This window comes from Lagopus leucura, unplaced genomic scaffold, assembly GCF_019238085.1.
Source record: "Lagopus leucura isolate 7727_CA_CO unplaced genomic scaffold, USGS_WTPT01 Super-Scaffold_100004, whole genome shotgun sequence".
In the NCBI taxonomy this organism is placed as follows: domain Eukaryota; kingdom Metazoa; phylum Chordata; class Aves; order Galliformes; family Phasianidae; genus Lagopus; species Lagopus leucura.
The window spans coordinates 41,850,541-41,922,629 of record NW_024962264.1 but is presented as its reverse complement, the minus strand read 5'-3'; the positions used below and the strand labels follow the sequence as shown (position 1 = coordinate 41,922,629).

At 35.0% G+C, this 72,089-nt stretch overlaps 1 long non-coding RNA gene across 1 annotated transcript; it reads left to right on the top strand.

Annotated features, from left to right (window-relative positions):
• Window positions 1–19,756: 19,756 nt before the first annotated feature.
• Window positions 19,757–60,980, top strand: LOC122179624. Its single transcript, XR_006178776.1, has 4 exons — window positions 19,757–19,799; window positions 29,495–29,574; window positions 58,426–58,542; window positions 60,904–60,980. It is a non-coding gene; the product is annotated as an uncharacterized LOC122179624 (long non-coding RNA).
• The last annotated feature ends 11,109 nt before the right edge of the window (window positions 60,981–72,089 follow it).

Genomic DNA, 72,089 nt, shown 5'->3' with positions numbered 1-72,089 from the left:
ACTCCATTTTGGTCATTCCAGTTATTTTTTTTTTTTTTTTCACAATAAAACAGTGATTCCTACTGTCAAACAGAAAGTATGTTTGCATGAAATTCTTGCTGCATTTTTAGAAAAGGGCTGGTACCGAGTGGGAGGTGCTTGCAGGCTCCTCCAATACAATGATATGTATGAGATTATTTTTTAGGCAAGGGGTCTGTGCATGACAACTGCCTGAAGACTAAGCTGTATGTGCAGTACAGCACCGCAGACCAAAGATTTGGTCGTGATCAGGTTAACCATTGTGTGAATAATTAATTCCTCCATTTACAGTGGTCTTCCAGCCATAATCACAACAGTTATTTTTAGAAAATGTAAGCTTTGTTTGTAAATGTTCATTATTTCTTGCTAACAAGAAAGCTGAAAATCATAAGGGTTTGGAAAATAAAATTTCAGCCACTGAAGGACTTGCTCCAAGTGAGGACTGAGGAGTGGAACAGAAGCAGTAAAAAGTCATCCCTTGCATGTGGTGTTCTTATTTGCTGCATAAAGGATTCAAGTCATTGTATAGTCATTTTCTCAGCTTCTCTTTGCATGGAAGAAGGGTTTCAGAACTGCCAAAGTATGAAGTATTTAAGAAGTCAGTAAGCCAGACTAATGGAGAAAAAAAACAATTTTATCCTCTTCCAAAATAGTTTACTTTTTCCCTAGTGATTGTTCAAATAGAATCATTAACATGAAATTTTTTGATCTTCCTGTATCTGCTTATAGTAGCAGTAGAGTATAGTAGAGAGTCCAGAGTAGGGCAATGAAGGTGGTGAAAGCTTTAGAGGGTAAGATGTATGAGGAGCGGCTGAGGCTCCTTGGTTTGTTCAGCCCAGAGAAGAGGAGTGGCTCCCTTATGGCAACTCCTCACAAAGGGAGGGAATGGCATGGAACTGCATCAGATGGGGTCAGGTTGGATGTTAGGAAAAGATTCTTTGAGAGAGACTAATTGGGCCCTAATTGGAATAGCTCCTCAGGGCAGTGATCACAGCCCCAAGCTGATGGAGTTCAAGGAACTTTTGGACAATGCTCTCAGACACAGGGTTTGTATTTTTGGTGGTTCTCTGTGGAACCAAGAGTCAGAATCCATGTGGGTGCCTTCCAATAGGATATGCTATGATACTATGATTTTGTGATAATATGTAATAAAAGCACCTGGAGTAATCTCACAGGATGAAGTTCTTCAGTAGAATTGTTCTGCATTTTCTACTTGATAGCTGTCCATCTCATTCTTTAATTGATTATGCCATATGCTAGAAAGTTACATTTCATATGGTTGTCGTGAGACCATGTGTCCTTTTATCCATTAGAGATATTCTAATCTTTAAACTTTTTCCCAGAAAGAATACATTAAAGAGCTGCAGTGACTAGAAATTAGGACAATAAATTGTTTTGGTAAGTTTATTTTTATGTTGTGATTAAAATTATTTAAAATTATTGATTTGTATGTCATTTTAAAATGGTTTTAATATTTGCAGTAGGGCAATTTGACATTGACTTTCCATGTATGAAGCCCAGATAATTATCTCTTTTCAGATTTATATAGTTCAAAGCAGGACTATGGTCATCCAAATCCATTCTATAATAATGCGACACGCTAGCAAGAGAAATCACCTGAATACTCAAAAAAATTGCCAAGGTCAACCTTGAAAACAGTGGAAGCTGTGGAGAAGCTTTTTACCTATGACCCATTGCTGGAGATCCTCTAGCCTGATGTTTCTCATGCTGTTGATGATTTTTTATGGCTGTTTGACAAAACCTGCATAAAACTCAAAACACTGACATCTGCTTTCTTGCATCCCATCCTATTATAAATATCCATAATGTGTTCTGATGTGTAAGGAAATAATTAACAATGCTAATATTTAAAGTATTGTAGCTAGTGCCTGGGTAAACATCACTACGACAAAGCAGGAATTAATGTGGCATGGCTATTGTTTCAGACTTTCTGCCTGCTTAGTCAATTGTATTTGCATGTATCAGTTCTGTTTCTTGTTTTAAATATTTTCTTTGCAACCGAAGCTGACAGCTGTGCTTCAAAACACTAAACAAAGCTGCAAGATTCTGTTACTACGGTTTAGCAAACACTGACCTTACATAAACTCTCATCAGTTTATGTGTGTGATGGGCAAAGCACACAAGGAATGTTTGGCAAAACATTAAAGTTCTCTAAAAATATAACAGAAATTAAAACAAATGAGATCTTTCATGTGTGAACTCTTGCATTCAGCTTAAGGTTTCAGCAGGAAATAGGGTAGCAGGAGCTTTCTTCATGGCATTTCTGTTTTTTGTTTTTTTGGTGGTTTTTTTGGCATAAAAATTTTCAAATATTTAAACCATGTGGAAGCTCAGTGAAGTATATGTTTTATTAAGTGGTGATATTAGATCTGTATGAGGAAGAGTTTTGTTTAGTTGCTGTCTGTTAAATGTATCTACACCTAGAAAAATTTGCCAGCAGTTATTCTGACTGTCCTTGCTCCATTCTCATCCTCTGAGAATGTACTTGTTTGTTAGTTTGTTTTTAGTAATTAAAGATCTTCATAGGATTTTCATGATTAAAGAATCCCTTAGATTTAAATTTTACTTGCAATTCTCAAACTAAGTTCTTCTAGAGAAGAAATCTTTGCCCAAGTCAACCACCAAGTGTTCTATATTTTCATGTAACTGGATAAAAGTAATGAATCCTAAGAAGCTATTTTCATATAATTCCTGTAAATTTTATTGATAATGAAGTGACTTGATTTCTGTTCTTGGCAGGGACCACAAAATATTGTTCAACTTTTATTTTTGATCATTTAACTTTAGGAGATTTTACATTGAGATATTTCTATTTCTATGTCTAGACAGTACCTGACCAAAAAGGCACTAATTGAAGTGTAGATCCATCCAGCTAGGTCTCTAGAAGACCAAACACAACCCCAAACAAAACAGAAAGATCTATAAGAAGGGCTCTGAGTCAGATTTTAGAAATGAGAATATTCATAATCTGAATGAATCTGAATAACCTATCATTGGAAATTAAAACAACAACAACAACAACAACAAAAAAAACCCAACAAAAAACAGTTTTGAGATGCAACAATATCAGTTATGTATTAAAAGTGGACAGAAAACTTATTGGCAGTGAGAAACCAGTAGGTCCTACTAGCTTTTAAAATTACTTTTTTCTCCCTCTGGCAAAGCTTTAAAGCTAGCAAGCTTTAAGTAGAGCCTATAAATTGTAAATACCCATGAATCTGTGTTTTTCCTCATGTTTCTTTATTTTGTGCAAATATGATGTCACCATCTTTCACTTTTCTAAAACTAAATTTTTACATTTCAATGTAATGGATTCCATCAGAAATATAAGTTTCAGGGAGCTGGTACATTTCAGTTCCTGTATTGAAGAAGGCAGTCTTTGCTGCAAGAATGATGTTCAGTCTTAAAACAGTCATACTGGATTCTTAAACAGGCTGAAACAAATTGCTTAACATCTATGCAATAATCTATATTATCTGAGAAAGACAGGTGATTGGTAGCATAAATAGTATTCTGCACCATTATGCCTTAGATGTAAAGTTCTTTGTGCAATACATTGTTTCTTGTATATTTCTGATAATGCACTAAAAGTAAAAATAACCTTAATTTATTGGAGTTTTAGCATAACTATTGTATTTGACAAAAGTTCACATTAGCTTGGTTATTTCTCACATATGCCAACATCAATCTATCTCTTTCTAATGGCAGTTCTGCCTCCTGCTCACAATTTCTGTCGTAGATTCTTTGCACAGGTCTTTGCAGCAAGCACAGTCCGTCTATTAAAATTGTGTTATTTTACAAATAACACTTGAGGAGTTACTTAAACTTCTGCTTGGGGTTTCAGTGAGGAGAGTATGAGCACTACAAACTTAGAAGGGGTGCTTAGATGCTTAGGGCATGCAGAGACTTAGATTACTATAATTCCCACATTTAAGCAATTCACTACAAAAATGCAGGCTGATTTTTCCAAGAAACATCAGGCTAGCCATCTTTAAATTATATTTTGGGAGGTTTTTTTTACAAACAATCAAATATGGCTTCCTTCAGAGGGAAAGTATGTGCTGTCTGAAAGAGGGCAGAATGAACAACCTGCTTCTAAAAAAAATTACTTAACACAGTTCATACAAAGTGTGCTTTCTAGCTAATTGCATAATTAGCAGTTTGAGCTCAAATAACTTAATCTGGATTTGTGTATACATTATTACAAATGTTCTTAAATATGAATAGATGATTCAGAAAAAACACTATGCCTAGGAAGTAATAAATAAATCACATCAGAGTACACCATTTCATGTGTAATCCATACAAATCTTCAAGTATTAATAAAAATCTGATATACAAAAAATTCTGATATAAAAAGCAGAGTAAAACTGCTGTATCCTACTCTCTTAGGCAATACAGGGGTTAACTGTTTATTGTCTTTAACCACTGCTGAAGAAAATTCCCTAATTCATAGACACTGACTTAACAAAAAATAAGCTGGAACTGTGCACGCCACATCTTGGGTACGCAGTGAACTGAAGAGAAAATGCAAATCTGTTGATAAAAATGTTCAGTTGAAATGTTGTTCAGTTAACAACTGAATGTGATGGAAGGCAACACATCTAAATTTCTTTGGTGCATCCTTATTTTTGCTGACTTCTATATTTTGAAAGATCCATAGGAATCAAAAGTATTATTTTTATTGCATTAGTGAATTGACTTTTATTAGTCACAGCTAAGGAGAGGTGTATCTATTGTACCCCAAGTGTTAAGGTATGAAAGGAAAGATTTAAAACAAAATAAAGGTTGATTGCGTCTCCACAGATTTCTTTGTAAAACAAGGAATAAATAATAATTTTTACTTACATGTATGAAATAGCACTGGAGTTTCATTGTATCTGTACTGCTGAACACAGGCAAGGATTTGGGTATGAAACACAGCTGTGCAGTCTACGTATTGTATCAGATTGTATCAGATTCTGTACCTTTACTTTAAAAGTTTGCCTTTCATGTAAAATAGTTCAGTGTTAACTACCAGAAACATAAAATATTATATGGAAAACTACAAAAGGCTTCTGAGGTTGTTACCAAAATGTGAATAAAAGTTAAGACATGAAAGTTAAGACAGAAAAGCATGGTATGCAACAGTATATAAATGGGGAGGCAGGTCATACAGAATGTAAAAAGAGGAGTTGTCTCTAGAAAAGTTGTATAATATGTTGTCTTAGACTGGAAATACTAAAGGTGCACTGATGCAAGATGAATTCTACACATCAGTAAGATATAAAAAAGAAACAATTTGGTTTTGTTTGGTTTTGTTTTTTTTTTTTAAGATGTAGATGAAGATATTATAAGAGAAATCAGTTGATAAAAACTGATCAGATAGGTATAGTTATCACTCCATGTATAACAACTGATCATGCAGACTAGACTTAACTCTCTGAGCATTCCATCACTCAAACATAGGCCCTATTGATGCTGAAAAGGAGATGAAGCTCTCAGCAGGATGTGCACTGTTGCTCATGGTTATTCCAACTGGCTGAAAGTGGTAGAATAAAAACTTTACTGCTGCTAATATTCTTGAGACATTATATGATACGTTTGCTGAGGTGAAATACAGTCAGGGACTATTTCACCTCTGTTCTCTCCAAGGAATTGTAAATTACCCTCCTGAGATATTCAGTAACACACACGAGATCAGCTATTTATCACCTGCTTCATGGGCTAGTGTAATGGTTTCTACAGAAATTCTCACTCCTATTAATTCAAATAAGGGTCTCAGAGCACCAATATGGAAGCTTCATTGTAGCATGCTTAAAAGAGGGGAAGAATTTCAGCTGCCAGAAGGGGAAGGGGCAGAAGAATCTCTCCCCCTTCAGGTGCAAAATGTGGCTAGATTTCAGGGTCATGTTTCTGTCAGCAATTGGACAGAAATACTGAGATAGGAAATGAATAAAAGATGGAGATAGGATTGTTCCTCTGGCTGTCTCTATCCATCTATGTATCTAAGTTGAGAAGTCTTTGGAATCTTTTGTTATCTTCCTTACTTCAGTTTCCTTGTTTGAGATTATTTAGAACTTTCTTTTCTAGTGCTTCACAGTCCTGTGGAGTCAGAATAAGAAAATATTTGTTGAATTTCTATCTCAAATGTGTTAACATTTCCTTATTAATGTATGCTTAATTATTTTTTACGGTAGCAGATATTTATACTTGTTATCATACTGACTTCTTTCTGCATGTGGTTGAGAAAGTAATTTTGATAGGTTGGAAGTTTCAGACAGGTGAGTGTTAATGGAAGAGATTTCAGCCCTCTACTTAATGGCTGCTGGCAGAGATTTTAGGCAGTGAGCAGCAGAAGGGGAGAATGTACTGAACTCTTAAGGTCTTTTGAAAGGTGTTGATTTATAGTCTTATCCATGCCTCTTGACACATGATGGGAGAAAGGCAGAGTACAAATCACAGAATTACAGAATCATAGGGGTTGGAAGGGATCTTTGGAGGTCATATAGATCAACCCTACTAAAGCAGGTTCCCTACAGTCTGTTGTACAGGGAAGTGTCCAGGTGGGTTTTGCATGTCACCAGAGAAGGTGACTCCGCCATCTCTCTCAGCAGCAGTTTGTTGCAGTGTTTTGTCACTCTCAAAGTAGCGAGTGCTCATGTTCGACATTCCAGTTTGTGCCCATTGCACCTTGTCTTGCTGCTGGGCACCACTGTAAAGAGCCTGCCCCATCCACTTGACTCTTGCCCATTAGATATTTATGAGCATTGATAAGATCCCCTCTCGGTCTTCTCTTCACCAGGCTGAACAGTCCCAGGTCTCTCATCTTTTTCTCATAAGAGAGATGCTCCAAGCCCTTAATAATCTTTATTGTCCTCCACTGGATTCTAAAAGTTTCCTGACTGTCATCAAAAAGGTGGGCATGCTGGTAGTGGGCTCCTGGAATAATCAAACAAATATGATGATCTTCAAAACTCTAGTTCAATGTATTGCTGTAGTCTGAGAAAGTCAGCAATGCTGTAGATTAATTCAGCTTTCTCTTGCTTTTTATTTCTTGCTTAGTTTTGGTGAGATTGTATTTATTGCTTTGAACAGCACTACATGAAAGTACAGCAGGTTCATTCCTTAAATGTCAGTTGATTTTATGATCCCATTTCTAACAAACGAAGGTACAGAGTAAGAAACTCACAGATATTTATGTGTAGACCAAATGTTTGTTGAAAATTACAGAGGTAGAACAGGGTATATAATATCTTTAATAGTGCTGATCTGAATAAAGGGAAAAGTAATTAAGGAGACTACTGATCAGCTGTTTTTCCAGATTTAGGGAAAGAAAAGGAACATGGTAGCATGCATACAAAACTATGTGCATTTTCTTCTGAAAGTAACAGCAGACATTTTAAGCTTTTGAAAGTAATGAAGAAATTCCAAAAATATGTCTTGGCAGACATGGAAAAGTATACCTAATGAGTATGTGCTTTTGACCTATCCTTTCTGTTCCATCTCTTTCCATTATGTAGTTAAGTAGTTGAATTATTCCTTTGTTGTTCATCAATCTATTATATAAAAATGATAAACAAAACTATTTTTTTTCTGTTTTTTGTTTTTTGTTTTATTTTTGTGCAACAGTGAGCAATGTGTTGCTTGTGTGTTGCTGGGAGAACTGTTCTGCCTATACTGAACAGTTTCAGTGGTGTTATAATAAAGGACATTTAGCCAAATGTCTGAAACTCCTTTATGGGAAAAAGCCATTGCCTTCTAGTTTATTCGTAACATTAAATAGAAAATCATTTTTCTTCTGATACAGGTTTGTGCCTAAGACTAAATGTTTCCTACAACTGAATTCATGCTCTGGTACAAAAAGCATACATTGCCTGCAGGTCAGAATTCTTATTCTCTTGGAGTGGCATTACTTTCCATAACAGTTCTGCATTTCAGGCCTTACTTAACATCACAGTAGCCATAATACAGATATAGTTTCAGTGAAATAACTGACTTGAAAACAATATTCTTACTGTTACAAAGATTCAATTCTGAGCATTTTCAGGAAAGGATTTATTTTTTCCACTTTTAAAATAATTTTAGTGATGTCTCCAGGGAAGACAGCAATCTCTTCACAACAGATATTAATTATCATTATTGGTTATTACATAAGGCATGTGTACAAAGATTCTGTAGGCCCTGTGGAAGCCAACACGGGAAAATTTCAGTGTTGAGAGAAGATTACTGTTCGCATTTCTAATTTTTCTTTTATCATGAAACCCGACTCAAGGGCAGAACTTTTATAATTGCCATTGATACTTAGATAAAACTTAAATTGTTCCTGTAAACATTGCCCTTAATTCTCTTTAATCTCATTGTGGAGCTCACTTAAATGCTTTCCTATACTGTAACATTTTATGCAAGAGTTGAAATAAGTGGGTGGCATGTTCTCTCAGATTTTATTTGTACAAGAGCTGCTCTGAAAGTAATGCCTCTTATTTTATTATGTTGGCCTACAACATCAGAGGTGGATGCTGGTAGTATGGCAGAAATGGAACCTTTCCACCAATGTTCTGTTACATTTTGTTGCCGTGTGACAAGTGGTAGCAGAGGGACAGTTTGACAGAATGGAGTCTGACCTGGAAGTGCACGTGAAGCAATGGTATCACTAAATTCTTCCATGCAGAAAAAATGGCAGCCATTGACATTCATTGACACTTGGTGAATGTTGACGGAGATCAAACAATGGATGTGAGCACAGTGAGGCATGAGTGATGTGTTCATAGAATCATAGAATCACAGAAAGGCTTGGTTGGAAGGGACCTCAAGGATCATCAAGCTCCAACCCCCCTGCCACAGGCAGGGCTGCTAACCTCCACATTTAATACTAGACCAGACTGCCCAAGGCCCATTTTGACCCAGCCTTGAATACCTCCAGAGACAGGGCATCCACAACCTCTCTGGGCAGCCTGTTCCAGCACCTCACCACTCTCATAGTAAAGAACTTTCCTCTGATATCCAACCTAAATCTTCCCTCCTTCAACTTAAAACCATTTCCCCTTGTCCCGCTATTATCTTCCCTTTCAAGGAGTTGAAATAGTGTTTCAGTGTCGGTGATTGATGTGAAAGTTTAGCCATGTTCCATGTGGTCATACACAGTTGTGACATCAGAAGATGAAGAGCAGCTCTATCAGCTCATGTCCCAAGTGTTTCTCATGAGTGCTCACATAAAGAAACAGAAAGAACACCATCTTCAAGTGTGTTAAGACCTAATGAACCAATATGAGGCTGATGTTTCCTGAATTGCATCGTGACTGGTGGCAGACTTGATTTCACCACTACAAGCTAGAGTCAAAACATCAATCCATGGAGTGATGACGTGAATTTCACATTGAAGACAAAGTTTAAGATGCAGCCTTCAGTGGATAAAGAGCTGTGCACTGTCTTTTGGGATAGGAAAGTGGTGATCCTTCAGGATTTTCTGGAACTTGGACAAATCATCAACTGAGAGCTATGTCAATTTCCTCTTTTCAGTACTTTGGTTTTGTACATCTTCTCTCTGAGCCTCTTTTTAGTTCAAAATGAAATGAAGATTTTTACACAGAAAGCTTAGGTAGAATTGCCATGTGGACATATCTCTTGGTGATATAGTTTTAATTAGTTCGCTGGTTATCATATAGGTAATTGAATGGTGGTTTCGGTTAATTTTTGTTGAATGAGGAGTAAAAATTAAAACCTTCATGTCTGAGAAAGTGTTATAAAGGGAACTGAATATCTCCTGTTTGAATCTCCTCTTATCTGTGTACTGAGAAATGAAAAGAAAAAATGGAATATATAGTGTTTTCTTTAGATTTGGAGTATACTTAGAATTTCAGAAATATTTACATTAACATTACACTTTGAATATAGATAACAACTTGTACAACATAATATTGTATTTGTTATATAGAAAGTAATGTACCAAAAGGAAAGGGTTGAATTGAGAGAACTAAATTTATATCAAATGTATAATTATTCTTGCAAATGAGCCTTTTGATGTGACATCAGCAAGTGTACTGTAACCAAAGGTGATGGGTTGAGCTATCCCTTTCACATAATCTTACTGAGAATGTGTTTCCCTGCCATAGTAGTAGTGTGAAACTTACTTTTAAATAAATTATAGTTTTATGCCGTAGAATTGACTTCTTTTAAAGAAAGGCATACATTATTTTACAAATGTTAATGATGACTTAAAAGTGACTTGTAAAATTTATTTTACATGAACATTAATTTTACATATTATGCAAGGGGGAACAAAATAAACTGTATAACACAATATATGAAATTCTATTAAGTATTTCTCCTTTGTTTCATCCAAAGGATCTTTTAGCTAATATCACATGTGGGATTTGAAAGCCTCTTATCAGCAGGCATCTGAAGTGAAATGAAATTATGTTGAGACCTATACAAATTGTAGATACCAATTCAGTGTGGTTCTTTTACTTTTTGGGGATGCAAAGCAGCTTATCTGAACAAACAAGGATGTCAACTCCCAGTATTTCTTCTGTTGAATACTTGGAAACTTTCTGCCCTATGTTTTCTAGTAACAACTAAAACGTACGCAGAGTATACTCCGCAACACTACAAGATGTTTTCTCTGTTTTAGAGATGGAAGGAATTCTGAACATTTACATTTTAATACTTTATGCATTTGTGGAGTTACACATCATCCTATTGCACATAGCCCATGGGGAAGAGTTAATACTATGGTTTCAACCCCATTTCCTGAATAGTGAGTAATTAATTTATAATGTTTCTTGCATTTTAATACCTTTGGGCTGATTCTGTCGCTATTAAAGTAAACAGCAAATTCCCAGTGTTTTCAGAGGATGAAGCCCTTGTGTGTAACACTTACAATAGTATTTCATACAGTTCATAAAGATTTTTTTTGTAGGCTGTTGGTTTGTTTTTTTTTTTTTAATTTTGTGTCAGTTTATATTTAGCATGAAAAATGTAATTGAGAAAGCAGAGATTTACCAGTGTTTTTACTGAACAAATTAAATGTCAATTAGTGTTGACATTATAATATCAGAATTCTAATCCACAATAGAATTTCTGTTTGGCATACTAATCCATGCTCATTTGTTTCTTATTTGTGATGTTAATATTTATATTTAAATTAAATAGTAAATACAGTAAATTCCCAATGAAAACTTTCTTTACATGATACAAGAGTTTGGGGTCTCCCTAAGCACTGTTCCTTGAAGAAGTCAGATTTTACAAGTATTGGCTGAAGCCTTCCGCCTGCAAAGGGCTTCATACAGGTGTTCGTTATCGTTAGGGACTCAACGGTCTGTCCATTTACCCAAGGTGCACACCAATGTGGTGGGTGGTAAAATGGCGTTAATTGCAAGGAGCACACCCTTCTTAAAACTTTCCCCATGCCTTAGGGCTACTACCTGACCAATGGACATGTGGCATGTCTTGTTTCTTCCTTATTTGGTCTATCTTGTTCTTCTCCCTTATCTTCAGGCCATTTGTTGCCATGGTTTCCCAGGGGCCGAGGGGCCCCTGTCGACCCTGTTCGACTACAATTGGCTCAATAGTATTTTGGTATTATTGCCAGAAATGCCCTAAATTTCCTCAGAAATCAGATAAAATCAAGAGTTTCTCCTGACCTTCCTTCATGTATTTATCCATCTGTCTATATAAAGATCATTTTTTGTGGATAAATAATGTGGTGCTTATTTATAGATTTTCTGCTCTTTGAATTTTTTGGGGTTTCCATTAAGGCAAAATACCATTGATGCAAAATACCAATATCAGTATGAGCGTGTGACTGAAAGATACAGAAAATCTGTTTTTTACTGTAATAATGCAATTACAATAGTAATGTAAAAGTGACACACTATTTACAAATCTTTAGACCCGAATTTGTAGTTTTTTAAATAAAAAAGCTAGATTTTCAAAGACTGAATATTAATTACATTTTAACAAGGATAAAAGCTATTTGCCAGTATTTAATAACTGAATCAAAAACTGATGATTACAGAATCACAGAATCACAGAATCACCCGGGTTGGAAGGGACCCCAAGGATCATGTAGTTCCAACCCCCCTGCCTAGCAGGGCCACCAAACATACACATTCAGATCAGGTTGCCCAGGACCCCGTCCAACCTGGCCTTAAACACGTCCAAGGACGGGGCATCCACAACCTCCCTGGGCAGCCCGTTCCAGGGCCTAACCACTCTCCTAGTAAAGAACTTCCCCCTAACATCCAACCTAAATCTTCCCTCCTTCAACTTAAAACCATTTCCCCTAGTCCTGCTGTTATCAGCCCTTTTGAAGAGTTTACTCCCCTCCTGGGTGTAGGTTCCCTTCAGGTATTGATAGGCTGCAATGAGGTCACCCCGCAGCCTTCTCTTCTCCATGATTCTAGTATCTGTGATTTTTTTCTAATTTCAAAAAAGTCTAAACTCCCTCTTGAAAGTTTCAAAATGTCAGTCCTGCCTGATTGTTACCTATTCACTGTAATTAAGTTAGAAAAAAAAAAAATACTATTAGTTCAGTATGAACATCTAGATATATTTCATAGGTATACATAGGAATGTTTACACTCCTTTATTTAAACTTACAGATAAGTAATTTACTAAATTGGATTCAAGCAAACAAGCGTGCATTGATTTTTATTTTTTTTTTCAGTAAGGGGACTGGAACTGTGAAATGGGATGCCTTGGTTTATTTATTTCAGTGGTTTACAGGCTGGTTCAGCCCGGTTCCATGACCAGCAGGGTGGAGGGATCCACGGATCCGCGCCTCTGGAAAAGGGAAACAGGGGACCCCAAAATAATTGAAAACAGCGGCAACGATCTGAGGTGAAACAAACTAATTTACTAAATATAGTATTAGAATGCAAGATAATGCGATATAATGAAATTGAAGCTAATAAATCAAAACATAATGAGAGAGAGAGAGACAGCGTGTCCAAAAGGTGGATAGGCCTCACTAAAATGCTGAGATGAGAAGTGCAGTCCAGTTGAGCCGATGAAGAAAAGCAGACAGAGAAGACCAGGAGAAGAAGTGCAGATGAAGAAGAGAACATCAGGTGACCTTGCCTCGCTTATCTCCTCGCTGATTGTAAAGCCCCCTGGGGAATGTAGTTCTTCTCCTCTGGACAGGCACCCGGAACTTAAGCATCAACAGTCAAACCTCCAGTGCATTACATGATGTTATGATGTGGAATACTGATAACCAAAAATCATAAAACCATGACAGTGTATTTACTTATTTATGCAAGTACCTCTTTTTAAAAGGCTCCCTGCAAAAACAAAAACTGTAAGTTTCCCTGTCTAAGGAACACAAACTTACTGTGTTGATATCAGCTCAGCACTTCCCATTATTTTTGGAGAGATATAATGGAAATGCACTGAAACAATTATGTTTAATTTAAAGCAGAGCTAATGTAATAGAGGGAAAACAATTCCAAAGACGTTGTGGAAAAATCTGTTATCTGAATCTTTATTATGGCTTAAGATACATAAGTCAAGTCGTAAGTTAGTACAATAGTTCTCTATTAAACGTACAGCCTAAGGTCTGGATTTAAAGAGTTCAGGTATGCAAAGATGACATTGAATTTGATAGACAAACAGTTCAGACACTAACCCTGTTGAATATCTCAAAAAACATTTAAGTACTTTTAAAAATAAGTATCTCAAGAGAATACATGGGCCTAATTTTAGGAGTCATCTAGTAGGACTTAATTGAGTTGGAGTTACAGGAATATTTAATTCATCTGCTGGCTATCTCCATTTATGTGTTAGTAGAAATGCACCACACTGGGAACTGACAAAGGAAATGAGGTATAAATGTTTTATGTAAAGAGCTTTTTCTCATAACTTGTCCTGTATGGAACTCTTAAAGTATATTTTTATCTGCCTTGTTAAATATGTTTTACATGATTATTTTTTCTCACAAAAACCTTTTAGCACTTGGAGTCTCTAATATTGGGATACTTGCACAAACAACAGTTTGGGGTGACTTGACATACAGAGTTTACTATGGCAAAAATAAACCTGAGGAAGCAAACATAACATATTTACTTCATAATGTGCTATGTCATGTTTGTTTAATTTCAGTCCAGTCTAAGTGATTTGAGATACAGATGTTAGTTTATTACAGCATAAGTGCTAAGAATGAGAAGCAATAATAAGCAAGTCATGAATATTAATCTTATGTCTAACACAGATGTTGGCACTTTTGCAAATATCTTTAAAAGTGATAGTTAAAATGAATTTATGTTCTGACAGTCATAGTTTTAAGACAGATCTAGATGTGGATATGGTATATATTAGGAACCAGCTGCACTGCAGATTAATTATAGCTGATTGGTGTAGACTATATCATTATATGGCCTCCATTCCAAGTAAACTTCAATATGAAAATTTCTGAAAGATTTGTATTTCCTGATAGTGAAAGGGGATGGATTATATTTCTCAAGTGATGATATTTTAAAGATAGTAAACATTCATAAAGCAGTTGAAAGAATTGGTACAGTGAGATTATATATGTTGATGATTGAAGTGATATAACTGATACATTTGTACTGGCCTTTTCTAGCAAATGAAAAATTTCACTCATTTGGTTAATAGTTTAAATTAGTATTTATTCACAACTTGTATTTTTGATGCTATGGTTAATAAATTATTTAATTTGTGATCATTCCTATTCACAAGGTTTTTTTCAAAAAAAATTTGCTGATGTGCATTATGCTGTTTTAACTGGCAATTATTGTGGTACGGGTTATTCAATGAGAACAGTGTAGATAAACTCTCTCTTCAGAGAGTACTATAAACCTTGTTGTAATAAAAACATCAAGAGATGTTTCAGTAGAACCAAGTAAGTAAAAGAAAATCACAAATAATGAAAGTATAATTAGTTCAATAAGTGTTTGACTATTAGTTGTACGTGTGTGCACAACAGCTATGCTCACCCTTTGTGAGTACATGAACAATGAATCCAACTGCATTTGCAGCAGGGAAGACAGAAGATGACTTTTAAGTTATCAGAGTCAAGTGCTTTGACAATATGAGAGGCTGGTATGTTTTTTAAATGGTTGCTAGGGGTATTTGACTTTTAGCAAAGAGAAGAAGTGAGGAAGAGCTGAACATAAATCAACTCTTCTTGTGTGGAATTACGCAGAGGCAAATGACGTTTTTTTACTTTCTCTGAGCTTTCATAAGGAACCGGAACCTATAATTCTTTAGCATCTTAAAGATCTCCTGTATTTATTTTCAGTTGTTTCAAAACACGCACTATTCTACTTACTTATCAATTTTAATTAAATATTGTCATTTTTTTAAAATCAACATGTTTCCTTCTGGATTTTTATTGCATTTCAGTGGTTGACCTACAGCTTCAAAAAGGTCACCTCCTTTCCTTTAATAAGTATACTTTGGTATGTGTGAAAAATGCTCAAAATAACTGAGCTGTTTTATTCAGTTCCCTAGGCACATTATTCTGCTCCTGCTTTGGGACAGTATAAATACGTGGTGAACTAACTGGAGGTACTGTATTAATTGAAAACAATCCTGTAGAAAATACATACTTTTTCTGCCTACAGTCAAATAAGGGGAATGGTATTTCCTATGACTGTATTGAATTTCTTCAGAGGGTCATGCTTGTGTTTAAACCTAACCACAAAACTGTAGAATCCACACCTTCTTGGTTACATATAAAAACACTTCAGATACAACAAGTCCTGACTGAATACATACTAAGCTTTAAAAACAAAAACCTGTGAGACTGTAATTTTTATTAGGTAACAGATGCTTTTATTTTCTATGGAGACCAACGTTTTCTATTGTTCTTGTAAATCGATCATCTTAAAAGGATTTCTTTTCTTTTAGGAAAAAGCATGAAACCCAGAATTTGGAGTGATTTGTGACATAAATTGCCATAGTATTCCTCAAAACGCTTTCTCATTTCTAATGAGGAAAATAACTCTACTTTTTGAAGCTTTATTTCATTGCCTTTTAGTGGGAATTGTTTTCTATTTAAATGTGATCAGTGTCTCTCATAAGCCTCCTGGACCAGTGGATAAAGTTAAAAAATCATTCAGCTCTTTTTGCTCCTTCTGATTCTTTTCCTGCTGGCTCAGTTTGCCAAGCTAGTTCACCAAGCAGCTGCACAAATTCGTGCCAGAGCTAGGGTCAGTGTGATCAAAACAAAAGATGCTCAGAAAAGAGTGATAAATCTGCTTACATTACCTTAGACAATGCTGTTTCCCTGTCTGGGAATTTACAGAACAATTCAAACCAATCAAAAACTGGGGCTGATACGCTCCTTTCCTGCTTGAGCTGATGTGGTTGTGATGTGCCAAAGTTATGAAGCATTTCAGAAAGCATTTCAGAAAGATAGTATGGCTCAGAAAGCATTTCAGAAAGATAGTATGGCTCTCCCCACCAAGAAGCTTACTACAAAAGGGTAACTGTAACAGCAAAAGATCTTTGCAAAATCCTGCAAATTCCAAAGAGATGAATCTGAAATCCTCTAATTTGCTTCAAAAAAGACTAGAGATCAAGTGAGATGCCACACATATCTTATGTTCAGTTATGAATATGACATGGCAATATTAGGTCCTTATGATCAATATGTGAACTTTTACTGGCTTTCAGAAAAAAGTTTTCAACTTAAATCATTTATTCTCCCATAATACCTGTGTATTTTAGTCTCCATATGGGGATTTGTTGCGGTTGCAATAAGGGATGCTTGTAGAGATTTAAATTTGTTTCAATCTCTTCAAAGTACTGTACTCAGTACTGTGATAACTGTGATACTGTGATAAGTTACACCTAGATCATCGTAAAATTTATCTAGTTCATGTAAATTTTATACTTGAAGCTGAACTGTAATTTTTTTTTTTTTTTTTTTTTCTGGAGGAATAAAAAAATGAAACAATTTTCTTCAGATTTCATCAAAGGAAAGTAAGATATCTTGAGAATGGGGTCAACATTATGGATTCCTACTGTCAAAAGCTTTTCCAAAAGTGATATGACATTATGATTCCAGCCTTTTGTTGCTATAAATAAAAGGTGGGGGCATTTTACTGATGTCTTAGAACTGTACATCATGGCATACAGTCCCACTATTTTATTATTATTTCTTTTATATTGCATGGAGAAATCTTTAAAAAATGAAGTTAAATAATAATCTGATGTTCTTCAGCATGCCTGTCAGTAGACAGAGAAGTAATTTTTATTACTTGTGAATGGGATTTCAAAGGCAGAGGAATCCAGCTTTCCTTTAATCATGTTGCTCTTGAAACTGCAGAGAAGTTTCCCTCCAGGCACTGTGCTGGCATGGGCGATCATAGCTAAGAATGCTTTCACATTAGGATCTGAGTGCAGATATGAAGTAGGCAGTTACACAAGTTATACATAGCACAAATGCATTAACTGGTATAAATTCCTCTTTGAAGAACAAAAATCATGGGCAATGGAGAATCAAAAATAAAGACATTTTTAAAAATTGGATTCCTTTTCAATGAAACTAAGTTAGAAAATGTACTGCAGAAGGATTCCAGATGCATTCCAGCAGGCACTTAGTCCCCGTCAGCAGACTAATGTAAGTCCAAAGCAAAACTTCCTCAAAATGCATATATAAATGACAGATCCCAAATGCCAGTATTTTTTGCCTTGTAAATCAATTTAGGTTATGATGCTTGAAAAGCAGAACAGTAGAATGCTTGCAAAGTAAAAACAAGCTGTATTGTAACAAGATGCCACTGTCTTTATGGCCTTGGTGTACACTCACAAAAAAATGTAATTAATTCATTGTTTAGCTAGGCTACCTCAGCTTAATTTCAGGCAACCTTAATTTTAATTGTATGTTAGACACACATTACACATTGTTATCTGGGTAAATGGCTCTAGAAATCCCTGCTGAACTAAGGCATTGCTTAGCACAGTAGTTGAAGATAGGCCAAAAGGCAATGGAAATAAACTTCGAAGGAAATGAGATTGCACTTGTCTCTTTCCTTTCTAATTTTCTGTAGCTCATTAACAAAAGTCTGAGTTTATTCAACTGTACAAATGGGAATTTCTGAAGTACAGAAATACTGAGTTCTATGGAAAGGTCAGTTGAAACAACAGCATGAGTTTTCATTTTCGGGACCAGTTGCTGTGCAGATTCACTCTCAGTAAATCTGGCAGTAAGAAAAAAGTGGGTTCTGTACAGGAAATGGTATTTTTAAGATATTTCATTTGAATTTCTGGCTTACTCACTGTAACTCTACTTTGACTTGTACGTGCTTTCTAGGTTATCTCTATTCACTTGTCATTTTTATCACTTTAGTATGTGAAAATGGAGCCACATGAAAGGTGACACATGCAGAAACTCAGAAATCTTTAAAAAGATACTAGAACTATAGCTCTATTGGAGATTGCCCTTTCACATTCCCATAAACTGGACATATGTCCTAAGAGAACTGTCCATCCATCTAAGGGGAAAAGAATACTTTTAACTTCAAAAAAGATAACAAAAGATTGAAAATATTCTATGTCCTGGACAGATTTAGTGAATGGAATTATATTCACAACAAGCAGTATAAATAGGATATAGTCAGCTAAATGTAAAGTAGGCAATCTCAATTGAACAAAAAAAAAAGAATTAATTTTTTAGTGGCTATCTTACCCTGGCTGAACTTTTCAAAAGAATCTGTTAAACTTCAAATGAGCAACACGTGCTTTGAGGTTTATAAACAATAAAAGTGCTGGTTACGGAATCAGTGAGATGAAATGTACTGTGTTGATTAACATATCAGTTGATAATTTGTAAGTACTTACATTTCTCCCAGTATTTGGAAGCATATAATTAACTTAGAACTTTAGGATTTGAATAACTTGGAATTGACGTGGGAAAGTGACTCTACAAAATGACTTCAAACAATTCTTAATTAGTTTTTGTTGGTAGCTTTTAACTATGAGATTTCCACAGATACAGTATAAGTTTATTTAAAGGATGAATTGATTAATGTATCTTGATAATTTGTCCCTGGAATTTTTCCATCTGATACAAAAGGCAATGCATTTTGAATAACTAATTTTAAAACTAAGTAACAAACTTCACCCTGATATTTTCTGTGAATGTGGAAGATTGTCCAATAATGACTTAAAGAATCTTACAGCTGAGATGGATGACTGAAGACAGATGTCTCTGAGAGCATTCTGGAAACAGGAAGTCTGAGAAAAGTGTGTTTTCTCATATGGAGAAAATGAAAAGAATTATATTCACTTTTAAGCTTTGTGGTGGTCATGCTTGCTTTCCTTCCCCTTTTCTTTTCTTCTACTTCTCTCTCTCAATTTCCATGTGATGAAAATCTTATATTATTATGGACTCTTTTTAGATTTAAAATGATTTGACACACATGCACACACAAAAAATTAAAAACTCAATTTTGAATCATCAGGAAAGAGAATAAAAGATTGCTGTTAATCCTCGTCTGGGTTACAGGAGTAAATGATTTGTTCTTGAAAGAATATAAGGGAGGTTGCAAGGAACCATTATCTTGAAAATTCCACCCAGAACAGGCTCATCAAAAGCAGAAAGCTTTTCCTAGCTCTCTCTTGGTACTAGGAGTTATCAACAAAAAGAGACCACCTGGAAAGAAAATCACACAACTATGCATTTCCATCCTATACCTATCAATCCTTGAGCTGGTATTGGGTGTGTCTGCTTAATCCAGAAGCATTAGAGGTGGACTGCCAATCAAACCTATTTGGTCTTCATTGCTAACAGCTGCTTCTGACCTCACTTCTAGGTATGACTTAGCAAACCTTACTGTTTCAACCCTTGCAGCATCAGATCTGACCTTCTGCTTCGGTTAATTGGTGTATTTGTGGGTTGGTAAATTGCTTGGGCATAGAATTATGGAATGGTTTAGGTTGGAAAGAACCTTTAAGATTATCTAATTCCAGCCTTATTTCCCCCACTGCAGTATGGGCAGGGACACCTCCCTCTACACCCAGTTGCTCAGAGTCCCATCTAGTCTGGTCTTGAATGTTTCTAGGGTGCAGGCATTCATAACCTCACTAGGCAACTTGTGCATGAATCAGGAATACTGACTTACAGGTAGTTTATATTTATTTTCTTTATATATATTTTATATATTTATATTTTATTTAGGTTGGATATTAGGAAAAATTTCTTCTCAGACAGAGTAGTAAATTTTAGAGCAGGCTGCCCAGGGAGGTGTGATGTGCCTGTCCCTGGAGGTTTTGAAGAAACGGGTAGATATTGCACTGAATGATACGGTTTAGTGGTCTGGTGGTGATAAGTTGATGGTTGGACTAGATAGTCTTAATACTCTTTCCAGCCTTACTGATTCTGTGATTTTCTTGCATATCTATTATAATGAAATAAGAAACAGCTGTAAGGTTCATCTTACAAAGGGCACTTGTTTAACATCAATAGACTAGACAAGATGCAGGCAGTGAAATTGTACTATTGGCATAGACCTTTGTTTTTGAGTATCATTATTAAGATGTTTTAGCAGGCATGATGGCGATGGATTGATGGTAGGACTAGATGATCCTAGTGGTCTTTTTCCAACCTTAACGAATTTTATGATGGAGACAAAGTAGTCAGCTGATCAGTGGGCTAATACCAGGGGGATCGTTTTTATGTGAGCGTTGCATTGTCTATGAGTTCCATTAACTTTTGTGTGAAGATAATGTATAATATCTTTTAGTGAAAGAAAAATAAAAAAACTCTGTGAATGATTATAAAGGTCTTCTCTGTTACCAGAAAGATGCCATGTTACAGTGACTGGGCTCTTAGCTGAATGTTTTTAAATGATTTACTAAAAATTTTTGTTACTAACACTTGTTTTCACTTACTGCTTTTTCATCTTTTTCCTTGCTTTGTTAACCCAGTGCATTTAATTTCTTTAAAATTCAATTGTCAAGAAGTTTAATTGAGTGGTAGAAGCTTAGTACTGAAGTAATTCATAAACTAGAGACTCATTTAAGATGGGTGTTAACAGTATAATTAATTGTGTTGATAAGGGATATCAAGATTCTCTAAAAAAGTGCTATGAGAACACCACAGGAATAAACAGAACGCTTTATTCCTTGTTCTTGTCAGTTTAACACCTTCACGATTACTGAATAATCTATGTAATTTCTTTCACCTTTCAAAAAAGCAAAGTGAAACAGATAATCATATGAAGATTAATTGATTTATTTATACATTTGACAGATAATGTGACAGAAATTAGGAACTTTACCTACCTGAAGTGCACTTTTCTATCAGTCAAATGCGTACTGTCATGTATTACTTACTATCCACAAATAAAACATTTGTTAGAGCAAATGTCTTTCAGAAGATGCACCAGTAAACTACAACACGCAGTGCACAGGATGTGCCATAGCTGAAGCCATACCAATTGTAAAGTCCCATGGTATTTCTTACCTGTATTTGCTAAATGTTTTTAAGCAGGCTGCTTTAAAAAAAAAAAAAATATATATATATATATAGCTCTGGGGTGATGGAGTTGGGCATGTTTTTGAGAACATTAACAACAAACAAGTGCATAGCGGACACATACTACTTCACATACCCTGCTCTGTTTCCTGACTTTTTTTTTTCTCTTGCTATCAAAACCTGACACTTGATGCAGTCATTCCACTTTATAATTACTGGCAATTTCTCCAAAGAAATCAACGCTTCGAAGAATCTATTTATTTTCTACCTCCTTTCCACTTACAAACAGATTGAATTTTTAAAAGCAATATAGAAGTAATTATTTCTTTTTTTGCAGGAATGAAGCTTAAAATTGCTTTTGGTAAAATTATTTTTTTTATAACAATGAAATTACTGTTATATAAACATTGCCTACAGGAAGGACTAGCAACTGAGGATGGAAAACACTCCTTTGAGATGTGTGCCATCACTGGAGGGGTGGTATATGGAAGTGCTTAAGAAATCTGCACTATGAGTAATTTTCTAAGAATCAGATGTGACATACAGTATCTTAAAAATCCATATTTAAAAAAAAAAAAAAAAAAGCAGCAACATTCTGTAGCACACCTTTCTTGTTAGGTTTGTTTGTTTTGGTTTGTTTTTTTTTGCATAAACAGATTGCTCTTGAGAAAATAGCTTTCAAATATTAAAGTTCACATGAATATAACTGGCGGAAATGTAAATGTAAATCTGTTCCTGCTAGACCATTCTCTAAAAATCCTCTTCCTTGTAAGATGAAAAAATTAAGGTAACTGTGCACACCAAAAAGAGTGTATTTGGCAGTAATTTAACAATGTTGTTCTATGCAGAACATATAACTGTCTAGAGGTAGATCAGAAAGATATTGTGGGAGAGGAGAAGACTGAATTTCTACAAAATATCACATTTTATAAAGAAAGAGAAAACCAGTCTGAAAAAGTGTAATGCAAACAATAGATTCTGCAATAAAGTTTGTTCAAGTGGAAATGGCGTTTCTGTGGCTCAGACCAGAGATAATGACTCTTGTACTCAGGTTTACCAAAAGTAAGGGTTTCTTTTGCTCAGTCGCTTGAGAAAACGGATTACAGTGCTACTGTGCTTCACAGATGCTCTGGTAGGTGGCTCCACCCCTTTGATCTGCAGCACGCAGAAATTGGGAGCTGGTTATCTGCTGTTTTCACCCATCAGTAAGACTGTTCTGCCAAATGTGAAACCTGAGCTGAGCTACAGGGTAGAATAGCTGCTGCTGGGCAGGCTGTGGACAGGACCGTGTTGCAGGGTTACAAGTGAGCTGCAAATTTGATCTCTTGCTTGGCTGCAACTTTCTTTTCTTGAATGCCAATGGCTACTTCTGAACCACCTACTGGGAAAGAGTATTTCATCTGATCAGTATTCCTATCCTCTCAGTATGAAAACATCATGCAGGAAGGTTCCTGTACTGTTCTAGAAAGGGATTACAATTAGCCAATACGGTTTTTAATCTTTTTACTACCCTATTGCACATGAGGACTCTGACAGTATGGGACTTCTTCTGTGTATGTAAAAATAACTCCTGAATGTTACAGTAAAGTAGAACATGGGAAATCCCTTTCTCATGTAGTTTTCTCCCCTATTTTCATATTTACACATGAAAAGAGCACTGCTATTTATCATTAAGCTGGAGACTCAAATTAACAGGGCACTTGCTGTTTCAGACTGAATGCTGTGATGTGGCAGAAATAAATGCTCTGTTGCAGCCAGTTGCAGGCATGTCATGGGAGCACAGTGGGGCTGCTGCAGGATGTTCAGATGAGACTTGTCCTTTTGAGTTTCTGGGCTCGTAACTGATACCCCACGTGGAGTTTTGTTCTTGTGCTGCAGAGGTTGTTGAGGTGGGCTTTAATTTGCCTTTGGTCCTTACTGAGCCTTCCAGTCATAGCTGTATCAAAACTGGCAAATCCCAAAAGATGCACTCAGGAAGCCTGTTTACCCCTTCTGTCATAGACAGATCTGTTGACAGATTAAATTTAGCATCCTTCCAGCTGTTATCTTTCAGATTTTCCATGAATTATTCAGCATTCACACTAGATATTTCATATGTTATTTTTTCAGATATTTTAAGCACTCTAGTGTTGTTATTTAAGAGTTGAACGAAGAAAACTCAAATAATAAGGAGCTATATGTTCAATATCTGCTTTAAAAAAAATAAATTGAAAAAATCCGGCTAGTTGGTAGACTCATAATCGTCACCATTCAAAAGATAAATGTAAAATAAGCAAGCCTTTCAGCCTCTGGAAATTCACGCTAGTGACATGAGTTTGCTCAAAAAAATCCTTTTTCAAGCATGTGTAGTTTGAGCAGACATCTCTGAATTCCAAACTTCCCTGAAACTGAGGTGTCATTCCTACATGGATTTTGTAGTAGCAAAGTCCTGGCAGTGCTTCACACATGGTTCTCATGGTGAAATACTGTATATTATTGTGATCTCAGTTTTGTTTGTTTTTGTTTTCCTGTTTGCTGCCATTGTAATAGTTTAGCCAGGGAAAAAACAACAAAGGATGGGCATAGATGAGTCTTTAAAAATAATCATGCTATCTCAGATTCTTATTTAATACTGTGATGCAGGTTTTTTTGGTTACTTTATGAGATGTATCCTTCCATTTCCCTTATGCTATCTGATGTGATGTAAAATAGCTTAACTGCTGTTTTCAAGATTCATCACACAGTGTTATGATTTCTGGTGATTCTGTTGAAGACCTTATCCTGTTTTGCTGATTCGTGATGAATGACTTCAGAGCCTCTTGCAATGCTGGGTAATGGCAGTCCTGATTTTCACAGGCTGCAGGGAGGCACTTACACAGATGACTAATGATTCCTTGCTCCAGGAGCATTGTTCACTGGTGGATACACTCCACTGACTACCTTCAGGTTTCTCTGGTGGCACGGTCTGTCTCGAGTTAGTGTTTATATTCAATATGCAAACTTCATGTTATATTTAGCCTGAAAGGGAAAGATAGTTTGGTCCTATACGTAGCCTTGATGGAAGTCTTTAGTCCTGTGATGGTTTCAGAGAAATTAGAATTTCCTCCCTGAGGGTGAAAACATGATTCTCATTTCTTCTTATAACTTAGCTTATGCTTATCCTTCCTATTATTCTGCACTATTTTTTTTTTGCCACCTTGAATTTAATTCTTTCCTTTTATCTCTCTAAATTCATTGGTATCTCTGTCTCCTCTCTTTTTCTTTTTGCTGTTTAAGCCTGCATAAATGTGTGCAGAACATCCACCAAGATCTTAACTATTTGTTGAGACACATAGCTATTTCTTATACCACATCCACTGCTCTCCTGCTTCATTTTAATTATATAGAGGAAAACAAGATTTTCCTCTTAGGGAAATTGGAAACAGAAATGTTTCAGGCCTGATAAAAGCAAGAATACAGAATAGAGAATAACAGTATCAGAAAAAAACACCAATGCTAATTTTACATCTGTCAGATCTGAATTATACATTTTATCCTCTTTTTTTCTCACTGTATTTTGGGAATAAACATTCTTTTCTAAAGTAAGATCACATTTGTTTTTAAAATACATTGAAATAAAACTTGCACATTTTCCTAAATTAAATTTAATGCTTGCTATAAATATAAAATGTAAATATTGTAAATGTAAATATTGTAAAAATTGTAAACAGACTTTTAGTGTGCCTGTCTCCTTTGGCAGCTTTTCTCTTTTTTGCTAAAGTATTAATTTCTTTAAAGCTCATAATTATTAAGAAATTGTGAAGATGATGCTTAAAATTAATAAAAGTCACATTTTATGTATTTGTAAGGAATCTGTAAATTTCAAAATACCATCAAGGCACAATTTTTCTCTGCTCTAAGGTGAAAATTATAGTTCAGATTTTCACAGAAAAGAAACTGTGAATACAGTATGAGAACAAACCTTGTCTGTGTTGATATTCACGTACGTTGTGTAAGACAAGTTTTAATGCTACAGCAACAGTTTCAGACAGCAAGACTTGATCACAGATTTTTCTACATCCTCTGAGCTTAGGCAGATATCACGTGGTTTGTTTTTTTTTTTTTTTTTAGTGCATATGTCTATCTTTGCTGTTGAAAAGACTCTGAGAAAAACTTAAGAAAAAAGAATGAAAGAAAAACTGTGGCTTGAGAAAAGCCATATTCCATCCGTTTTGTTTTATGCTGCTTTATATTAACTTGAATTACGAATGTTTTGTGATTAGCAAATTAATTTGTGAGAGTTCTTAATTTTTGTTCTATTTCACAGTTATTTTCTATTTCAGAACACTGAATAAAAAGATATGAAAACAATTCCAAATGGAAGGTTTCAAACAGAGATTAAGATTTTAAAATTTAAGTCACTTTGTAATTAGGTTTGAATGTTTCTATAATGCTCAATATCTTGTAGAGATCAAATACTTAAATTTTTATACTAAAATGACAGTTGAAGAGTAATGGCAAGGAAATGACAATGCTTAATATTGCAAATTATGTGCCAGCAATCTGGAATTTTTGCAGAATTGTTTTCCTCGTGATATCTGCAGGATTTTTTTCTTCAAAACAACTATCCAGTGGACACAGTGCTTTGTGAGCAGAGTTCAAGTTCTCCTTTTCATGCAGAATTCAAAAGCAGCCAGGGGGCCTTGGGATCCCCTCATTTGAGATACCTTATTCATTAAAATTAAAAATGGCTGTTTGGTCTAGGGCTTTTGAGAGCTCTTTGAAAAAAAAGCATACAAAGTAAAGAGAAATTCCTTTAAAAGGAAGGCATTCATGCTTAATGCTAAACAGATACACAGCATGCCAGATTTAATGCAAACGCGAGAGTGCTGAAATACAGGAACTGTGCTGTATAAATGTCTCTGTGTGGGGAAAAAAATTAGGGATTATAAGATAGAGAGTCATTTTGGTCCCTGTGCTGTATGCAGTCAAGAGGGGAGATGAGAGCATCAGCAGCACTGTTTTCACAGGTGGACGAGGAGCAAAGTACTGGTTTGTTACTGTCAAAGCTATTCAGACTTCTTGGCTCATCTGCCTCGCAGAGGGGAGATGAGCCCACCTTTCTCCAGGCACTTTGATCGCTCTCAAGTGTCATCCTGAACTGTCAGCAAGGACTAAATGCTCTCTTGTCTTTAGCCTTAACATCTGGCAGCGAATGGGAGCAAGCTGACATTTATGTAGCAGAGCTTTCCTGCTAATGCAGTGGCAAGCTTTGCTGTGCCCCTTTTGCAGCTCATCTTTTTTTTTTTTTAATCTTGTGCTTATACAAGCCATGCTTGGCACCTCTGATATTTAGGATTAAGCCCTTAAAGCTGGCAGATGATATTTGTAAAATTTAACTTCTGCAAAGCAGAATATTTGGTCTGTAGCAAGCTTATCCCACTGTCTTTAGTTAATTCATGTATATCCCCAAAGGAACTTTCAGATAAAAATGTTAATAGAGGTTATCTTCAGAGATAAGAGCAACCAAGACAGGCTCATTTTTTCTGTATCTCACAACAAACACTGACATGATTCAATGAGTTAGCTATGAATGTTTGTAGGAATAAGAATCACATACTGTGCATTGCCTACAGTTCATCTGCAATGAAAGAAAGTGAAAAGTAGAAAATGATGCAGGATAAATTCTTGGCATATTTTTTAAGCAAGAACATGAAATGTGGAGTGTTACTTTTGATCTTTGTCCATCACTCCTAACACTTAACTGGGACCTGAGTCTTCTATAATTTAAGTGCATGGTTGCCTTTCTTAGAATATCTATACCTTTAGGATTTATTTATTTAGAAAATTTAAGGTTTGATTTAACTTATTTGGGAGATATATATATATATATATATATATTTTTTTTTTTTTTGGTAGAGGGAAGGTGTGTGCAGAACTGGTGGCATTATATCTCCAAGAAACATCTGACCTCCAAACATCAGTGCAGATTCAGTTCATATCTCAGAAAGACTGATTTCAGCATTCCAATGTGTTTCCAGTTAGATTTAGTACCCAAGTAAAGAACTACACAAATAGGATAGCCAGCATAGCTCCTAGTACCAAAAACTACGCTTTTCTGGCTTAATGTCATTCCTAGCTGTTGTTCCTAGCTATTGTTTGACTTCATTTTAAAAAGTTGCCTGATGAAAAACTACGCCAGTGGTGTAATTAAAAGCTTAGCAGTAAAAGCTATTGTATCTGACCATAAACTGTTCAGAAAAAAAAAAAAAACCTGCTTCTGGAGCAAAAGTCTTGCTAAACACTTCATTTAGAAAAATAGGGTCCTTTTTTCCACTCAAGCAGCAAAAGAAAAGAAAAAATATATATTTATAGCTGATCAAAATGACCAGATAACAATTTTCCTAATTGTAGATCAAATTAAATTCAACGTTGATATTAGCTGCATTTCACTGATAAGAGGTTTTCATTTAGCACAACTTTTAATTATGCCAGTAGTGGGACAATTGTCATTACATTAACCACACTTGCCTCACCACAGGGTCTGCCTAGACGAAAGCACCATTTTTATCCAAAAAAGTGCTGTTAATAAATCGACTTTATTTGAATACCTACTGGTGAAAGACTTAGTAATCTTGCTCCTTGATCAAGACAAGCATGTTTGAATGTAACTTAGTTAATTTTTGTGATCCTGTATAACTCTTCAATTCTCTTCAATTCTAGCTATCATCTAAGCAGCCAAAATAAGATCCAGAAAATGTCTTTCAGCTCAAAATTGCATCTAGTAAATTCTTTAGAAAAATCCAACACCTCCAAATAGGACAGAGACCCTGCAAACTCTGTAGGAGGTGGGTTTATATTCCTAAAATGCCAGAGTACTACTGGGATAATGGTTGCCTTCTATTTATAATAGTTTCCAGACGTCTGGAGAATTAAGTCAGAAAACTTTCCTGAAGGGCTGCAATTTGTAGCCCAGTTTTCACTCTCTAGGCAAGACCAAGTGAGAGCAGAGTACGGATGGAGGTCCAAGTCTTGCAGAAGTGCTAAGACCATAATTAATTTTGCATGTTCTTAGAGTCCTGAAGTTTTAAATTATTTTCTTATGCAGCTACTTGCCTCCTTTTCCATATAGACTTCACAGCAAATAATTTCGCTTTTCTTGGTCAACCAGTTATTCTGTTTTCTTCCTTTAAATCTGTCCATGTTTTCTGTCTCCAAGTACATGCCATTGGGTCTGTCCTTATTTTGCTTTGAACATTATCTTGAAATGTGACTGGACTAAATCTAGTTTTTGAAAGAAATTAAACTCATGCTGTAATATTAACAATCACAAGTACTTCAACACGCCAAGACTTGTGTTGAGATTATATAGAGTTGCAGATTACATCAAAGATAGAAAACTCTTTAAAGTCATACAGACATGCTTGTTCAATGCAAATTGTATCAGAAAAACCTATCTTGATCTGTCATTATGGTGTTGAAATTATCCTTGTGTTTTGAAAGGGAGTGTTTTTCTTCTTTCTGTATAACAATGTCCTTTTTCCTCACATAGAGAAAAAAAAATACCATAAAATACTGTTTTAAAGATGAATTAAGTTCCAGGGGTAATTACTTACTGATTCATATTTAACATTCTTCCTGTAGCTAATACTCAGCAGGCGTCTTGTTTGCATTTGAGAAAATAACACAGTGTAAGGACATGTGTAAATCCTGTGTCAACAGCAATTATTCATAAATAGGTCATGCTATTAAAGATGTCTAAGGAGAATTTAAACTGTAGCTTTTAAACTAAGTTATTTGAAAAAATCCTATTTGTCTTGTTCACAGGCAGACAAAATTCACAAAATTATTAATTTATGAAAGCATCTAATTTTCCCATTTTAAAACTTGATATTTAAGCCTATGTAATTAAGATCTGGTGAACTATCCTGATTAATTCATTAACCTACATTAACTTAAGAGCTGCAAACTCTTCTAACTCATTTGTATACCAAATTTAGTAGAAGACATTGTAAACAAATACTGCAGCATATTTATTTTATTTTGTATGAACAAACATATCCTTTATTCCAGAGAATTATTTTATGGATGATACCTGATTCTAACAAAGAATTGCTGAGAAGTCTATTTTGAGCTAAACAAGACTTAAAAAGGTAACACTATTTTTTTTCCTCTTTCCCTCTTTTTTTTTTTTTTTCATAGCAGACATTGCTTTTGTCTGAGTGTTCACATTTCACACAGATAAGCAGCTAAAAGCAACACTTTTAAGAATATTAATCAAATGCTTACTTATTTCCATAGTATCAGACACTTCTGCATCAGTACATTCAAAGCCAGTCCTTCCAAAGAGGCCTCTCATTTGCAATAGACTGCAGCTTCAGTCTGCATAAAAATAATTAAAAACTAGTTTACAGAGAAGCCCCAGACTTACTTTTTCCTGTTATTATTTCACCGAGATTTTATTCCCTCTTTCCTTCTCACTGTAAAGATGAGCTATTCTCCATCTTGCTTCTTCAACTGTCTTCAGCTCAGAACTGATCTTTTTTCAGTATCTCCATGCTATTAGACTGTTCTTATTTCATCTTTTTGAGCCATTTCTGCTCTTGAGGCCTCTGTTTAGTTTTTTTTCTTTCTATCTAGCTTACAAATGCCTGTCCTTTTTAAATTATTTCTGCTCCAGTATATCACTGTAAGAAGCTAGTATACTGCTGTATAGGTATTAATGCTTTATTCTTAACACCACAAGTATTGTCATCATGAATGTTGTTCAGTATCATTTATTTTTTATTTTTGTCTCTAATGTTTAGGTTTGTAGTACCTAATTTAGTTGTACTTTCATTCTTCAACTATTCTTGCAAGACAAAGGGCGTTCTAAAAAATTATGAATTTTTGTGAAGAAAGAACAGAAATGAAGCCTGGGGATTTTTAGTATTTAAACTCTATAAGGATATTTAAAGACAATGTCAGTATATGACTTTTGAAATAAAAAACTTCTTCCTCTATTTTAGCTGGAAAAGCTACAAAAAGTATCTACAAAAGAAAATGAAGTGATTAAGGAAACTCTTTGAACGTTATCAAATTTACATCTAATGCTACTTAATTCTAGAGATGGAAATACGTAGTTGTGTCAACCAGTTACATATAGATTTGTTTAAATAAAATTGTTAAACTGTGAGTGGGTGACACTGTTTTTTGAAATACAGAGAACAAGAAATGATGCACTGGCAGTGTTTCTGGCTTAGTCTGACAGCTACACTGTGATTTAGAGTCTGAACCTGCATTACAACCCTAAGCAAAACTCTATGGATGTCAATGGGAGTCTTATTTCTCTAAAAGCTGACTTTCAGCTATGTGGCAAAATTGTATGGTATTCTGGGGATATCAGTATTAATACTTAAGATTTGTGCAGAGTGACTGCGTTCCTATATTTGCTAGAACTGGCTTTTCAGAAAATATGTCTCTTTATTTCTGCTCTTGAGAGAATTATTGGATATTTTATCTTAACAAAAACCTTGAAGTAAAAAAAAAAAAAAAAAAGGAAAAATATTTGAGATTGATTTATTTCTTCAGAGAAACGTTTGTTTCTCAAGCTGCTTTTTTCTGTCACAAATAAAAATGAAGGAAAATAAGTAGAAATGGGATTGCATGGACTGTGAAAGAAGAAACTATTTTAAAATGAAATCCTGACTGTGGACATCAGGGGTAGAAGCCAGTAACATGATAAATTTCCAAGTGGGAAATTGTGAGAGGACTGGATGCTCAGCCTGCTGTCTGGATAAGTAGCTATTTCAAAAACATGGAAATTTAGAACTTATTCTCACGTTAAAGTAAGGATATCTCTTTGTTAACTGTACTTATTTTATTAGTGTGTGCTGGATCTGCATGCATAGTTACAGAATGCCGTACGTATGGTTGCTGTAGCTGGGCTATAAAGGATACAAACTGAAGAATACTTTAAATGTTTCAGTTTTCTATTCCTTGCCCTTACTTGTCCTTACATACATACATGCAGAGAAATGAACTTATATTTTGTTCCTGAATTGAAGACATAACAAATTAAAAAACCTAGCAGCTAAGACACTTATTAAGCTGCATCAGAACAGCCAGAGGCCCTCCCAATATATAGTTTTGACATCAACATTAATTTACCTTCCAGCCATTTTCTGTAAAGAGATTTGCTGTAGTTTCCAAATAACAATGCTTCTGTCTTCAGAGTGTGGGGTCTGAAACAGTGTATGTTTCTATTCTATTTGAGTTTTTATGCTTTTTCAATTATTTTTAAAGCCACAATTTAAAATTGTTATTGAACAAAAGTTTTTCAAATTACCTACATTCCATCTCTTGCTTTTCTTTGAAAATATTTGCTTACATGCATTTAATATGAATGTTAAGCTGTACGCACCCACAGAAACACAGACAAATATCTTGTAATTAATATTTGTGATGTTAAGAAGATCATTGTGTGAGGGTAAATCACTTTCTTGTGCTCTAATTCATATACAAATTAACTAAATTATACAAAATTAATTTATAATTATTTTTAATTATTAAACAAAAAAATTATACAAATTAACTAAGATTCCTTGTATTTGCTTGGGTCAAACACCAAAAAGAGGCATTTTTTTTATCATAAAAGGAACCCATGTTAAATTATTTAAAAAATTATCTTTATACAACAGTATAAAATGCACAAGTATACATTGATCTTTCCTGGTACCGGTGGAGGAGAACAATCTACTGTGTGTTCTATACTTAGTTACCATCTTTCCAATGACTAAATATTTATGACAGCAGAGTATGGAAAATATGAGAATATGTCTTGGATTTTATGGAGCACGTGTAGCTGAAGACTGTGCATTTGTAAACATATACAACACTCCTATGAAGAAATGTCAGAAACAAATAATATGTGAAAAGTTCATTTATTTTACCCAAAAACGCATGAGAAAAATTACATAATTCTTTAATGATTACTTGAATCTGATTTTATTTTCCTGCCAAAAATCCCCATCAATATTTGATTCTATAGATGGTGATGCAAAATTTCACATGGAAAAACTTTCTGTATCTGCAAGGTATTTAGTACCTTATTTTCTTTTCTACTGTTACTGTTGCAATTCTTATGCATCTCTTTTAGGTTTGCTATTTGTTGTGTATGCTCTTGACTTTACAGTGCAGGCACTAGACATGGAATTGATTTAAAGTGGGCTATAACACTGATTAATAGATATATACATCCTCTGATCTTGCTTGGATGATAATGGGCTGGCTCTGTTGCAGTGATACGTGTTCCACAAAGAAAAGACAGCATTTGCTGAGTTGATTAATAACATGCATCAGCTATGAGAGCTACTCTGAAAGTAATGCCTCCTTTATTATTATTATATTAGCCCATGATGTCTGAGGCAGATGGTGATGGTATGGCTATAGATGCTGAATCTTTGCACTAACATTCCCTTACATTTTCTAGCTATGTGGCACATGGCAGCAGAGGGGAAGTCTGAAAAAATGGCATTTGACATGGAAGTGCATATGAACAGTGGTGTGAAACTAAAACTTCCATGTGGAAAAAATAGCACTCACTGATGCTTTCCTAAGTTTTCTGGAGACCAAAATGTGGATGTGGACACAGTGGTGTGGTGTGTTTCAGCATTTGGAACAGCCATGTTCCAAATGAAAGACTGGCCATGATATGGACAGCCATGCAGCTTGTTATGAGCATGTCTTTCAAACTTTTGTTCATTGCTGGCAAAAATGCATAGCTAGTGGTGGTGACTATGTTGAAAAAGAGTATTTAGTAGCTGAGAATTTGCTCTGTCAGTGTTGTTGTACTCACTGTGTCTATTGTAATTTCCATGGAACTAAATAGGAGGTATTTCTGTCATAGCAACTTGCATAGATTGCTGTTTTTGGCAAGGATACTTGACTAGTCATGAAGAACAAACATCACAAGAAAACTCATATGTGTATCCTGAAGGCATATTTTTCATTGTGTTGATGAGTACAACAATATTTTTGATACACAGAGGTGTATGCATGAGGTCTTTGAGTTAAAAAATATAATCCTGCTATGTAGAATGTAAGTTAATAAGTAAATACAAAGTTGGTTTTCCCCCTGAAATATGCAACACTATTCAAAAACCTAAATTGCTTTCTTGGAAAACTTGGCATTTAAATGAAAGTTTTATCAAAGGGTTGGCAGAATATATTTGGAAATACATGCACATGGATCTCAGGAAATTACTTTTTCCTATGGCTCTGATTAAATATTTCATGGCAGTACACGCTTCTTTATTTGTACATGCTGTGTAAAGGTTTTAAAAAAAACAAAAAACAAAAACAAACAACAAAAAAAAACAGCCCCTCTTTTTTATAGTAAATATGCTTATTCTGAATGCAGTACCCATAATAACAAGAAGACCTAAACTATGCAGACTGCTGAATCTACAGGGTGAACGCTATCTCATGCTGAAAATGAATACACAGAAACATTCTTCAGTGACAGCTTCTACAGCTGGTTTGTTAATTTAAAACTTGAAGAAATACATCAAGAACCATGGGCAATTTGTTGCAGTGAAAGATAGAGTAAGCACTCTAATAATAGAGCTTTCGTATTGGTAGATAACACATGGTAGGTAACACATGTTGCTGTTTTTTCTGTCTCTAAAATTAACAATATTTTGATCAGTTTTGAACCCTTTCTTTATCCTAGGATTATACAATGGTTTGGTTTGGAAAGGACATTGAAAGGTCGTCTGCTTCCAGCTCCTCCTGCCATGGGCAGAGTTGCCACCCTGTAGATCAGGCTGCCCAGGGCTCCACCCAACCTGGCCTTGAATGGTTCCAGGAGCTGGGAATCCACAACTTCTCTGGGCATTCTGTTCTAGTGCCTCATCACCATCTGAGTAAAGAATTACTGCCTAACATCTAACCTAAATTTACCTTCTTTTAGTTTAAATCCTTTCCCCTTGTCCTATCGCTAACTGCCCAGTCTCCCTCCTGATCAAAAGCTCCTTTAAAGTATGCAAAAGCTGCAAGGGGATCTCCCCAGAGTCTTCTGCATTTATTTATCTGGAATAAATATTCTAATAGCTGCCTTCCTCATGGGCATTTGCATGACTGAACTTGCTTTAGTTAAATGTTGATGAACAAAACTGGCCACGAGCCTATATGAGTACTAGAAGTCACTGTAAATCTTACAGCCAGTGTCCCTTCATATCCTCTTCCAACCAGTACAACAAGCCTATTCTTCATTCTTTCTCTCCACCCACCTCATTTTTCCTGTGACCTAGAATAAAGAATAATAATACAGAAGCTTGTTTTCTAAAAGATCTTTAAATACATGATCTAATGTTATTGACCTGTAAATAATATGTATTTTTAAGTCAGTTCATGAAATCTTTTAATAGCACTGCCTATCTAGGGACCAAATCTAGATATTTGTTAGGATACCCATTACAGCTTCCCTGTTAACTTTCTAAATCCTCAATAAAATGCTGAGAGAAAGAAATTAATCAACCTTGCCAATTTTAACAGGAAGCTATTATTGCTGGCAAATAATAAATGTTTAACATTTACAAATTTGCAGGTTTTTGGCATGTGCAGCTTCCTGATAGTTTAAAGGCATTCCTTTCAGCATATTAGCAAGGGATGTCTCTAAGGTTTGGAAGATTGAAGTTAGGTCTGAATCCTAATCTTAAACTTCTCTCTATGTACAGTTAATTTGAGGTCTGTACGTGCACAAAGATTAACCCATGTGATGTGATCACTAATTCAGTCATGAGTTATAGAGTTTGTATCATATGCCTTTCTAGCTTGTTATCTGCAAATAACAACTTGTCTTCTAACTTCAATTTCTGAGACCTTCCTAAGTATTTATGATGTTTTTCATTCTTTTTCCAGATAAAAGTTGTTTTCTAAATATTTACAGCTGGTGATGAAAGAAAATAAATGACACGAACTGGAACATTAAACCTTGAAAGAGAGACAAACAATAAAATAATGCATGATGCTATTAAACACTATTAAAAAAACCCTAAAAATATTTTTTTCTTGTATTTCTTAGGTTTATATTCATAGAAATAAAATAAAGGATTAGTAAACATAAGGTGAACTACCTTTTAAAAAAACAAAGCAGGAAAGAAATAGATAAAATAAAGTTGTTTTACTAAAGTTAATAATCCCCGCTTTCTGAAACAAATATCCTCAAGCCATTTGTTTAAACAAGCATTAAGTTTAGCAGTACTACACCATAACATGATACTCCAAATTAAACTTTTGCATCTCAAGTGACCTTTATAGCAGTTTTACAGTTCATAAATTCTTTACAATGGTGCTCTGTGGAGTAGTTTTAATAAATCTTGATTGTGCTGTAAATGTTGTAACACATACTTGAAATGGCATTTCCAGTCCTAACAAACACAAATGCAGGAATGATTCCCCTATTCCATATGGGGAACTTTGCTTCAGTGTTCATGAAACATTAAGAATATTCCAGCAATGAAAAAGGAAATGCCATAAGTAACTGAGTCCTACTGGAGGAGAAAAGCATAGCTGATAAACATATTTATCAAAATGGACGGGGAGAATACCTGCTCCTTATGTATCAGTATAGAACTTTTCTTCAGTTTATACGGCTCTTCAAGCTTTCAACATAGCTGGAAAGAGACAAGATTATATTTTCTGTTTTTAGACTTGATTTCTTAATCAAATGTCAGATTCATAGAATTGTAAACAGTGTGGTCTGTTTCATTATTTGCAAAACAATAGGATATGAGAAGCTCTGTTAAAATATGTCTGCTTAATCTCTTGTATCTGTTTAACAGCATTCTTTTCTGTATAAAAGAAAATTGACTTAAATACTATACAGGAAGCATTCTAGTAATCTTTAAACCACTTGTTTTGATTTCCTCTATCCTTTTTTTTTTTTCCCCTCAAGCTATTTCTTTACTTATGGAGTCTTCAACATCTTTTCAAATAGTTCAGTTATGCTTATTTAAAAAAAAAGAGTTACCGCTTCTGAACTGTAATTTTCAGACAATTATCAGGTTCTCTATCTTTAGATGTTTCTTTCTTCCCTTTCTTTAAAAGTTTGGTTAAGGAATGTATTTTCTCATTCCTATACACAGACAAGAAACTACATGATAAATCTCTGAGAACCTTTTCCACTGCTTATAATTTTATAATTTTATTTTCTTGAGCTCAGCCAAAATTTGTATTTTCATTGCATTTTTTCTCTGTTCCTTTTTTCTCTCCCAGATAGGAGAAAATGAAAAAAACCTTTCTCCTTCATATGGTTTGCTAAAGTTGTTTCTACCCAGAAAAATTAAATTAAATAAAATTAAAAAAAAATTGAAACTATTTACAATAGTTTGCTGATGAAAATAAGCCAAGCTTAAACCCACAAACCAAAACTCAGCACACCTTCCAATAATTGTTAAATTACACATTTTAAAGCCAGAACTGTAAGCAGTTATGAATTTTAAGGATATTGTTCACAATTGCACAAATTAGTGATGAAATAGCGACAAGTTGCCCAGAGAGTTTGTCTCACTCCTTGAAGACCTTCAGAAGCCATCTGGACATGAGCAGCATGCTCTGGATGGCCCTGCTTGAGCAGAATGTGGTACTAATCTTTGATCCTATGGAGATAACTACATGGATGTTCTGCTTTTTCTCTAGAAAAAGCAAAACCTACAACATTCACTGAGATGCACAGTGTGACTTTGAGGAAGTGTAATTACCAACCTATTCATTTGCTAATAAATAATGATCAGTATGCATGATGTGATACAATGAAATAAAGATACTGTGTTGGATGGACAGTTACAATCAAAGTGAATTCATAAATTTTAAGGTCTGCCATAAATGATGAATATAGAAAAATCTTAAGAAATTATTGTTATAAATTTTCTTGTAATGTAGCATTAATGAATCTGGGTTACAGGTTCATTATTAATATTGAGAGATGTTTTTTTAGTACCAGTTAAATGTTCATCTGCAAAGATAGTAAGGAGTGATAGATTCTAAAAATGGCGCATCCATCTTGAGAATGGCAGTAGGTATATCAAGGTATCTGAGCAGTTTAAAGAAGATAAAAGTTAGTAGGTGTTTATAATTGCCAGAACCTGTAATAAGTACTTAAAGCAAACAGTCAACTCTTGCATCATATGGTGTCTACGAATTGAACCACAGTGTTAGTAGTAGGAGTCTATTTAGTATATTGTTTTTAAAATTTTGTCTGTAATGGTAGTGTGACTTTTTTTTTCTCCACCTGCTTCAACATTTTACAGTTGACCTGTAAACAGCTAATTGCATCTGAAAGGATTTTGACACAGACAAATGAATGTGATGTTCAGTATATACCTATATTTGATTTATCTTGATTGGTTTATAGATTTTTTTTTTTTTTTTTGGGGGGGGGGGGGGTGAATCTTTGGTATTTGAAAACTTCTGTTGCCTGATTTTTACTATTAGGCTATCTTGACTAGATGTTTTTAGAATTAGATTCTGAGAATTAATTATATTAAACAGAATGTTCTAATGAGGAAGGCTAGGGAGAATGGATATGATGGGAAACATGACCACAGAGGACAAGGAAATGGCTGAGGTTCTAAATGCCTTCTTTCCATCTGTCTTTAAATATCAGACCAATTATTTTATATATAATTGACACCAAGTTGGGAGGAAGTGTCAATCTGCCTGGGGGTAGGAAGACCCTACAGAGGGATGTGGACAGGCTGGATCACTGGAGTGAGGCAAATGGGATGAAGTTCAACAAGACCAAGTACAGTGTCCTGCACTTTGGCCACAACAACCTCAGGCAGTGCTACAGTCTTGGGGCAGAGTGGCTGGAAGACTATATGGAAGAAATGGATCTGAGGGTGTTGATTGATGCTCAACTGAACATGAGCCAGCAGTGTGCCCAGGTGACCCAGAAGGCCAATGGCATCCTGTCTTGTATTAGAAATAGTGTTGCCAGCATAAGGAGAAAAGTGCTCATCCCTATGTACTCAGCTCTTCTGAGGCTGCACTTCAAGTACTATGTCCACTCAGTACAAGAAAGACATGGAGGCCCTGATACATGGTCCAGAGAAGGCCAACAAAGGAGTCTGGAGCACAAGTCTTATGAGGAGCGGCCAAGGGAACTGGGATTGTTTAGTCTGGGGAAGAGGAGGCTGAGAGGAGACCTTATGGTTCTCTACAACTACCTGAAGGGAGGTTGTACTGAGGTGGGGATCAGCCTCTTCTCCCATGTAACTAGCAATAGAGTGAATGGCCTCAAGTTGCACCAGTGGAGAATCAGGCTGGATGTTAGGAAACACTTCTTCTCTGAAGGAGTGTTCAGGAGCTGGAATGGGCTGCCTAGGGAGGTGATTGAGTCACTGTCTCTGTAGATGTTGAAGAAAAAAATTAGATGTTGTACTAAGGGACATGGTTTAGTGGGGAAATATTTGTGGCAGGTGGATGGTTGGACTGAATGATCTTGGAAGTGTTTTCCTGATTCTGTGATTGTATGAATGTCAATATATTGATCTTAAGAATCTTGTTCTTACTTTTTGAGCCCAGGACTTTCTTAATTTTAGAAGTTAAGTTAGGTTAAACTTCTGAAGTCTCTTAACATTTACTTGTTACCTCTCAGCCCTGTCTCTGAGAGATATGGCCTGGTGCAAATAAGCAGTTTCATTTCCTGTCCTAATTATTAACAAATGACACAACCATGTTCATTTAACTCTGTGTAGTGCTGATTATAAATTAGAGAAACAATCTCATCAGCATCTTGATGCTCATTCTGTTTTCCAGTTTAGACCATTCTTTGTTATTTACATGAAATTTTCTGCTTTATTCCCTCCATTCTTCACCTTTTTTGCTGTTTTTCTTTATACACTACATATCGTGCAATCCCTCTGTCCACGTGCTCTTTCAGTTATATCTTAGAACTGTAAGGACTTATGCATAAGAGCTGAGGAGGAAATTCTGAGGCTACCATAGAACATACTTACAAGAATTGTGTTCTTCACAGTGTCATCCAAAACAGTAACTGAAGTGTTTACTTTTTGTTGCTCCTCAAACTAGGAAAACCTCAAGTCCTCAACTCTCTTTAAGCTCTTCAAGTTTAAAATTGTTTAGATTTCCATAAAAGAAGTAAGACTGGACCACCCTTCTTTGTTAGCAGAAGTAACTTCTATACGTAAATCTTACAGCATTTGAAACACAGATTATTCTTCAGAGAATGTCAAATTATGGAGTCAAACAAAAACATTCTAAATTAGGAAATGTTTCTGCCAGCTTTCACTATAAAATACAAAAGGGGAACATTTCATCAGCCTGGTGTTACATTTTTCAGTCTGTGCAATATCCTAGCCGATCATAAACAGTGCTATATACAGTTGCCATCCAGAAGCCTAGTAACGTATTGAGACTGCTAGATTCTATTACAACTTGCTCAATGGAAAAAGATGTGTTTGAAAGAAAAATATGTGGGATAAAACAACTGAAAAAAGATACATTTACTTGCAGATAAATGCTTTCCTAGATTTCTTATTAATAAAAGACCTAGAATTTATATTCCTTTTTGGCTATATTTCTACAAAGGAATATATTAAATTTAGCATACAAACATTAATCTTGTAAAACAAACTTAATACTCAGTGGCAGTATAAAACAATGTGTGAATAATTACAAGAACCACCAATAACAAGAGTAGGCCACTAAAACATGAGGGTAGCTCCAAAAGTAATGCCTCATATTTTATTATATTGGATGATGTCATAGTTACATGTTAATGGTAGGACGGTAAAGGCCCACCAATATTCCATTACATTTTCTTGCCTTGTGACAGTTGGCAGCAGAGAGGCAATCTGCCAGAATGGTCTCTGACATGGAAGTGCAGAGGACGCAAAGGTGTGCAGAAAAAAATGCAGAAAAAATTGCACCCATTGACATTGACTGATGCTTGCTGAATGTTTATGGAAACCAAATAGTGGATGTGAGCACTGTGAAGTGTTGGATGGTGTGTTTCAGCAGTGGTGATGGTCATGTGAAAGACAAGCCACACTCCGGCCATGCAGATTTTTACAAGTGCAGTATGCAGGCTCTTTTTCATTGCTGGTGAAAATATGTAGCTACTGGTGGTGACTGTGTTGAAAAAGATTATTTTGTAGCTTAGAATTTGCTGTGTCAAACAGTGCTATTGTACTCTTTGTGTTTGTTGTGAAACAAATAGGAGACAGTACTTTCAGATTGACATATGTATGTTTGCTGTCAGGAAAAAGCAAAATATTTCATTTGTTTTGAAATATCTCTTAGTGCAAATGTACTGAAATTGTTTCAGAAAGCATTGCCAGTTTTACCTCAATCCTTTGACTGTAAAACATGTTCAAAAGGAGATCTTACTAGACTGAAAGTTTCTTCCTACTTATTGTTGTGAACTATTTCTAGAATTATCTAGGGTAACTCTGAGCTAGGAACACCCATTAAATTGTATATTTGGAAAAGTTGCTGTTGCCAACCTTGTTCTTTGTGAATACATTTTGCATGAATAAGTTAAACAAAATAATACTGAGTAGGGTTTTCTATGAAAAATCACAGTGCTTGAATACCACCCGCAGACTGGATAAACATTCAGTTAAGTTATCCTCTTCCCATTTGTAACCATCACTCATGTAATACACATTCCAAAACACATGCAAAGATTTATAACAAAACTTGATCACCTACAGTAATACGTTTTTGGTTCAAATATAAGCTGTCCTGAGCCTGAATGACAGTCTGTTTTTCTACCTTGTAATGCAGAACTTGAAATGTGCAGAGTGGCAGATATTAGATATTGCGTTACTAATAGTAAATGATTGTTCTGCTTCATACAGAAAAAAGTTTTGGAAGAGATTGTTCTGAATTTACTTGTCTGTTTGATAAAGAAACTGGCTTAGTCTCCCACCAGCAGAGAAATAGCTGAAAGAAGATTTGCCGAAGCATTGTTTGTGCACAAGCAATACAAAAGTAGCTTTCTGAAAAGCAGTGTCAAAATAAGGAAACAGGAAAATCCACTTTCAGTCTAGTTTTCTTCTTCTTGTCTTTACCTTATAAAAAGGATCCAGCAATATCACCTTCCTTATGGGACTTCCTATAATTATTTTTTAAATCATAGAATAGAATCTTAAAAAAAAAAACATAGAATATTTTTTATATTTTTTTTCTCCATATTTTTTTCTATATAGAAATACATAGATTTTTTTATTTTTTATTTTTATTTTTTTTAGACATAGAATTATAGAATCATAGAATGGCCTGGGTTGAGAAGGGCCACAGTGATCATCTAGTTTCAAATCGTCTGCTATATGCACTAGATCAGGCTGCTCAGAGCCACATCCAGCCTGGCCTGGAATGTCTTCAGGGATGGGACATCCACAACCTCCTTGGACAACCTGCTCCAGTGTTTCAGTACCCTCTGAGTGAAAAACTTCCTCCTAATATCTAACCTAAACCTCCCCTGTCTCTGTTTAAAACCATTCCCCGTTGTCCTATCACTATCCACCCTCATAAACAGCCGTTCTCCCTCCTGTTTATATTCTCCTTTCAAGTATTGGAAGGCCACAATGAGGTCTCTCTAAATAAATAATAAATATTTTTATAATTATAATAAATAATTTTGATTCTCCAAGCTCAGGAGAGCTCTTTAGTATTTAAGGTATTTCTTTGGATTATTCCACTGACCTTGGAAAGAGATGATTTACAGTTCTACATAGCAATTAGTCAAGAATGTATCACAGCCTTGAATTGAATAGGTGAACATCCAGAACTTGGCTGTGCTATTTTTATTTCCTTTTAAATTATTTCTCACTCATGTATCTCAGAGAACATTTTTCTTTTCCCATCGAAAGACAACAAGTTATGCTATTATCTAAGTGCAGTGAACTCCTGTTAAGATGTGTTCTTATGTTAAATAAATAAATGTAATTTTCTAGATAATTTCTAGGGGCCTAGGCATTTTCTAGAAGTTATCTAGGCCCCTGACTCATACTTTCCTAAATTAAATGAAGAGATGAACATGCATGAGCAGCAACAGAGAAGTCAGTTACCTATGAATAATTTCATTTGTGTAGAGATGTTCCTCCAGAGATTGAGGTTACATAAGTCTCTAGGAAATTTGTCCAACTTTGATGTACATTCCAAAATGCAATCTATATCCTTCCCCGCATCATAAAATTTGCATAAGCACATTGAAGCTAAACATTAATATTATATTGCAGTTTCAACAGGGCACTCCATATTCATTGTGACAGGGTAACACAGCTTTCTGTTCATGAAAACAGATCCCAATTCCAGTTCAAATTTCCTTTTCTCTTCTTTGCAGTAAAAAACTGCTGTGTTGAAAAAGCTCACATTTTGTTAAACATGATAAGAGTTTTCGAATATATAACAGATTGTAGCACAGAGGAAAAGGATAAACTGCTTTCCATGTCTGAAATGTGTGTGACAAGAAATAAATTAAAGCAAGGCAGATTTAGACTCAATTACCTCAGAAGACTTTTTGTCTTTAAGGACTGTATTGCTCTGGGAGGCTGTGGAAGCACCATAGCCGGATGTTAGACAGTATCTGTCAAGCATGGATGATACACACTTGATTTTGGCTTGAGGAAAGAAATGAAGTAGGTAATCTCCTAATGTTCCTGCTAGTTGTGTTTTCTGTTATGCTTGTTGACTAGATGTTGGAGAGAAGTCGTCTGATTTATTTCTGTGCCAATGGATGTGGAAGTTTCTCTCAATTTCAGTGATTTATTGTTCTGATGCAAAGTTCCCAAAACTTTATACTAGAGCTGGTAAGACTTTTGCACAACTAAGAGATTGATAACTCTGCCATCCAAACTGAGTTCCAAACATCTTTTAACAAAAACATTTAATACTATTTTTGCAAGTCTCTTAAACATACATTAAAAAAAATTTTTTTTTTTTTTTTTGTTTGAACATGTACAGTAAGTCCCTCATTAGCTTATGGAATTCTAGTTTAAGTTTCCCTTCAGATTTGGAAATAAAACCAAGTATTTATTATTTATGGAACTTTAACATCATTGGAGATAATGTTAACTTGAGAGACAGATGATAGCATACATACAAGTAAGATAAAATACTACTGCTGATTAGACTGGCTTGTTAACTTAAGATGGGATAGGAATAGGATGTGTTATTTTTTCTGCATAAGTTCGTTTAACAGTGTAGTTCCTTTTTTAATTTTCTATGATTTTTGAAAGCCTTAGAGTCCTCTTTCTGATACAGGAAAGCTCATTTTCTAATTGCTCATTTGTAGAACTAGAATAGCATCCCAGCTTATCTGAAGGTAACCTGACATTAACTGGATAACTAATTTGCTAAAGGGAGGATCTGATCCAACAAGCAAATTAAACAGAGAGGGAAACCTAAGTAATCTAGGAAGCAAGAGAAGGAGGGAAATGAGTGATAATTCAAATTTACAAGGCAAATTCATGGGATTTGACAACTTAAGGTCACAGTAACCTTGCAGAATATTATGTATACAAACATACATTGTCAGAGCATTGTTCTTGTATTGTTTTCCTTGATGCAACATGTTCTCTCTAACTGTGAGCAAGTTCTTCTTACTTTTCTGAAAAATATTTTTATGAACATTTTATGGAAAATCCAACTTCACCGTTTTCTATATTTGGTTCCATTATGTCCTTTTTGGTCCCCACCCCTCTTTGAGGGACTACACAATTTTTATTTATTTATTTTTTTTTTCAAGTCTTAATCTTCACATTTTTTTTTAAGTTCTAAACTTGAGCACTTGATAAAAAAATGAATCTTTTAATGCTGTTCATTAATTCCTAAATCTTAGAACTCTTAAAATCTATTGCTGACTCACACTGACCTTAGCTAATTCCAAAATTTACTGCAAGAAAGTGTAGCTCTGGAGAAGCTTGTGTTTTTGTCAAGGCAAACTCCTGGGAGTTTACAGCTAACTTGAGTGATGCCAAGATTGCACCATGTTCCATACTCGTATTGATATCAGAAAGTGTCTATTAATGCTTGCAAGATACTCATTGATGCAGAACCATAGGCAATAGGCAGTAATGACCTAGACTCTACCTTGCAAACTGACTGTCTTGCTAGTTAAAATCTAAGGACTTGGAGTATAAAACTTGATCTGTGACAAAAAGTTTTATTCTGAGCATTTGTATGTTATGAATTTAATCTGCTGCCAAAGATTAAGTATAAAAATCATGCTATTGGAATGAACATAGGGCTTGAAAAACAATACAATTTATGTTATTTATTTCATTTTCAGTTCCTCTATTTTGTAATGATTTTAAGTATCATATTCTCATAGAATGGCTTGGATTGGAAGAGACCTTAAAGATCATCTAGTTCCAACCCCTTTGCCATGGATAGGTTTGCCAACCACTAGATCAGACTGCCCGGGGCCCCATCCAACCCTACTCTGTGAGAAGATGATAGGTATCCTTTTTCTATTGTCGCTGTGTTAAACTAATCATTGCCTCCTGCAGTACTGATTTCTGACTATATCTGGTACTCTCTGTGCCAGACATTACTGTCGTTGGTTCTGACATGCAACAATGCCATACTGCTGGAAAAGTTAACATGCTTATATCTAAAAATCTAAAGGGGAGATATAGTAAAGAAGGAGACAGAGTCTTTAGCAGGATCTGTTGTGATATAACAAGGGGAAATGATTTCAAGCTTGAAGAGGGTAGATTTAGATTAGGTATAAGGAAAAAGTCTTTTATAGTGAGGGTGGTGAGGCATTGGAACAATGTAGTGGATGCCCCATCCCTGGAGACTTTCAAGTGAGGCTGGATCAGGCCCTGGGCAACATGATTTAGCTGTAGATGTCCCTGTTCATTTCAAAGGAGTTGGACTAGATGACTTAAAGGTCTCTCAGCTCTAAGGATTCTATGATTCTGTGCAAGGGTCTTCAAGAGATAAACATTTCTTTCTTTTGTGCCATGTAATTCAGAAGAGCACTGTAATGCCTCCCTTTGAGAAACAGAATATCAGCTCTCTGTTCAACTGTTGACACACTGAACTGGAGGTGTTTGGAGGTAAAGGAAGGTCAGTAGCTAAGGTATTACTGTATTTTCACTGGTTGCATGTTGCTGGACTGCAGAATAATACAACTCAATAATCAGCCGGTAACCCTCACTGAACAGGGATTGTTGAGTTGCTACCTAACAGGCCCAGATATAAATATGGGGTTTCAGAGGACTTTTTCATAAAGATTCACCTCTACAAACTGCCACATGGTGAAGATAATCAATTGCGATACTTATTCCAGACAAAATGGCAAAGTTCCTCACATAAACTTGCCCTATCATTTCCAAACTTGATTTTAATTATTTTTAACTGTAAGTGATAACTTAATCCAATACAAAAATGCAGTTTTAAATTATTATTCTCTTTTTTTTTTATCTGTTTGTAGAAAGAATTGTGAGAAAAATAAATCAATGTCTGATAATGTAGTATAGGGGGATTTCTGATGGGCTTAAGGGTATCTTTGTGAAATAATGCTTTAATTGCCCAGAGAAATGTTAGCCTGAGTAAAATGGCTGAATAAAAGCAGATGATAGATATTGTGATAGTTATTCTTGAGGTCACCTTGAAAGCTATGCTAAGAAAAAGGCATCAGTCCTAATCTTACCTAAAAAAACAAGCATACCTGAGATTTAAATGATCTGTTTTTTCTTTCATTTTTTGTGTGTTTGTTTGTTTTAAAGGAAAGCACTTGAGGATCGATTTCAACTACATTATCTCATACCATAAGATATTGATAAATTTATCAATTAAATCTAATCTTATCTCACATAACCATAAGACCTGTCAGTCATACTGCTGCTTCAGGCATTACAGTAAACACAGTAGCACTATATCAAATACTTTAAATTAGTAAATTAAAAGGCATCAGAACAAGATATTAAATGGTGTGAAGCAGGATGTACATAGAGTCTCTTGGTGTTAGTCATGACTTTGGTGAAAGTCAGGGATGGAAACTGTTGTGTCCCAGCTGAGTCACTGCTGCCGATAGCAATGAAGTCTTCCCCCTTCCTACCATTTTTCCCTGCAAATATGTAGTTTCAAGTAAATTCATAGCAAATTTTAGTGCTTTTGCCTAAGATTCCTTGGCCACATGAGAAATAGCAGAGCAATTTTTTTAAAAAGATTCTTAATATTTAAAAATATATTTTCAATAATATAAATGGGACTTAATTTTCCTCTGTTCTGATCTTGGCTCACTAAAAGACTTTTTTTTTAAAACTTTTTTTTTTTTTTAATTAATATAACTGATTATATATATTTTCCACATGTCTATGCTGCCTAAACTATGTTTTTCTTTACTCATGAATCACATCTTCCAAACAAGTTATATCTTTATCTTTGGGTTTGGTTACAGCTTCATGCCAAAGTATTCAATCTGATGAAGCACCGGTACATTCTTTTGTCCACAGAAGCAAGTTGTTGGAAAAATCAAACTAATATGACAAGAATGACTCTTAGGAAATTACAAAATTTGTAATCATGCAAGGTTTTAGGTTTTTTCAAATTCCAAAAATAAGTTGAAATGAACTATGTGTTTTTATGAGAATGTTTAAGGAATAGGAGCTAGGCTAACTATATCATAACAATGTTAAGTTTGCATTCCCAGGCATATTTTTGGAAAGGATAATTTAAAGGATAATTCCCAGGCAAATTTTAAAGGATAATTATGGCTAGTGAGACATTATGGTCTGATCAAAATTATAAGTTACAGAGGGAGGTATTAGTTATATTATTTTAAGACTTTATGTGATTTCCTCTTATTTTCCCCTAATCTTCACCTTATTTTTTGGATAGAATTAAATTTATTAACTATTTGAATCCAGGAAGCTTTTACAATTGTGTAATTTTGTCTGTTTCTTCCCTTCCATTAGGACTAAAGCACAGATACTATTGAAATTTTCAATCTTTTTTTGAGTCCTTAACATTTTCTCTGTTATGGTTGAGCACTAAGCCTCTGTTTTGTCTTTATGCATTTAGAGAACCTTATCTTATTTCTTTTTATGTTTCTGTGTCTTTCTGATCATGTCCTAAAGGGTTTGAGCTGTTTGAGCTGTCCTTTATATTTATGCTCCGACCTGTAATCTTTTTTCAACTTTTGTATGGTTCTTTTTAAATTTTCAGGTCATTGGAGAAATTCTGTTGCCTCCACAAGAATTTCTTACTGTTTTCCTATTCCTTGTTATGCTTTAACAGAAGTATTTCTTCCTACACTTCCTTCCCATACTGGGGCAGTTGTGTAATAACATCCCAAAGGCACATCCCTATGTGATGCTCCCATGACTGTATTGCAGATGACACTTCTCTGCCTAAATCTAGTTAGAAGAATAGGCTTTTGTTTTTGTTTTCTTTTTCTTCTGTTCATCTCCAAGATTTGATCCTAATCAAGTCTATTTTAAATCTCTTTCCCTGTATGCACTTGAAGATGCCCTTCCTCTTCCTTTTTATGTGGACCTTAAATCTTTTTTACTATCTTCTTTGTGTAATGTGGTTCCAGGCATCAGAACACCTATCTGCACTCCTTAGACTTCTGAAACATTCATCTTGGAGTCCTCTGTCTCCATCTGCCTGGCTGATCTTTATCATGCTGTGCCGCTGTCTCCTATTCCACCACAGAGCTGTCAGACGCCTGTGTTCTCTTATATATTGCATTGCATACAATATAGCAGTGACACAGAGTTCATTTAAATAGGCAACACAGTGAGGTAAATCAGAGGGATAGAGACAGCCTCTTGTCTTTCTGAAGTAGCCTTTCTTATGGGTACAAGCAGGAGCACATTCCTGAAATGACGCGTTGTGTTCATTTTAAGGTAAGCTAAGGTCAGGACCTTCAAAAAGACATTTAGGTAGTGATATTTCTTTGCAAACGATCCCTAGATACCAGAACAAGGAAGAAGAGAGTGGGAGGTAGTGTTCTAAATTCAAAGTGCTTCACACGTGAGCACTTTCAAGAAGAGATAATATTAGAATCTAAGAATAGAATGAGTCAGAACTGAATTAAAATATTACCTTGGCTTTTTTGTCTCAGCCTCTCAGGAAATAACAGACTGATTATACAGATTGCTTAGTATTTTCTGTGTTCTTCTATTCAAAATCCCCTTTGGGAAGCAAAAGACATCTTTGCTTTTGCAGGTGTACACAGCTGCATCCCACCCTGCAAGCATGGAATTAAGCAGAACCTCACTAGTGAAAATGCCTCTGGGGTAAGGTAATTAGATGATTTGTAACATGCATTCCATGTCCAGGGTCAGTTTCTCCTTATCCCAGTACTTGGCCATTGGTGTCCTATTCTAATGTACCAGGTACCATTTAACAGATAAGTGTGGGCCAAGAAGATCATATTTTAAAAATGTGCAAAGATGCAGGTAAATAATTTCAACAGTTCATATGGTTTTTCAGGAGCAAGACAAATCAGTATATTTTAAGTAACAAAGAATAAGAGTTTTTCTTGTTTCTAGTGTATACTGACATCTTTTATTAAGTGTTTTATTTGGCAATATTTCCATTACTGTGGATATATGTTACAGAGACTTGAAATTGTGTCAACAAACTTGTTACCTTCAATTTCAGACCCTCAGTTTTTTTTCAGATATATAATCTAGTCACAACACTGAGTTTTGTACTCTCAATCCCCAGCCCGTTTATTTTAAGTAGACTAAAACATCCATCTAACTTTTTAATGCTCTCCTATTATACATTCCAAATGAGAGCTAAATCATACTTGCTCTCATTGAAGCTTTTTGAGTTTTCTGTAGGTCAGTAAAAAAGAAAACAAAAAAACTGTTCAAAGGAATCATTTAAAAAAAATTAGCAGATATTTAAACACAAGCAAATATTTCCATATTTATCATTTATTATCTTTTGCTAATTTGACAGTTCTGCATTGAAATTGCTCTTTTAAGTGTATTAACATAGTCCATTTCATGTTAATTTTGATTATATAATTTGACCTTTAGGGGAGCCAACCTTTGTAAGGTACTGCAAATGTTGCCACGACTGTCAAGTATATTGTGCATTTTAAGGTATGTTCAGGAGTTAGACTATAGAAATATCCATTCATACTGTGGCCCTACCCTTAAGTCATACATTTAAGACTCCTACTGAGAGTGGTCGCTGTATAGTTTAGTCCTAATTATTTATTGCTATGATAGTGGCAGAGCAATCACACTGAGACTTATCTAGGGTTTGTCTCTGATACTCATCCTTAGTATTACCTGCTCACAGAGAAGCTTGCTGCTCTTGGAGAATGGCAGAATCTGAATCCTAATTGCTTGTAATTCCTCAGTTCCTTGTTTCAATCTGGATGCCATCAGCATTCATGTCAGTATAATAAGTATTATGAAATCTCCACTATAATTCCCCTTTAATTAGCATCCTATTATCTTAAATTTCTTCATCATTATTTTCCAAAGCTCCTCTGTTCTTCCAGTAACACTCTTTTTGTAAAAGTGCCTAAGCAATTCACTATTGGTTGGATCTGCTACAGTTTTCTATTTTGTCTTTTAATAGCTTATTCAGAAGGAGAAAAAAAAAAAAAGTGGGCTCTCAGAAGAAGTAGAGTAGTATTGGTACTAGTGTTCTCAGAACTTTCCTTTTTCTGGAGCATAATGGTTGAGCTAAGTCTTGGGGTGAAGAACAAACCTACTGGGCTAATGGCAATAAACTTGTAAGCAGTGAGAGACGTGTTCACTCAAGTCCAACAGAAATGTGAATAGCTCTGCTCATCTCTAATGAGGACTCTGGTTGTGAATAGATAATTGAATATCAGATTGGTTAGTTAAGTGAAGAAATGAAGGTGAAAACATACCATTCATGTTTATATGAAATTACAGTTTTGCAGTTCTCTTGGCTCACTAGCATTACAGTGAACTCAGGTTGGAATATCTTTAAATGTGCCTGCATAAGATGGAAAGAGAGAGCTGAAATGAAGCATACCATCTCTTACTAGTTTCTCTTGTGTGTGAGACTGAATAGGATACAACTGGTATTTTGTCCTTATTAAGATATTCTAAATGCTTTGGAAAAATGAACGTTATCATGTATCAGTGAAAATAAAAACTGCTATCATTTCAGTCATGGATTGTCTGTTTCGAAACCTCTCCCTCATCCCTGAGGCCTCCTCTGCCCTGCCCCTATTATTTCCTAGATGCATGTAATGAGTTTTATAGATGACCGTGAACTGAAATATGGGACTACACATTTCTGCTTTCAGGGCTGTTTCTAAGATGGATGCAGATGTTTAATTCTATTAATCTAATCACCTAAGGCACATACATTGGACTCACATATATCATGAGATTTTAAAACCTATGAAGTACTTCTGACCAGTGAAGCTATGTGAAGTTCTGCTGCTTCTCAAGGCTAAATCTTGTTTGATTTTTCCTCTTCACAGTAATATTTTAGCATTTTTAGTGCATTTCAAGTATTTTGTACATTTCACTTATGTCTTTCTAACAATTGTCATCTTGACACGTAATATAGTTCAGACAGCCACTACAGCATGTAAGAGTATGTCCAGAAAATAAACAACAACTGTAATAAGTGACTGAATAGGCTATAGTAATTTTGCAAATGTTATAAATGTACATAAGCAAATATTTCTTTCTTACTGTTTGAAGGAATTTCATGTATTTGTGTGCTCTGTGCTAGAGTAATGAATAAAATAAATAAAAATAATGTCCTGGATTTGATAAAAATTAGGAAGGAGAATGGAATTTCCTAAGTGTCAGGAAGTGATTGGTAAGAAGCAAGGAAAGCTTGAAACATTTCATTGCCTCAGGCTGTACACTCTCCCAGACATGCTGATGTGCCCTTACTTCCACTTTTCCTGCTTGTCTGTATGAAAAGCAAACATTATGTTTCTACAGAGCCTTCCAGCAATTTTCTTCCATTCACTGAATACGATTCAATTACAGTGAATTTCATGTTTCTTTCTTTCTACTCTGGTGCACAGGCTAGGAGAGACACTACATAACTATTTGCTCAAGTTTTCAAAATCTAGACATCGTGTATTTCGAGAAAGGGTGAACCTGACTTTTTTTTTATTGGGCTGGTAATCACATTTCATAATAATTCATCTTAAAGAGTGATTGATAGGGTAAAAAGTTCCCTACTGAAATTGTGATTGCCTGCCTCCTAATCCTTCGCAATTTCTTTCTGTCACCACTCTCAACAGTTTATAAATGTTATGGTGTCAATGACAACATGTACTTTGAGTATATATAAGCCATTTATCATGCCCTTACGAACCATGGTTTAAGAATCACTGGTGGTTTTCAGGCCTTGCACTGTTAAAACTTGAAATACCATCAATGTTTTCTGTTCAAATTATTTACTCAAAAAATGAGTTTGATGGTGATATTGTCAGAAATAGAAGATTATACAGTGACAAAATATAACCAGTGAATTCCCATGAAAAGTAAAAACAGTTGGTAATGTAGTATCCTGAAATAAGTAATATCTTAAAAGTTTCACCAGTATTGCATGTTTACTAGGTGTCAGAGGGAACTGACGGAAAGATCGAAATATAAGAATAAAGGCAATAATATATTTTTGCATATTTTAATGAAAAATAAATTTATTTTAGGAATCACCTTTAAATTATTAAGGTATACATGGAAGAATTAAGAATATAACACCAAAAAGAAAAAAAAAAAAGGTTAAACAAGGCTAGAGAAGATTATATGAATAGATTTATCTTGTATCCACAAACACCATAATTTTTCAGCTTTGCTATTGTACTTCTTCAATACTGGGAGATAATCTCTGGACATTTTTTTAGTAGAATTTGTTGTATGAGCTCCATTTATGAACTTCATATTAAAGTAGCAGTGAAACTTTATTTTGCCACATAAATATATGATTAAATATTTCTCATAATGATACTAAACCAAAAAAGAAAGAATATGGCTTACAAAGATTTCTGTACATATGCTACTATAAATTAAAAGTGATTAGTAGAATTTTTCAGTAGTGTATTTTCCTTGAATCATAAGAACAGCTTTTCCGTATTGTGAGAACAACCTTTCACATAACTTGAGCAATATAAGCTGAAGGGCGGAGGTTTGCATAAGTGTAAGCTCAAGATCAGAATGCAGAGGCTGCAAAACTTGGTGTCAAGTGAAGATAAGAAAGTTGAACGGATGTCTTGTTGTTGAAGATAAGATGGCAAAACAGATGCCTCAGCTCAATGTAACTTCAGTGGGAGCAGGTTTGGTCTACCCCCCCTTAAAAGTTTAGAAATTTACTGCGAGAATGCATCCCACAACCACAGGAGGTGTTATTTCTGCCCATGTCCTTGGAATGTAATGAATATGTATATGCTATACCTTTAAATATGTATTCATTTCTCTCTTCATTGTGCACGTTCAGTGGGAGCGTTCCCCCACACACCCCACACTATAAATAAGGGAATACCGGCTTGACATATCTCATTGTCATGTCAGGTTCCTTTGTCAGTTTTCTTGGCTTCACTTTGTGAACACAAGTCCATATCAGCATGAAGTATAGATTTATTTATTTATTTATTTATTTATTTATTTATTTATTTTGGGCCAGGATAAGTAAAAATAGTTATGTAGTTTTATTTAAGTTCTATTGTAAAGAAATTAAGCTACATTCTTATTTTATTTTGTGAACTGATGGTGTCAAACTTCAAGATGAACTTTTTCGCTACAACTAATTGTTTCTAATGAACTACAATTATTAATGATTCCATTATTTCATAGCATACATTTCATTTAAATGTTTTGTTCATCAATCACATGCCATGAAGCTGTTCAGATATAATGGACCAATTTAATTCTGTTTTAATGCCTTTGAAGCATAAGGCATTACAGATTGGAAGGGACTACCTTCGAACATAATTGGTACTGTTCATAGCATGTCTTAATTCTTTGTATTGTTCTATGGAGTTTCATCTTATGGGTGAAAATCAACACCTAAAAATGTATAACAAATAGACTTTGAATATCCAGTTATGAAAGAATCCCAGTTTACAGTGGACATGATCACCCTTGCTGCCAGCAATCTTTATAACTTATTCTATTACTTTTAAAATAATTGAATACAGAATATGACCTAGGTTGTCCTGCACAGTATTTAGATATATTGATAATGCCCCCTACATGCCCCCCTACCCCTCTACTCTGCCCTGGTAAGACCTCATCTGGAGTACTGCGTCCAGTTCTGGGCTCCCCCGTACAAAAAAGACAGGGATCTCTTGGAAAGAGTCCAGCGGAGGGCCACGAAGATGGTGAAGGGCCTGGAGCATCTCCCCTATGAGGAAAGGCTGAGTGAACTGGGTCTGTTCAGCCTTGAGAAAAGGAGACTGAGAGGGGACCTGATCCAGGTCTATAAATATCTAAGGTGTGGGGGGCAGAATGGCGAGGCCGGACTCTTTTCAGTGGTGAGTGGAGACAGGACAAGGGGAAATGGCCAGAAACTGGAGCATAGGAAGTTCCGCACAAACATGCACAAGAACTTCTTTACAGTGAGGGTGACGGAGCACTGGAACAGGCTGCCCAGGGAGGTGGTGGAGTCTCCTTCTCTGGAGATGTTCAAGACCTGCCTGGATGCCTACCTGTGCTACCTGGTGTAGGGAACCTGCTTTGGCAGGGGGGTTGGACTCGATGATCTCAGGAGGTCCCTTCCAACCCCTACAATTCTGTGATTCTGTGATTCTGTGATACATTTGTGCAATCAACAAAACTCTTTGGCACATTTACTTTTTCATATTTTGACCATTTGATGTAAATTATATAAGGTAACCAGATTAAAGGCTCATCACTAGGTGTACAGCAGAGCACAGAAGTGTAAGGATAGATAGGAAAACTCCAATAATAGAACTCCCATCTCTCATGGTGATGTCCTGGGGAATCCTCACCCCCTGGGTTTAATCATTAAAAAAGCTCTCTAGATCACCTTTTGCACTGAGAAGAATGACAGTGTGTAGAAATGCACAGCTCACTGTGGCTTGCAGGGGAAAAACATCTTGAAATTTAGAAGACGTTACAAAACACATTCTAGGTGGGAAAAATGGGTGGATCAGGGTGCTGTGAGTAGGAAGAAACATATGAAGGGAAAAGAAAGGGAAAAGCTGCTGAAGGGATCCATACTGTAGGTATTATTGTATGTATTTTCCACTAATTAGCTTTCATCCTGTGTGGACAGAGAAAGTAACAGGATGGGGCCACTGGAGTTGTTTGTGCTTGTGTGAGTGTTGGGTGTTCCTATCTGTGCTGTCCTGCATGGTTGGCTGTATGCTGTTGCGCATGATGGAGCTGAGGCAGCCTCAACTTTATTGTGCTGTTGGGTTGGTAACTGCTAACAAACATGATTGAATTTGGAAGGAAAATTTTTCTTTCTGCTTAATACATTGCACAGTTTTCTTCTGAGTCTTAACAATTCTTCTATTGAGCTATCTCCTTCAGCTGAAGTTTTTTGCTGAAGTCTAAAGACTGGTGGGAATAGCTTTATGTATGGGGCACTCCAACCTAATCTTAGGTTAATCAGGGTAGATGTTTTTCTAGGTCTACTAAACAAGACTGTGATCTTGATTTCACCTGTTCTAAATTTAATTTGTAATAAATGAATGTTCATCTTTGCAGTGACTCTGTCTTGAGCCCTAATCAGTTCACTTAATTGATGCCTCTGAAAGAAAGCTTAAATCTAAAAGCTTGAAGAGAAATATAGTCAATTTTTCTGTGTTGTCTATTTTTAATGTGTCTCCTGTATACCAGTTACTCAAAGAACTGTTGAGCTTCTTTAGTTATTTCAGAAGTTAGCCAGGTTACTAAGATAAGGATTACATATTTATGCTGTATTCTTATGTGCCAATCTAACTGAATCAAATACTAATTTCTCAAAAATGAAAAGTGGTGAGTGGGGGCTAGTTTAGTTGTTTTCTATTAAATAGTGGAAACAAAGACCAGCAAGCATTCCTGGATTGTTACTTACGAATCTATTTAAGACTAATCACACAGACATACTCACTCACTCCACACAACTTAATTAAAATAAATGTCACTAAATCAGACAAATGCAGGCTCTGTGTCTAATCAGGTGATAATCAAACCCACATTGTTTAGAAGTGCTTTTGTGTCTATTCTGGCTGATCTCCATTTCAGATTTTTTTTTTTTTAGATTAAAAACCAAACTAAATCAAAACAACAACCAACCAAAAAAACAGCAACAACAAGAACAACAAAAGAAAACCAAAAAACCCAAAGCTTTCCTTAAAAGCAAGCCCTGTAATTTGTACATGCATATGATGAATACTAAATTGAATCACATTAAATATGACAAATGTGAGTTCAGCTGAGGATTAATAGTTGTGAAAGTGTTAAATCTGAAGTGGAAACATGACAGACATCTACAAACTGAAAACCATACTGTGTTTCTGCAATTCTGTCCACCATGATTAGAAGAATATTGGCCAATAAAAGATTTTGAAAAGTGAGTCAGTGTCCTGAGTATATCTGAGCAAAATAACATTAAAAAACAATACTTTGCACTTTTGCCTTTTTTCTTTGACCACCTCAGTACAGACTGAATTTTACCTACTTGTGCTTCCTGTTAGCCCATGTGTTTGGTCTCTGTTCCTTCACTGAAATGCTTTTTTATTTTCCATTTTCATCCTTGAAATGTAATTATATAAAGTATTATTTCATGTGCAGTCTCTCTAACATTATTGGGAGGAAAAGAAAAATAAAATAATATTTTGGAGTAGTTGCATTCTTATCAGTAGATATTACTTATATTTATTCTGAAGAAGAGAATAAGTAGGATTTTACTGCTAGTTTGCACCAGGGTTTTAATGTAGTTACAGTGAAGTAACATTTTGCATTTAACTAGTTCTGCTGCTTTACTCGATGTTAAACATTAGCCAGAAAAACAATGTATGCCAAAGCAGACTGATGCAGAAAAGAAAGAAATTGTTACTGGAATTACAGAGTAAATAAACTACAGCACTGTGCTGTCATCCTATGGAACTGGATTTTCTTCCCCTTCATGTCTCAAAGAGAAAAGTTTTAGTATACTGTTTTATGTACCCTGTTGAGACTATCTGAGCAAACTGCTTTATTAACTGTTTTCCAGTTAGAATATATCAATTCCAATTTGATGCATTTTTGTTACAATATCTAAGCATATTATTATATATACAATGTCTGGGATCTAATGAGTCTCATTCAGTGATTTAGACAGTAATTATTCACTCCTTGATTGGCACATATCTGATTTGAGTTGAAAATCTAAAGCATATTTAGATGATTTCCCGAAATTATGCACTTAAATTTAGCTCTGCTGTAGTTATCCCATGCCAGAAGAATAATTTCGGAATGTACCAGTGAGTGTTCTAGATACACACATCTAAGCAATGTAGACTACCTCCAACCTTATATGATATGTGATATATGATGTATTATCCCTCCTAAGTACCAGCAGAACCATTATTTACTTCTCTCCCATCTCCTCCTTTTTATTTATTTATTGTTTGTTTCTGAATGTAAACAATTTTGACACAACTTATTTTTGCATGAGAGTTTGGGATAAAGACTTTTTGCCTCTGAAGAACTCCGCACAGAAATATTACTATCAAAGACAAAAACAATCAAGCCCTTCTAAGGCAGTACGAATGCCAGAACACAACTTTGTCTCATGAGGGGCACAACAAAAGCTTAGCACTGGACAGATAACTTATTTCATGACCTTCTTTGTCACTGGAAAGCTAACATTAGGACAGACTAATTGATCAGTTCTGCTTATACACTAACATTATACAGATGTACTGCATTTCTTAACTGTAACTGTTAAGAAAGAGTTTACAGGGCGATCAAGCATGTTAGAGAAGCCAAGTTTTTCATGAACACTGCCAAAACTCTCTTTTATCAGCATTCAACTTATCTGAAAATTTACATGATGAGTTTCTAGCCTGCTAGACCTAAGGCATACTGTGATGAGCCAGGTGAGACAAAAAGAGGAAACATCAGATCACAATTTAAAATGAGCAAGCAATTTGCTTTCTGTTTGCAGTATTGAATCCATCTGAAGACATTGAGGTGAACTAGTTCACCAGAACCCCAGAGTTACGTTGTAAATGGCATTGATATATACTCACATGAAAATAAAATAAAATCTAAAATAGTATTGTTCTTATTGGTTTTAATGTTAAACTGAAACCCTATCCAGGAGCAACAGGTTCTCTTATTTACTTTCTCGATACTCAACAGTGTGAAGAAGGACTTACGTTCTCTCTTAATAAAAATATAGACACAGCTAGGCAATCTGTATACTGTAAGGCTATGCCTTGAAAATGTGATACTGTCTTAATGAAATTACTAAAAAGACAAAGCACTTGAATGGCTCAAGGCAATACAGTCTGTGGCCAAAGAGATTCTGTGAGTTGATCTTAGTCTGTGTCTAAACAATCTAAACTCCTGTTGGCTTTACACAATTCTTTCTTTTGTTGTCTGGTGTTCTTTGGTATCTTCTCATCTTTTAACATCTTCTCTAGTGATATGAAGAAAAACATTCAGATCACTGTAAACCTCCCTACCCCTTTCTTTTGATACCCTGCACAACCTTATCGTCCTTGAATCTTTCACTGGAGAATAGAGCAGCATCATTTGTCTTGAAATTAAGAACATCTTGTACACTTTGTGGATTTCTCTTAAAAATAATTTCCAGGCTCAGATTCACACTAAATATCCCTGCTGCTGGAAGATAAATTACACTTTTGTTCTTAGGATCTGTGTAATGACCGGCTTGATATCTCAAGATAAAAATAAAACTGTTCATAGTGTTGCTAAAGTTATCCTCCCTTTTTCTCTTCCTCTTTCTCTCTATAGACATTTCCATCATTCATTTAGTTTCCAATTAACTCTAATTTACAATCACTGATGTGATAGTGTTTCACCATGTCCTTTGTTCTTTCTTAGCCCAGTGCTCACTGCCCCTGACTGGTCTCCTGATACCCCGCCCACAGCCCAGAACCCCTGTTCTGACCAGGCTGGGTCTGTCACACAGTGCACCATATTTCTGAAAGGAAACAGAAGGTAAATCTATTTATCTGGTGATTATGTTGAGCTTAAAATTTGTTTTTGAAGGAATCGTTCACCTTTAAGGTAATTGAGGTTTTGAGAAATTTCAGCAGTTATTTACTAAATTTTGAATTTCTTGGTACATGTTTACATACATTCTAGGTTAAAAAAAAAGGCACATCTTTTTATAAGAAATAAGAGATTTGGTAGCTGTAAGACTGTCTGGTGCAATAATTCATACAGTAATTCTTGTGAAGTTACTCCTAAACTAGGAGAGATTGTCCTTAGTACCAATTGGAGTTCGTGTCGATCTAGTTTGGGGTGAATAATCTGCAGTCTAGAAGTTGTTTGCTTAGTAAAATTCCATACCTCAGCTAAATTGTTTTTCATTAAACTCATTAACCTGAACACACTAAGAGGCTAAAATGGCTATATGGTTCATGAATCAGAGATGCCCCGCTCTGAACTGATAAAGAACTACTGAAAAATAAAAAACTTATCTATCAGCTATTCAGGCTTCTCTACTTTACTGTAATCAGACTGAAAATAAAAATAGCACTATTTTCATTCATTCAAAGCAACTTCAAGGTGAATTTGCCTAAATGAAACTGATAAAACTCACAGATAATGGCATGAAGGTAGTTTAACTTAAAGTTAATTGAAATTGGTTTAAGTCTCAGTTTCTAATTTAGACCCTTATTTCTGATTGCAGTGATGTCAATGAAAAATAAAGTGTGCATAAAGTGTTATATTAAAATAAAATCACTTTATTTTTATTCTGTTTTTCTGTTAAAATAAATAGAAAGATACCATTCAAAAACAAGACAATACAACATAAAAAAACAACTGAAAATTGTCTGTGAATTTCTTTCTTTTCCAAAGGAGATAATTTAATTCCAGAAACACTACAGGAAAAAAAAAAAACAAAAAAAAACCAAAAAACCAAAAAACCAAAAAACCAAAAAACCAAACAAAAAACAAAAAACAAAAAACCTTCTTTAGGAGCAGGTGTACTGCACCAGAGATGTTTTCTGTAGCCTCTGTATCCACTGAACTCAGGGAAAAGCATTGTTTTAAATATTTTTTCACAGTATAGTTTATTTTGGATTCTCACTATTATCAGTAAGACTTTTTTTACTTGGGAGACATCTACAGTGCCATTACTTAAGTAGAGTGTTCTGATAGTATAAGTTTGAGAATTGCTTTTTATTTTTTGCTGCTTTTATGATGTAAAATTCTTAGATTACTTCTGCACGTTTATGTACCTCATTGAAAGAAGTGGAAGAAACCCTTTCCACACATTACTAATTTTTTTCTTTTTTAATAAGTAAAGGAAAATAGAAAATTATGAAAATTATATTTCCATTTCCTCTTTATCCCTTCAACAAGGACACTGGCAAGATCTTAGATGAACAGATATGAACTAAAATTAAAGTATTTTGGTGTCCTAAAATGGCCAATTTAATAGCATTATGTTGAGTTTAACCAACTAAAGCATGTCTCAATGTTAATAAAATAGCATACATTTTGTTTGATGTTAGACACGAAGTACAGTCAGGGTTTTGTACACCAAGGAAGACACTGGATTCAGTGGCTTGGGACAATCAGATAATTTCCTGAGCTTACAAATGGGAGCTTGTTTTATTGCTCCAACATTTGGAAGTTAATTGGACTCATTCTGACCTCAGTAAGGCAAATAAAAACAAATAAAAATCCATATATAAAATGTTGTGCTTCAGTTTAAAAACATAGAAAAACACCAAACTTCCTTTCCTCCTACCAGCAATCAAGTTATCAGGGATCTTCAACATGCATAATGACAGTGTATAAATGTCACCAGGATAAATACAGTATGTTGATGTAACTGCAGGAAACAATCATATAAAAGACAATAAATGAAGATTTGTGCAAGGCAAATAATATCTTTTAGCTATCCTCTATCACTCCCATGCAGGGAAAATTACTGAATGAAGACATTCTGCCTTGCTCCCTTGATGCAGAAATGTCCTGATGAGACCTTGCTTCACAGCTTAGGATTTTACCTGCGTTAATTATGAACTCAGTGTTATGAAATTCTCAGTAAATGGAATATTGAAGTGAATTTTGTTCTGATGTTCTATAGGAAGTAAAATGTAGACCACATAAGAGTAGATTTTCATTAAAAAGTTGTTCAGGGAAACCTCTGTTTATTTGACAGTTTCAGATAAAATAGTATTTATGGATAAATAACAAAGGTCAAAATTTCCTCATGTTTTGCTGTTATATGTTACCAGGTGAAAAGTCTGCTCAGTGTGGTCATATCACCTCAAGCAGCAATAATTGCTCAGCCTGTAGTTTTAAACCCTGGTTTAAAATTCCCGTTAATTACACTTTCAGTCTTATTATTGCCATCTTCACACTGACTTGAAGGAAATAAAGTTGGTTAACTGGGTTGGAAAAGGAAGGAAGAAGAGAAGAATTTGGTGAGTTTTTTGTATCACTGGTTTCCAGACAGTGTCTAACAATCATAGTAGATGAGTTACATATGCCAGAAACAAGCAGAATTTTGCTAGCAGCAGTTTCAGTCTTGACGTGGTTTGCTGTCAACTCTTTTTGCTTTGCAAGTCCCATGCATGTCTCCTGTGCCAAAACTGAAAACATTCTATACATCAAATATCTGCAAAAATTTCTTTGACATACAAACTATCAAGATAGGTGATCTTTCAATGATATTTGGCCTTGACAAATAGTTTTCTGTTCATAGCTCCACTGTCTCTTATTATCCCGTTCTTCCAGAATTCACATCCGCTGCTATGGCTGTTTTTCTCTTTAGCTTTATTTTCTGTTAAGGTTAATATGCTGCTGGTGAGTTAGATTAATTCATTCTCTTTGTACTTCTTTTTTTTTTTTTTTTTCCTCTCTTTAAATCTGTTATACTAATATTTCATTAAACATAAAGAATATTATTCACAAAAACAAAAAGCTCCTCCAGGGAATACTTGAAAAAGTAAACACATCGTCTTACCTCATGAAACATCTCTCTCCTCTGTAGACCTTGTAAGCTATGTATCTTAGTCACTCACTCCAGATTTGATACTGCCTGTGTTTAACAACTTACTACTTATAATAGCATTATTTATCCTGTGTTTTTCATTGTTATGGATTCCCCAAAAGTAAATAGGAATTGCTACTAGAGAAAATGATATGAAAGATTTGTGGCATCAGCACTTGAGCACAGAACTGAGACTAAAAAAGGTGACTTTATTTCTGTCTCCGCTGAAGGCATTATATCAAAATCTGACCAGGGTAGGAAAGCTGTTTTCATAATGATATCATTGTACCTGCAGCAGAAATGCTAGATCACAGCCTGAGACAGTGATTGAACCTGGTGGGAAGGCAGGACCAACCCAGGAGAGCTCAGGTGCATGCAATAAACCTAAGTGACCAGAAGGGTTGGATCCTGACTCCACCCCTTCTCAGACCTCATTTAAGATTTGGCAGTAGAGTAGAGGGTATTTCTCTAGAGCTTCCTACTTTTTGGAGGTCTTCTAAGGGTAAGTGGTTTTCCTATTTATTTATTTATTTATTTATTTATTTATTTATTTATTTTTTACTTATTTATTTACCCTTCATTTCTGTATCTATGGTTGCTGCATTTGAGTTTGTTTTTATTTGCTGTAGCCTTTGATTGATCTACTCTACTAATACAGCTGTGCTTTCCATCACATTACAGTACCTGATAATAGCATTGCGTATTTTGAAGTAAAAATATTCAGTGGAGCATAAGGACTAAGTATGAAGCAGAAAGCAGATTAAGAGTAGTTTGCAAAGGAAAATGATAGAGCATCTTTAAGCAAATTGAGAAAAAAAATTGAGAAATTGGTGGAATATCTTGTGTGTTTTCATCGTATATGTATCTATAGCCAAATAAAGGAAGAATTTTAACTAAAAAACTCCTTCAATAACAGGAAAAATAAAAAAGTGCTATGATGAGATCATATTGTATCACGTTTATTTTACTATAAATATTTAATAAACACTACTTTCATTTCTTAAAGCTTACAGAACTTCTGTACTTTGTCTTAAAGGAAGTACTTTTAGGTTCATCACACAAAGAAAAAATGATATGATTTTTTGGAGCTCTTTAATAAAAAAAAAAAAAAAAAAAAAAAGCTTATTTCCAGAATGTAACAGCTTGCATATGTTTTAAGTTTATTTGGTGAGAGAAAGAATAAAAGTATGCCCCTGGGTAGGTTAGCCTGCCCTGAGTGTCTTTTTCTCTAATCTAATTTTTTTCTTAACCAAGAAAGTTATGTTTAATGAAGTGTTAATGAACTTAAGATAATATTCTCTTTTCTCTCTTGGATTCTGCCTAAAAAGTGAGTAAGTTTATAAGCCAGGAAAGGTTTTATGTGCCAAAGGACCAAAGACAGGGTAGTATAAGCTCTAAAAAGGGTTTATTATTTTATTTCATTTTTGAAGGTGGACAGGAAGGCACTGACCTTGTAATTTCATATTCCAGTTGTTTGCTTTAAATTAAGAGATGAGTGATGCAGTGCCAGTGCTGAGATTTGAAAGATGGGGATTTTCAGTATTATTGTATGTGAGAACAATAACACAATTTATTTTTAATAGATTATTCTCTTTCATGAGAACCCCTAGAATTTTGACTCAGAATGTTTGCATTTGCTGTCCAATAATATATTTATTTTTCTGGAGGTTAAAAATGTTTTTCTTAGTTCCCTTTTTATGTTCCATAAATTGCAAAGCAAAAATAATGCTTTAAGGCAACACTTTTCATAATTTGGTATGTATTCTGTGTTTACATTATATTTAGAATAGCTGATTGGACAGTTTTGTGCAGGCGAAAAGTAATAGATTACTGAAAGTAAGAGTGCAAATGGAATTGTATTTTGCAAAATTGAGTAGAGTTACTTTAGCTTATGTCCAAGAAATGACTGTGGTTTCTGTGGGTATTCCTGGACTACCTTTAAATTGTTCCTCACACAGTCTAATTCATACTGAATAAGGGAAAAACTCTGAGCTGATATTATTAGGAACTTAATTTCCATTCTTGAAGGATATCAGGGATTATGCAGTCTATGCATGAAATCCTTGAACTGTTCTATTTGATTAGAAATATGCCATTTATTTTAGATTAACTGGGATTTTCTGTGCATGTTAAACGTGGGTATATTTTATATAATGCATTGGCACTACTTTGTGACACAGTAGGGGAAGTAATCTAGTTGTGTAAGTTGGTGTATTGCACTAAAACATTTGTACTGCTTTTCCTCTTCATGCTTACCTAAATATCTCTGCAAAGCTTTGTGTTGGGTGTTATAGTGGTCTCCTGCTATCTATAGTAATGCAAAAGGGATATGACACCTGTATGAAAAATGTTTGCTCTCACTTTCATCTTGAGTTTGTGAATTTTGCAGTACAATGAGCTAGGAGAGGAGAAAGCATTTAATTAAAGGGGTTTTGTAGCATTTTTGTGTGTCCCAATGAAACTGAAATTTGAGTTTAAAAAAGAGGTTAAGAATATCACATGCTTCCTTGTTCTCAGACAAGTTTTGCAAATTAAAATGGATTTGAAAGCAATCCCCATAACGAGTAGGTATATATTTTGTTACTATAAAGTTTCAAAATTCAGTATTCCTTTTTTCCTTCTAAACATACTTAGTGTTAGATTTATGCTAATATATGTACTCATAAAGACTTCTTTTTTTCATAACTGAACTAAAAATAGTCTTTTCTTCTGTTTATCCCTCAGGACAGCCATACAAAAAATGAAAGGCCATGTGAAAAGATTCCAAATTTGTATTTGCAAAAGAAACATTTTGCGTGTGTTAATCTTTGAGCTCTCCCTATGCAAAGTACTTAAATGTTTTTAAATACACTTCTTAACAGAAACTAAAAAGTTAAGCACGTACACTTCTCTATTCATTGTCATTATCATGGTGGATTTCTGCTGTTCCTTTTCTTTTGTAATGTTTAGGAATATTTAGTTTATATAAATTAAATGCATTTTTCACTATGAGAAACATTTGCTCAACAAGTTCCCAATTCTTTATATTTCACTATATATATTTAGTATCTGGATAAATACAATCTAAAATAATATTTCATTACCCCAGTAGGATGGCCCTTCTGCCTATCCTGTGAGTTCTAATTCTTTCTAGGAAATTAATGAAAATTAAGGCTAAGTATGCTTAATATGAAGTTTTGAGTGCAAAACAGTGGAAGGTAATTCAGTATTTTCATAACTTCTGTGTGAGAAATCAGAAACATACACTAATTTCTGGAAGAGAAAATTAGAATTCATACAGTATCCCTTTAAATATAGTCTATGTTTTTCTAAAGTTCTCTGGAATGCAGACATCTCAGAAGTGGTCAAAAATACTTTTTGTTAGGTTTTTTTTTTTTTTTTTTTAACTATGAAAAAGTCTTGTGGCTGGGGAAAAGGAAAAGAGTTTAGGGGCAAAATATTGTATGCATGTCCTGGGAGTTGCATGGTTAAAAGAAACTGCACGGTATCTTTTTTTTCCCAACATTAAGCACAATTCCAACAGTTCAAAGGTTGATAAAACTACACTTAGATATAGAAGAATATAGAGTATGGTCACTTAGAATATGGATATTCTATATATAGAATATAAACACTTGATCTTCAATGTAATTAAGGTTCTAGTTCTACTTTACCACAAAACTGCACGTTAAAGCTTGTGTACTATTTTCAACTAATGGATGGCTTTCAGCTAGCTTAAGGGGACAGTAAGAAGCACATCAACTTATTCTATTATTGCAGTAATGTGTGTTATTTATAGTATACACTCTGCCTTCCATCTGAGGAACACATAACTTTTAGAAATGCCAATGATTTTATAAACCACCTTCAGTGACATAATCCTGGTACTGATATGGGCTTGATACTTGCAGTGTAACAGAAATGAAATTTGAGATTACCTTTAAACAGCACTGCACAGCAGTGTGATGCACCCAAGATACCTCAGTGTGTATCAAGTCATTTTGTTACATTACCAACCTATTCAGTTTAGGTGAACAGAACCAGTGCTGCAGTGCTGGGAATTGCTTTGAGCTAGCTTCTACTTTGTTGTGCTTACAAAGTGTATGTGACTTGACAGATAAACCCTTGTTGTGATGCCAAATGCTATTCCTTTAATGTGGTTTGATTGTATTTAATCCTAGTATGTGTCTGGGAATTTTTGGGTAGATTTTACTAAGAAAAAACAGTTTTAAAGACCTACTTAAGAGGAAGTAGGTGGCAAACTGTGACTTAGTTTAATGGTATGTTTATGGGTCTGATCTCCTTTCTTCACTTATTATTTTTTTTTATACTGCCACAGCTTCACATTTGGCAGGGTTTACATTTTTCAGGGAATGTGTTGTGAATATTAGACTAAATTAGAAAATTGATATCAGAGTAGGTACTATGAAGTAAATCAAGTCTTTTTTCGTTATGGCTATGCTGAATCTCAGTTTCTTTAATCTGGACAAAAATATAAGGGCAATTAAATAGTACTTAGTAGCAACAATTCATTTCCCAGGTCAATTATAAATTATAAATGGGAGGTATTACTTTTGGATCAGCCTCCTATTTATTTCCGTAGGAACTAGGCACAAAGAGTACAGTTATGGTATTTCATTAGCCTGCCTTTTCTTGCCAGCAATGAACAAGAGTCTGCATGCTGTGCTCATAATAAATAAATAAATAAATAATCTGTGCCAGTGAAGATGACTCGCACAAAATTGCGAGCACCAGTGCTGAAACATGCCACCCACCACCTCACTGTGCTGATATTCACTGTTTAGTCTCCATATGTTTTTATCAAGTGTCAATGGATGTCAACAGGCACCATTTTTTCTGCATGGAAGAATTGAATGGACATGCTATGTATATCAAAAGACACATGAGTAGACATCACAACTATTTATATATGCATATAGATAAAGCTTTTCTGCTAAATTGCAATAATGTGCATTTCTTTCTGTGGTGGAAGTTTTGTTTCATTTATTTCAGACTGAATAATAGTGTTTGCACTGAGTGGCATCTTAATGTGCATCCTGTCACATGGTGTTCCTCTTGTCTGATTAAAACTAATTTATAGTTCTTTGTTTTTAACTCTTAGCAAAGTATGGAGTTATCAGTGAGGAATCAAAATGCTATTTTTTCTTTGCATGTCTCACAGACAATATGAGCTAAATTCTAATATACTGCAGGGTTGACATACTGAATTATAACTAGTTGGTGGGACTCGGCACAAGGCAATTCTATAGTGAACTTGAAGGTTGTGAGAATAGCATACAGAATCATAGTCAGAATGGTTGAAGCTGGAATGGATTATCTGGAGGTCGTTTAGTCCAGTCTCCCTGTTAAAGCAGGGACATCTAGAACACACAGCACAGATTTACATCCAGGTGGGAGCATGATCATCCTGGAGGAAGAGACTCTAGGACCTCTCTGGGAAGCTTGTTCCAGTGCTCTGTGACCCCAAAATAAAGACATTCAGAGAGAACCTCCTGTGTTTCTGTTTGTGCCTGCTGCTTCTTACCCTGTAACCAGGCATTACTGAATACATTCTGGCCCCGTCTGATCCTTCTGAAATTTGTTATAAAAGAATGCTCTCAATGGTTTAAGGACTGGTTCAGCGTGGTTCTGTGACTAGCGAGGCAGAGGGGTTTCATAAATCCTTACTTCTGGAAAAGGGAAACAGGACCCCAAAATAATTAAAAACAGCAGCTACGATCTGAGGAGAAACAAGCTAATTTACTAAATATGGTATCAGAATGCAAGATAACACACTATAATACAATATAATAAGATTTTAAGCTAACATATCAAATATAATGAGAAAGGGAGAGTGTTTGAAAGGTGGAAAGGCCTCACCATAACACTGAGTATGTGCTGTCGGGTCAAGCAGTAGGGAGGAGAGCCGAAGGAGGAAAAGAGAGGTCAGATGACCTACCAAGACCTTATTCCCACTGAGCAGAAATGATAACAATGCGGTATAAGGTCTTCTAGGGAATGCAGTTCCTCTTCTAGTCTCTTCTGGGACAGGTGCCCAGAACAAGAGCCTTAGCACTTTAACTCCCAGTGCACTACATGATGTTATGATGTGGAATATCAATAACCAAAAGTCATAAAACCATGACAGATGCTTGGAAGATAACATGTTTATTAACATTTTCTAAAAGCCTAATGTTATAACTTATATATTTGTTGCTCATGTTGAATTTATAGTTAACTAATTATGACTTAATCAATGTTGTTTGTAAATCACTGAATTCCTTTGATACTTATTTTAAATATTTGAACCAAGCAGCTATTCTCTGACTATTCCAGCTCTGACTTTTTGAATGCAAAAATGTGAGTAGTCCAAACTTCAAAGTCTGGGAGAATTATTACATTTTTTTTGCAGTTATTTTTTGCAATTGTAACAGTTTATTGTAATTTTTGCAATTATTACAGTTTTATGCAAGAAGGATTCAGATTTTGCAATGAGTAGTGGTGTTTCTTCAACCTAAAAACAAACAAACAACAACAAAAAAAATGGACGCTGCAGCCAAAATATCGTACACGTGTGAAAGAAAAGCTACCCTCTAAAATATGTCTATTCCTGCCTAATGTCCTAGTGTAAAACATTTCCCGCTTTCCCTATGTGCTGTATGGAAACTTACCTATTTTACCTATTTGGCTAAAAAATCTGATATTAAATCTTGTAGTTGCTCTTGTGCATTAAGTAATCAATTTTAAGATTACCTTTTAGAACAATGCAACCAGCAGTCCAGGATGTTCTTAATGTCAGTTCAATTTATTGGTAAGAATCAAGCAGGTAAAGTGGTCTTAAACATGCTTTTTGTACTCTGAGTCTTTGTGGCTGTAGAATTTTTTTCTGGATGGGATAGTCTTCCATTAGTCAAAATGTAGTTTGGCTTCTCTAGGTTTTGATGATGTGTTGAGAGCTATCTTTAGATGCTCTATGTCACACTGAGTCAGTGGAGAAGAGATGATTTCTAGGATAAAGAATGTCAAATACCAGGAATGAATCAGGATACAACAAGACCTGATCATACCTAAATTACAAAGACATTGCACAGGAAAGCTGAGAACATATTTTATTTGTATTCGTTAATGAAATTTTTCTCAACAGAATAATTTACAGCGAAAGTCATGCACCATTCTTACAAGAAACTGTGAAGAAATTTTACTAGACTTTTTTTTTTATACTTTGGATTATTTGTCTCACTGTTGTATCATTTAAATGTGACTGTTCTATTTTCCTGAAAGCATAGCTTATAAGAGAGTAAGCATCATTATCTATTAGCATTTCAATACTCTTTGATGTAATCCAAGAATGTGTTTGAGGTAAAAATATATGTAAGATATAATTAGTGATTTTTATTTATAGAAACCTCAAAATAGAACAAGCCTCGCTGTGTGCAGTTTGCAACAAATGTCCGTAAAAGGCTCGTTACTTGTGGCTTAATACCACTTGTTGTGATATTAATAAATCCCTCTATATCTGAAAGTGAAAATAAAAATTCCAGTTTAAGTATTTACAGTGAAGAGAGTGAAGAACTGCTTTGTTACAATAGCAGAAAAGGTTTGGGTTGAGTGAATATTCCATCTCAGCCTCTGAGTTACTCTTTTCTGGCAGGAAAAAGTAAGTGGAGGGAGCTCAACAACTGCTGCTGAATTGCTTCATGATTTGCAATGAGGGCTGGTCAAGTTGCACTGGCAGAAGCAGTTGGAATTTGCCTGTCCACCAACAGATGTTGGTGGTCCAACAACCAACAGATGTCTACTGGTCTAAATGAAAAGGAGAGTGATGGAGTTAATGGAGAATAGTTTGTACAGGGGAGACAAAAGTATCTTTTCTCATTTACATACCAAAGCTATCATCTTGCTTTTCAGTGTGCATGAAGAAAATGTAAACAGTTTGAGTATATTTGAATCTGTTGGGCTGGAATGAAAGGCCTACACTTCAGAAGGATTCTGTTTTAAAACAAACAATTTCTACTTAGCTGAAATCCTTGTCCATCTCCAAATGCCTACTTGAGTTCTGCACGTGATTTATTGTAGGAAGTGACAGTGACTTTTAACTTTGTTTACAGAGTACAGTAACCCACCTCAATGAGATCTAGGTTAAGCATTCTAGGGTTCCTTGTTAGGAGATGCTTTACAATCCTGTAGCTGTTTCCTTAACTTTGCAGCAAAGCACAATATCTGGAAGTTTCAGGAATTATCATAGCAAACAATGAATTCACTGCAGTTTTGCTGCATGGATTTCATATCCTTCTAGAAAACTATTTTCAATTTTAATCTTCAGTAGTATGGGCTGATGCAACAAGGTAAGTTAGATCTACTTGAATATGTAGTTTAGATTCCTCATTTACTGACACTTCAGAGCAGCTAATTATATGTATCAACTGGTGTTCTTCACATTACTGGTCAAGCCTTCTGATTATATCTGTGACTTTGTCATTAAGAGAGCTGTCATTTGTTCTTTCTAGTTTAATCATCTACAGTTTTGTGGTCTAAACCTCTGTCAGTATGGCAAAACAATGCCATACACCCTTCCAAAAATAATTGTATAGGAGAGGAAAATATCAAATCAAAATGACATTTCTTGACAAGAGGAAGCATCCTGTTTTGTATGGTATCTGTTTAGAACCAGATTACCTAATTTTCTTGTTTCTCTCTGATAAGAGAGAGCTGCTTTATCCTTTTGAAAGAACACATTACCATTTTAGAAAGCTTCCTTATTTTAATCAGCTGCTAGATTTCTTTGAGTTAATCTTAACTCATTCTATAGAATGAAAAATAAGAGTGAAATACTTATCCTAATACGGAGTCTCTATATAAGGAAGCAAGGAATGCTGGGTATTTTAAACAGGTTTCAGTCTTATAACAAATGCTCTGTGGCAGTGAGGTTTTATTCATTAGGTAGCCATGAGATAAACTCAATACAGAAACTGTTTTGTAGTAATTTCGTACACAGACAGTTTGGTAGTAGGCAGGAACCAAAACTTCCACTACAATTTACAGGTTTGCTGGTCTGTATCAGATAATTAGGACAGAACAGCCCTATTATTTGGCTTCTTACTTGCTTGAAAGATCTTCCAAATTTCAGCTAAAGGGTTTATATTTTAACAGACAAGGATGGACTCCTTGACATTGATCAAACAACTGTAATCATTCACTGGCAAATCTGTCTCCTAAGCAGATTTTGTATTGTTAGGAATCCTTCATAATAAAAAGGAAAATCAAGGTCAAAACATGTAAGTGACAAAAAATCACTATCTATATGTTGTTTTCAGTTCCTGTCAGTCTAGTAGGAATTAATAGCATGTTAGAAGCTGTGCTGTGGCTGCTTTGTAATACTAACCTATGGAAAAGCAAGCTTAAAGGAAAATTCTTTCCATTGCAGGGTAGAAGTGGCAGAGCCAGCACAGCAGTATTATTAGGAATGAGATGGAGTGATTGTTACTCTTGACTATTTTCATGTTGTTTGAAAAGTTATTTTTAATGTTCACCTTATCCTCTCTTGTCATCACATTGCCTAAACAACTAGTTTGGTTAAATCACTCTGAAGTGCTCCATAAAACTGAAAACTGCAGTTTTTTCATCTCATTGCTTAACATTTTCCATGTCATTAATAAGTGCACTGAAGAACTTCTGGTTCTTTGCAGGCTATTAGGCCTTTCCTCTTAGAACTGGCCTTTTCCTATTTGTGTTGCAGCTAACAACCAGATGAAATTAATCTAGTCCTTCATTTTAAGTTTTTTGGATTTAACTCAGTGAAATTTAGTACAAGAAAAAGAAATCTGGCAGTGGGAAGATATTTCATGGTGTTCATATAAAATGCATAAAATTGGTAATAAGTTGTCTGCATTCTTACAGTTATATTTGTAAGTCCCTAATACTGGTAAAACTTTATTTTGACCCAAAATGTTGCTATACTTTGAGGTATTGATTGATGACCTAGAGAAATATGAATATGTCAGAAGGTTATTTTTTCAGATGTTTGAATGCCAATTCTTATTCTGCTTATTCAACTGCATGTTCAAGAAGTTAAATGTAATAAAAATGAATGACAGGCAAGTTTGGTCCTTTTGGAGTCATCGTAATGTAATATTAGTGTTTCAAAACAATTGTATTTGTTTTCCTAAACTTTAAGTGTTCTAATATACAGAAAACAGATCTTATTAATAATTTTCAGTTCCTGATCAATCTTTATAGATTCTAAAAATGTCTTATAGAGTATCTTTTTCTTAAGAAAATCAATTTAATAAGAAAGCAAAGTCTTTGCAGGGAAGGATACTTATCAAGGTGTAAAAAGTAAGTTAACATAATAAAAGCTTAAATGGGAAACTCTCGTTTTATCAAGTTGTAAGTATGAGCAAACTAGAGGGGGGGAAAAAAACAATGAGAAACTAGGTAGCTTTGAGAGATAATATTTCAAAAGAGGCTGCGGAAAATATTAAACTACTGTGAGATCCTGCATCAGATTTATCTGTGAGTTCCTTGGATGAAAACTACATAGTCTTACTGATTT